The sequence below is a fragment of the Haliotis cracherodii genome, unplaced genomic scaffold (assembly GCF_022045235.1).
Source record: "Haliotis cracherodii isolate W230 unplaced genomic scaffold, xgHalCrac1.p SCAF_14, whole genome shotgun sequence".
Classification (NCBI taxonomy): domain Eukaryota; kingdom Metazoa; phylum Mollusca; class Gastropoda; order Lepetellida; family Haliotidae; genus Haliotis; species Haliotis cracherodii.
The window spans coordinates 6320424-6386990 of record NW_027266269.1 but is presented as its reverse complement, the minus strand read 5'-3'; the positions used below and the strand labels follow the sequence as shown (position 1 = coordinate 6386990).

At 40.7% G+C, this 66567-nt stretch overlaps 3 protein-coding genes across 3 annotated transcripts in view; all 3 read right to left on the bottom strand.

The window, feature by feature from the left end:
- Window positions 1-11403, bottom strand: part of LOC139460983 (uncharacterized) — a 15824-nt gene extending 4421 nt beyond the window's left edge. Inside the window, exons 1-5 of the mRNA XM_071242445.1 lie at window positions 11292-11403; window positions 6530-6607; window positions 6153-6230; window positions 1757-2477; window positions 772-890 (exon numbers count right to left, since the gene is read on the bottom strand). Of these exons, the coding sequence (XP_071098546.1) occupies window positions 772-890; window positions 1757-2477; window positions 6153-6230; window positions 6530-6607; window positions 11292-11403 (1108 nt within the window). The remainder of the gene's footprint in view (window positions 1-771; window positions 891-1756; window positions 2478-6152; window positions 6231-6529; window positions 6608-11291) is intronic.
- A 24496-nt stretch (window positions 11404-35899) lies between these two features.
- On the bottom strand, window positions 35900-48400 carry LOC139460985 (uncharacterized). The gene is made up of 7 exons (XM_071242447.1): window positions 48276-48400; window positions 45511-45734; window positions 40300-40360; window positions 39651-39823; window positions 37540-37688; window positions 36963-37024; window positions 35900-36040 (listed from the first exon to the last, which is right to left on the bottom strand). The coding sequence occupies exons 2-6, from the start codon at window positions 45722-45724 to the stop codon at window positions 36980-36982; spliced, it is 642 nt and encodes a 213-aa protein (XP_071098548.1). The 5' UTR covers window positions 45725-45734; window positions 48276-48400; the 3' UTR covers window positions 35900-36040; window positions 36963-36979.
- A 4651-nt stretch (window positions 48401-53051) lies between these two features.
- On the bottom strand, window positions 53052-59644 carry LOC139460984 (transmembrane protein 267-like). Its single transcript, XM_071242446.1, has 2 exons — window positions 59218-59644; window positions 53052-54108 (listed from the first exon to the last, which is right to left on the bottom strand). Exons 1-2 carry the CDS (start codon window positions 59530-59532, stop codon window positions 53749-53751), a joined length of 675 nt encoding a protein of 224 aa, XP_071098547.1. The 5' UTR covers window positions 59533-59644; the 3' UTR covers window positions 53052-53748.
- Window positions 59645-66567: the final 6923 nt, after the last annotated feature.

Below are 66567 nucleotides of genomic sequence, written 5' to 3'. Positions count from 1 at the left end.
GCAAATTAAATGATAATTTGTTGATCTAAATACAAAACACATAACTTTGTTTACACGCGACGGATTGTCATGAATACGACATTAACCAAAAGTATATATGTTCTTCAAATGACACAGTTGAACCTAGAAAATCATTAGTTTGGGCAAAATTAAGTTTCATTTGAAATGGAGAAGAATGGATTTTCTAACAAAATTGACCTTTAACCTCACCCAAAAATATTTGCGATGATTGCGAGAATATTATTCAAAACTATACATCATGGCCTGAGCATTCCATAGATACTTACTTGATTAAAATCGGCTAATCCAAACCAAAGTTATTAAGTAAAACTTTCCAGTAAAGATATTATCTTAATTGAAATGAAATGTTGCACCTTATTTTAAAAGGGCCTCTGCGTGGTAGTCATGCAAGGTGATGACAACCGGTCTTAAATCAAAGCTAAATCATTCCTGATTATGAAAAATCACATCCCATTCGGTCGCCAGGTCTGCACCACATTTTTGCTATTATTCGGGGTCTGACTTCTCGACCAATTCGGAACCGTTTGTCTTCTGACTCGGATGTCTATTGCCTGATGGGAGTCTAACTATATGCTTCTGTTTAACCGAGTCAGGTCCCTGATCCCCAGGTCCGTTTTGTCCTTGAGCCAATTAACGTACCAATCACCTTTTGCATATCCATATTCCTTACGGTTTTTACAAACAACATATTTCAGTATTGCCTTCTCTTTGTGAGCAGTATCTAATCATTAGAAAATGTCTGACACTTACCCGTTCGAAACAGAATCGTACGCCCAGTCCACGATGACAAGAACACATCGCCTTCTTGCAGGTTCTCAGCAGCAACATGTTTGTCATAAGTGATCGATATTGAAATATTCTGTGCCTTGCTGAAAACATAGATATCATTGATGCCTTTGATTAGCTTACCTTAGCAAAGTAAATCTCATCTCATCTCACGTATGACTAATTACAAATACCTGGAATGTATCAGTTTCATTGCAATTCATATCGTGACGGTCATAGGGAAATGTGATTGGTAGTTGCCCAAGAAGATTGTCTGTACAAACAAAATATCAAGTATTTATAATTGGCGAAATTTAATATACATAATATCTAGGGTGGATCTTTTTGAGAAGATTGTCACCAGAAATCTTATCCAATGATTAATGAAATATTAACACTTTCTTCTATACTCACCATATGAGCTAAGGTCATTCATACATTGAGAAATATAAACACTTGCTAAGAAAACTTGATTTACAGTGTCTGTGTGACACAAATTTTAAATTTTCTGTAAGATCATTGTGAATAATAAAGTTCAAAGTCATTAGACTGGAAGTGCGTGTTACTTTGTAATGATAGTAGCTAGAGGCATGGGACATTCTGTTTCAAATGTGTACTGCTTGTTGCTTGTAGGTGTTTCCCTAAGCCGAAAGACATATACTATAACTTATGGGCCTAAAACATAGGCATAGAGGTATAGTAATTCCTGTTCAAACGAATTAAACTAGGGTCATCAGAAGATGACATATTCTAATCTGTAATGACCACAGAAACATCTTTGTGAACACTATTCAAGAAGTCAAGCAATGTCAAGAGCATATTGGATGTATGTACAAGAATTAATCTATTTTAGGCAAAACATTCAGCAAATATATACGAACAAATAGGCAGGGTTGTTTTCATCCCTTAATCCCTTTACTTGAATTTGCCAAAGGATAAATATCATAAATCATATTAATTAAAACCATACCTTAGTTTTTCAAATTCCTTTTTCACTTCTGTTTTCGAATGGAGAGATGTGTGTCCAGTCAAAGCTAACCTGTAAGCTAGTTCACAGATCAGAAGTGTTGTATATCCTGATGCATATTTCGGATACACAGTTACAGTTTGTTTGGTCTCTTCCATGAGTTCGATGAATTCCTCAAATAAGTCCTTAACAAGATATACAGTTCCACCAGGATGGACATGAAAACGTTGAACGAACTTGCAGGTTGCCAGTTTCTGCAGAAAGGCTTCAACAGACGAAATCAGTTGAGCCTCCGGTAGAGGAAGAACTTTTGTCACTGATTCTTGTTTTGCAATAAGGCGCTCGACGTTTCCTCTGATTTGAAGGTCTTCAGCAGTTACAACCACAGGCAAGGCTTTGAATTCAGCGATTGTGTTGGCTATCCATTGTTCCAAGTTACTTTTCATTTCTAAATTGTAGTTGTCAAGGTGATACTTCACTTTGTTGTCTTTTCCAACAGTGATTAAGGTTACTGGCTTGTTCATTGGAAAAATGCACATGTCACATATCAATGTCGTCTTGATTTTGTGAAAGTTCTTTTGGGTATTAGGAGACAGACATTGAAAAGACGATCCGATGTAGATAAATGCTCCCAGTCGATATATTTCTTCAAGTTCTGACACAATCTTTGGGTACTCGCTTGACAACATCCTCTGCATACATTTAGGGTAGATGACAAATGCACCTGAAACATGAAAAAAGTCTTTATACCAAGTAACGATTTGTGTAATACACTTGCAGAACAGGAGCGGCATGTGGCACACTTGCCAGAATCAGGCACCTAATCGCCAGCACTCAAAGTCAGCGATCTAACCCTCTCAACCACCGAGGCTTCCGAAAAAATGAAAGTCCGACAAATGGTAGTCTAGATCAGGTACTTTGAGTACCCCTCTGACAAGTGTAAATTGGCACGGCTCCAATGGCCAAAAGCTATGAATACACAATGCCATTTGGAAAGTGGTCAAATGTAACACTTTTCTAGTAAATTACAGATTCTCGTACTTTTTGGGTTGAGTCAATACAACTACCTGTGAATTTTGCGAAATACATATGCATCTTATTACATTTCTGCATTTTCCGGCATGTCAAACAAAATATGATGTCACTAGGTCATAATCATTGTAACAAAATCAATAGAGCATAGGCTCCTCTTCGAAAGTAGGTCAGAGTGACCTACCACTGATGTAATAAGATTGGTATCACTACATTATAGTTGTGATTGCTTTTCAGTTTCAGTTTCAACAGAAATGAGAATACGTTGTGAACACGTATTCTACGAATTACCTTCACTTAACCCTTACCTTTCAAGTAGGTCTCTCACGACCTTTCATGACCCGTGAAGTCAGGTTGATGCATGCCATCGTATCCCAATTGCGTGGATCGATGCTCATGATGTAAATCACTGGATTGTCTGGTCCAGACTCGATTATATGCAGACCGCCGTCATATAGCTGGAATATTGCTGAGTGCGGCGTTAAACAATTAACCAACCAACATGGATGATGTGCCAAAAGCTTTCTCATGAAGGCGATATATATCATCAGATATCGCCCATGCACCGTGTGGGTATAAAACCAAATTTGGCAGCAGGGACAGCAGCTGTGTTGCATTCTTTTTGTAGTGATTCGGTAGAAGCTCATTGCATTGTGCTTGAACAGTGATCAATCGCGTCAGAAAGTTACTATATTTAGATGCTAGTGTGGTTTGTAAAATTGCGGCCCGGCATACCGCGGACGGTGATAGTATCTAATTAATGTTCAACAACCAGCAGTAGCTAAAGTTATGACATAAATCCTGCTGGGGTATCATGCAGGAAGCAGAGGTACTGTAAGTCCCCATGATCCCAGCGAGGTGGCCTAGCTTTGGTTACTGGTGGCCTATGGCCCGTGTTTAAAGCTGTACATGATATTGTTATGCTCAAATATGTTTCATAAATTGCTATTAAATATAACCTTGAATAAATAACTCAATTGTGAATATATAACTTGGTCTCGTCGCTATATGGCTGAAATAATGCCGATGCAACATTAAATTTTAATTCTTTCGCTTTAATGTTCTAGTGCCGATAGACTGGTGAAAGCAATGTTTTGAACTTTCTAGTGACTGGGTAGGTTGTATATAAGGCGTAATAGCGTGTTAACGTATCTCTCACGCATTTCATCATATCGGAACCAGCTTTCATGTGAGGATCGCTCATTAACCCTGATTTCCTCCCTAGTCCATCTCAGAAGATTGACTACTGTCGCCGCTGGGTGAATATATATTATTTTCACTGACTTTTGCTATCATCACTGTATTTGTGTGTTGAATACTGACCTCTGCCATCGTGTTATATATACTGAACCAGATTAAAAACTTCACAATCCTAAAATTTTAACATTTTGACCAGTTATCATTGTGGGCCCTTATTGAATATTTAAACAGTAATGGCCATGTATTGTCTTCAGATAACACCGTTTTTGTGCAGGTGAATCGATCAAAATCATGTGCACAGCACTAAAGTGGCAAAAGTGTTTTTTCACGTGCAACTGGTCACGTGGCCATTATGCCGCACGTGTTTTCAGCCATACTTGTTAGCAGTCATTAACAAAAAAGAAAAACACAAGAAAAACAAAAGTCTTTGTCATGCCACGGCTTCCAAATGCGCAACGTGAACGTGTCATCGGCATGTTGCAGACGGAAACGTCCGTAGCTGAAGTCGCAAGGACGATGTGTTGTAGTCGACGGACTGCTTATGAGTTACAGACGCGTCTACAGCAAACGTGTACCACCGCTGACGTCACATGCGTAACCGAATTTTGACGGCGACATCAACCAGAAATGAAATGTTTAGGGGTAGACTAAGTGTGCAAACTGTTCGAAACCGTCTGAGAACTGCTCACCTTCAAGCATGACGGCCATACTGCGGGCCGATTCTGAGTCAATTACACAGACGTCAACGTCAATTGTGGGCACAGCCACACTTACGATGGAATCTAGTCGTCTTCAGTGATGAATCCCGATTTAATCTTCGATTTGCTGATGGTAGGGCGAGGGTGTGGAGGCGCCGTCATGAACGTTACGCCCAGTGTTGTGTGCGGGAAGTTGACAGATTTCGAGGCGGAAGTGGGGTACTTTCTATGCACGTTCAAGGCTTCTGGTCATCCGTGGCAGCCTCAACGCTGCTGCTTACCGCGACCAGGTACTGGCACCAGAACTTCTGCCTTTTATGGCAGCACATGGACCCGGTTTGATCTTCCAACACGACAATGCCTGACCCCACACAGCAATTTTGACAAGAAATTTCCTTCAGAATGCGGGAGTCAACGTCATGGACTGGCCGTCAAGGTCTCCCGACCTCAATCCCATCGAACACGTCTGGGATGCTCTTGGCAGAAGTCTGCGCACTCTCCAGAACCAACCACAGAATTTGCAAGATCTTGGCACCATTTTGCAGCAACAATGGCGTCGTCTTCCCAGTCATGTGTTCACAAGCACCACAAGGTCCATGCGGAGGCGTTGTGTGGCAGTTGTCAACGCACATGGTGGCCATACACGATACTGAACTTGTGTGTCATCAGATTCTCATGCTTGGGACTTATGATTTAAACTGTTGATGTTACGCTCGTATTACCGAATATCGTAGGTGCTTGGAACAAATTATGGTTACCACCGTTAATTAAAATCCTTCTTTGGACATTAATGATTAAAAATTACCTTCTCTGATACATTTGTCCGTTGTATATCATATATGGGATCACTTTTAAAAATGTGAGGTTTTTTATTTGACTCAGTATATTACGATTGAAAATTGTACTACCACAAAAAAAATTACTGCCATTGTAAGTGCTATGCAGTAATTTGTATTCATTTGTATACCTAGGTAATTTAGTAATACATTTGTTGATTTATATATAATTTTGTTGGTTGTATGTTGGTTTCAGACTTAGTTTTCTGTAAGTACAGATTTCTGGATTAACATACTGTTTCAATTTGGGAATCGATACGTAACGTATTCCAGTTACTTATCACATAGGCAACAAAGATCATTTTCGATACAGCTGCCATGGTGGCCATTGGAACAGAACTATATTGAAACATTTTAGTTCTGATCATATTTTAAGTTGATATACAGGCGACACGAAATAATCCTTTTGAAATGCAAACCAGACTTATGAAATTATGAATGACGAACCAGCATTAGAGGTAAAATACATGGTTGTCTTCAATTTTGAAACCTATATGGTAAACATATTTTTCCAAAATAAGAGTTTGCGATCTTCTGTTTTGCCTTTTACGTGGAATCTGTTCCATCATTTGGTCGAGACTGGTTATTATCTGGCGTTGAGGTTTCATGCTATCATTCCTTACGTCAACATACCTGTGTCATATGTGTCCTTCTGAAATAAGCTACTGGTGAATGTGGTAGACAGATGCGCTTCAGTTGCCGTTTCAGTATCTGAAATAAGAACACAATATATATCAAACATATTTACAAACAAGTCATCACCTTTTCCGGTAGGCTTTTGTCAAAATATACGAGAAGAGTTCTGGCCAGTGAATAATTGAACTAAAACATACCAATTACAGTCACATTTATAAACATTAGTAGGGTCAATATGATAATATATGGGATAGATAATGAATTTATATAGAATAATTTAGATTTCTAATATTCCTCATAAAAGATCAAAGGTGACATGCAGAAGAAATTGGTCAAAAGTCGCATTTAACACGTTGATGAAATGCATTGCATACCTGTAGATGCCTCCTCTTGTATTGTCCCGATTCGGTTAAATGAAGTTGGTCTACGCACTTCCACATTGTTGTCGGAATCTGAAATAAGGTTAACTTGTCAAATATAGATCTACATGTAATATTTTGACCTAGAACTAACAAAAGGGTTGACTGTATTACTGTTTTCACACACAGCTGATATAATTCAAAAGCCTGATTTTTTTCATGTAGGTAAGGTTGTCCCTCTAAACAACTACATGCCATAATCACTCCACTTTGTTAAAACAACAAATTACCCACTGGTGTAGTGGAACAGTCCAGGAGTAGGACGTGGTCAAAGCATGTCATCGATCCCAATTGCGTGGATCGATGCTCATGTTGTCAATCACTTGATTGTCTTGTGCAGCCTCGATTATTTACTGATCGTCGTCCAATAGCTGAATATTGTGTGAGGTTAAACAGCAAACAAACAAACTAACAATATGAGAGATAGAATCTGTTTGGTCAGTAGGGGTGGGGTCGGGGGACACCAAAGGGTCATAACTCGTAAAAGCCACTGGTGGCGCTAAGATGGAACCCAGAAATTACAGTCTAGTTCGGATAGTCAAGTTTGGGCATAAGACTGATGTCTCAGGAAGTAATACCTATCTTGATGCATTCATGTAATTTCCAGCATCACAGAGCAGAATGAAAGAAAGTCTGTTGTGCTGCAAATATGAAACCACAACTTTCTAGGTATGAGTTTGATAAAGCAACAAAATGTTGGAAATAAGAATTTATATCTCTCTTTAAACAGAATGGTGAGATACATAATTATTCTAAGCCAGAGCTTCATTGAATAATAATAAGCTTGACTATAAATTTCTTCCCAGACATATTAACATTACAATTTACAGAAATACTTTTATTAGATAAAAAAGTAGGAAGAATGTACATTATTCCAAGATCGAGGGAGTGAACTATTTTTAACGTCTCATCTGCAATATTTAAGTAATATCGTGATGAAAAGTTATACATCAATAATATATATATTTGGACGAAGTAGAATACCTGTCGCCGATGTACAGTACAATAACTAGACTATCACAGATTCCATTTAAGACTAGTTGAATACATGTAAAAGCAGAAAGTATTAGTTAACAAAATATAAAAATGGGCCAGAGACCATCAATAAATAGCGGGAGATAACTATACTAGGAACCATGGGGACTCCTGCATGGACCCCGGAAGGATTTATGTCATCCCTTCAGTCCCTGGCGATAGTTTACCAGTTAAGCCAAATATTAAAATGACGAATATATTTCGTTTGGCATGCATAAAAATGATTCGCATGATGTGGAAGTTACATACCTTCTTAAGGTGGGACAATAATGTTACGCTACTTTAACCTCCCATGAGGGAACAGCCACTAACAATCTTAGTTATAAATTAAAACTACCAACTTATAAAATAATACACTTAGTCAACAATTTCTTAATAAGTTCTATTTCTTTTAAATGAGAATTAACATTACTAAAAAGGCCCTTGAGTATTTTTACACTCAACAGAATCAACACAGTTAAGCAGGACATGATCCTCACCTTTCAATAAATATTCATACGTATATCTATTGGGTCAATACGACATCGTCGCATAATGACTTCTTCAAATCTGGACTGACAACCCAAAAGGTATAACCGATACTTGGTTTAATTTCGTGCAGGTCTCAGACGTTTACCACTTCGGTGAAATCCACGAGCACGGGTATGGTGCTGACAAACCAAGAAACATAATCGGGGCGAACCAGGATTCGAACCCACAATCATAGGTTTCTGGCGTGCCCAACTCTGCACAGCGAATTGAGGTGCCTCAGACGACTGGGCCACCCGTGCCCCCCATTTTCGATAAGAACGTGTTTCATACACAGGGCATGGGGTGACCAGCAGATTTAAAGAACCGGGCCCATTGTACAACCCGTGAAGGTGACGGTAGGGTTAAAGTAGCGTGTTGGGCAAAGAAACCATGTACCTGGAACCGGTGCCCTCAACTACCAGAAATCCCTCTTACGACATAGGGGTGCAACCCATGGCAAACACTTTACCTCATTCGGTCGCCTTTTACAACTGGGTGCAATGTTTGGAATTTTAGAGTCATTGACAAAATTACATCCTCTTCGACATGACTTGTATTTTAAAATATTTAATATGTAAAAAGTCCCAACAGAATGATGAAATAAAAACTATATATACATTGGCATGCACGCGCTTTCTAGGTGTCAACACCCAACAACATGGTTCGAGGTGAATGTGGGCGTTATCCATTATATCTTTATGCATACAGAAGAGTTATTGGTTATTTGATAAAGTGATTGTTCGATTGTCGCATTCCAAAGAAATGTTATCATTATATGATGCTTCAGGCGCAGAAAGCTATGGCAATATCGATTTGGTCTCAAAATGTAAATCTTTATTGTTCAGCTTGGGGTTTGGCAACACCAGTGTATATGTCATCTTAGATGTGTGACCGTCAATAAATTGAGAGCAGCGCTTGCTAGGTTTAGATGTTTTTCGCATTAGCTATGTGTTGAAACTGGGAGATACGCTAATATCCCATGTTGCAGAGGACAATGTTGTGTTTGTAATGCTAGGTACTTGGAGGACGAGTATCATTGTTTGTTAGTTTGCCCCGGTTATGGGTGGATCACTTACCAAAAACAATGAAACAAAAAATTAATATATAATTATGTCTACACCTGATAGAAAATTAACTAAAGTCTAGCTATTAATATCTATCGAGCTATACCACTTCCTTTTGTCAGAACAATAAGATCTGTGTACATCACGTCCATTGTAATACAAATTTAACCATGGGCCGATGGCCTACACTTATGAAATATGCCGATTGAAGTATACCTCTGTCCGTTCATCATGAAATTGAGGTGGCATTGGGTTTACCCAATCATTGTGTACCAGAATATCTCAATCTATTTTTGGATTATCAAAACTTGATCCTTAGAAAACGTTGAGTAGCTTCAAATGTTATTTAGGAGAAAATCTGTTGATTTGAAGGAAATGCCAATACTGTCAGTCATGTATAATTTAATCAATATCAACAGAATAATGTGTGTTACATGCTATACTAATTAATATTCTGTGCTCTTTCATAATTGGTACTGTCCTCTACATGTATAACGGGCCGGTGGCCCCTTTACGTCAATAGATCGATCTATATACAAATAAATCTCCCAAGCTATTAATAATCGTTTGCTTCGTTTTCGTTTGATTGTTGTTTAACGCTCCACTCAGCTATATTCAACCTACGAGGGGTGTTCATTAAAGATTTCCCCTAAACCACTTAGGGTTATCATATTTGGTTGAAAGTTCACATGTGTAATGATACATGTATCTATGGGTTATGTCTGAATTTGCAGCACCGAACTATTAATCTTACCACTTTTACAGGTGTTATGGTCGAGTTGGGTGAGACAATGGAGCCAGAAGAATACCGAGCAGTGATTAGGTTTTTATATTTGAAAGGTCGCACACCAAAAGAAACTTTTGATGAAATGACAGCAACTTATGGGGAAGATGCCTCATCATATGATGTTGTTAAACACTGGCATCGCCAGTTCAAGTGTGGTCGGACATCTGTGGAAACAGCTGCCATTCCTGGTCGCCCCCTTTCAGCCATTGATTAGGACACTATCCATCAAGTGGAGACCGCCATTTTGGCAGACCGACATATAACTGTTCGCCATTTAGCACAAGATGTCAAGATAAGTGTAGGGTCTGTGAAAAAAATCATCCATGACAATTTGAACATGCTTAATGTGTCTAAACGATGGATTCCCGGGTTGCTCACACCTTTCAAAAAGCAGGAACGAATCAATTGCTCAAAGGATCTTTTGGACATGTGCCAAAAAAACCAGGCAAACATTTTTGACAGACTTATCACACAGGATGAAACATGGGTCCATCACTATGATCCTGAGACTAAAGTTCGATGCAATGGAAGCATGTTGAGTCACCACCCCCAAAGAAAGCACGTGTCCAACCGTCTGCAGGTAAGGTCATGCTAACGGTGTTTTGGGACCAGCACGGAGTAGTGATGAGGGAATTCTTGGCAAAGGGTACCACAATTACAGGAGCTTATTATGCTTTACTGCTGCGGAAATTGCTTAAGAGGCTTGGCATGCTGACCAAGGATGTCCGTCTCCTGCACAACTCTCATGTTGCCCAGACAGAAGCGCGGTCCTGCTATAAAATCCTTCCACATCCTCCTTACTCTCCTGACCTTGCACCATCTGACTTCCACCTCTTTCCAACTATGAAGCCATTTTTGAAGGGAAAACGGTTCACAGATGACGAAACACCGATTTCTGTAGCCAAGTCCTGGTTTGAGACGCAAAATGAGGGCTTTTACAAGCGAGGTCTCCATAAATGCATAAAACGATGGGAGAAGTGTGTAACTCTTGGTGGTTCCTGTGTGGAGACTATGTCAAGTTTCATTCCACTAGGTCCATCGGAAGTGGGTCAGGGGAAATATACCCCTCGTATATGGTGGCGGTCTGTAAATAATCGAGTCTGGACCAGACAATCCAGTAAATGATATCATGAGCATCAATCTACGTAATTGGGATCGATGACATCCATCAACCAAGTCAGCGAGCCTGACCACCCGGTCCCGTTTGTCGCCTTTGACGACAAGAATGGTGACCTTTTACGGCAATCATAGGTTGAAGACCTATTCTAATTATACACTTATATATGGTAAATATCGCTACAACAAAGCCAATCAGTCTTACCTCCAGCAGGACAGGTATAATCCAATGAAACCCTTCCAAAAGCATGGAATTCTTGGTCAGAGAAAGACGAAGGGTATGAAACTAAAGATTCATCGCTTCTGTGGCTAGACATGTTCAAATCACTGCTACTGTGTAGCACCAACAGTAAAGGCCTTTATTCTCTCCAACCATTCACAATGCTCCAATCTACGTATTTGTCCCTTCTTGTCAATAGTGTAAGTTTCAGGCCCCTTTTTATTATAGAATATAATACCCGCAGAGTACCCGACTGCAATTTCTAAAACTTTAGCTTTTTCCTGCACAGGAGAGTTGTACAGTGCGACCTCTATGATGCTAGCAGGGACTGGAGTCAGAGTGCCCTCTGGACTTTGATAGGATGCGTCACACTGTAATTTCACTTCCAAAGAAGTCTGGAACTCCTCAACACTCCAGGGGCAGGGAAAACCATTGGGATTTATTTGCCTGGATTCGTATGTCCGCCCTCCATTGCTTTCATTTATTCCCACGAAGAAAGAACCCCCACTCTCAAGTTTTGACATGGAACATAAATTTTCTCTGAATCTCAGATCTGTCCAGATGTAATCAACAAATGAGGAAATATCACGAAATGTTCGATCCTTCTTCAAAAACACACTTTTAAGTTCAATGTTTCTGTTTTCATGTAGTTGTTGTGTAAAGTTGTCAATTCCTCTTAGTGTTGGTTCTGTCTCTGCTGGGTTCACCTTTCTAGACAGGAGTGAGACAAACACATTGGTCGAAGCATTTTCAATCATACAATCCGATGGGACTTTTGTGTAGAAATGTACTGTAGTTACAAACTTTGATTTTTCTACACTGAGGAGAAGTACCGGGTGATCTTCAAAACTGGAAATAACATCATACAACCATTGACGCTTATAAACATCAGTAAACAGTTTTCCGTCAGGGATTAAATTCTTTAGGCAGGAGTCTGTGAAGTTGTCAAAGTGCCCAAGGTACCTGTCTGCTGGGTCTTGACCAAACAGATGAACAAGGATCTCTCCACCTGACGTATTTCGTAATGCGGACACCTTCTTCTCAATTTCTTTCAACTTTCTCTGTTTTTCCTTGTTATGTTTCACCTTAGAAGAAAACAGATTAACATCCAGGTGTATGTAGAAATAGATTCCCTTGCAATAAGATAAGAAGGTTGTTGCTGCCTCTTCACAATCACAGCATCCTGATCAGAAATAAGATGGAATCAACAAATGATTTGCATTTTACACTCACAAGTTTATCTTTGAAAGAAGAAACATGTATGTCTCACGTAATGTGCATTTTTTATGGTTATTTTCTTTTCAACATCTAAGCATGCAATGTCAATCTTGACACTGACTTACATTAGCAGAAACAGGGAAATTTACAAGACCACGACAGAACTGGTTCGAATTAGATTCCACAGAAATTTAGTATATTCACTGTTATGGTTATGTGTTCATGTAAACAAGGGTATAGTGGTGTATTTGATTTACAATGTGACAACTGTGATGTTACTTGAAAACTGTCACTTATACTGTTAATGTACCCTAGATATCTTTAAGATTTAATGAAGTAAAGTTATGTATGATAATACCTACTATCATTCCTTTGTGCCATACTCTGCCATATTTTCGTTGTATTCAGCCGTCATGGTATTACATCCTGAAAGGATAAGGTGTGACTGATTTAGTGTGACACAACTTAGTTGAATCCTACAGAGTTATATCCGTCATAACAGAATAGTAACAATGGGTTCAACGCCGCTTTGAACTGCATTCCAGTTATATCACGTCGTGTCAATTTGATGTGGTAGGAAAGTGATGAAACCCATGAACACGAGTATGGGTCCAGTGGTGATGGGAAGATAATTCAAACATCAATGCTCGTCCTATTGCTGTCAAACTTCACATGTATCTGCTGTTTCGCATCTTTGTACTTTATTCTGGATGAGACCATATTCATTCTTACCTCTGGTCGATTTTTCTCGAAAATATTTTACTTTTAAGATCATATCTTGTAAGGTTCTCAATATAAATGTTAACAGTTTGTGTGAAGTTTTGATGACACACATTTCATTGTTTTCTGGTTGCATGTAACTTGGCGTCGCGGCCATGTTGTATTCAAGGTAGCATTTTACTTACATAGCGTACATGTTTCAAAGCTGTTTACCGATTTCCCACTGGTTGCAACCATATCGGAGTCTACGTTTGATCATTTTGTTCTCATTACGTTTACTTATAAATCATTTCTTAAAACGGTTCTGCAAAGAAACTATTGAAAGTTGGCATTATGTATCAACATTGTAAGTTTCTTAATGTATGTCAAGATTAAAACCGTTTAGCGGCCATTATTGATTTGTATGTTTGTTATATAAAACACACATGCTGATGCGATGCCGTGTAAAGATACTGATATAATATGCCATGAGTATCCCATTCGCTGTTTTACCATCTACGCTAGAGCCACCTACAATCTAGTCGTTAACGTTATCTGCAGGGGGTATATGTTTTTGCTGGAACAAAACTCAAAGAAAGTTAAATATTTCTATACAAATGTTTGCACAAAAACACAAATGTGTCAAATATTTCAGTAAGTTTGTGAAATAAATGACATTTTCAGTCATATAATAAAATGATAAAATAATAACATTTTACAAATTGACTGATCTTACTCATTGATTGTAATATATACTCAACAACAAAAGTTCCTGTGACACCAATATTTTAGTGTATTTTTCGAACAAGTAAAGTTTGGTTATCAATATTGTAGTAAAGTTGACTTTCATGCAAGCTCCGTGCATTTCACTACCAAAGAATGGTTATAAAAGCATGTGTGTTAACGGGATTCCATATGCATTGTTAAGCATCGTGCTGACAACAACCACTCAGAAAAACAAAAAATTACGCAATTATTCAACATTACGAAATGCCAAGCCTGTCCGAAAATGAGCGTCTGCGAGCCATTGGTATGCTTGAAGCAGGAATCGAGTCAACGTGATGTTACAAGACAATTTAACGTCCACAGAAACACCATTTGGTGTTTATGGAAACAGTGGCAACAGACGAATTCAGCCAGAGACCATCCTCGGAGTGGCAGGCCACGCGTATCCAATAATCGACAAGACAACTGGATTCGAGCAACACACCTACGAAATCGATTCCAGCCTGCAACAGTGACTGCAAGGAGCATCCCTGGCCTTCCACGAATATCGTCGTACGTCGTCGCCTCAGATGTGCAGGGATTGTCGCCAGGGGTGGGATTACAGCAAGACAGATGGTCCGTTTGATAGTGGTTGGGGGAAATCTCAATAGACCTCGCTACCGCGACGAGATCGGCCCTGTTGTTCTTCCGTTTTTGCGTGGTCATGGCCCACGCATTACCTTTCAACATGACAACGCCATATTACTCGACTTGTTCAGGATTCTCTTCAACAAAACAACGTGAATGTCATCCCCCGGCCGGCTCGCTTCCCTGATCTCTCACCAATCGATCACATGTGGGATGAGATGGATCGGCGCCCTCGATGTCAACCACGTGTTCCACAGACACTCCAGGAACTTCGAAACGTGCTCCAGCAGATATGGACAGATATCCCTAAGGACTTTGTTCAACGCCTGGTCCATTCCATGAGACGAAGATGTGTTGCTTGCATCGAAACCAGATGTAGACACACACGCTATTGATTCGTAAACTGACATTTTGGCATGTTCATGTTTTTTTTCATGAAATCACTCATTTTCTGAAGTCATGATCAGTAAGGCAAATTAAACCAGTTGAACACATAGAGGAGTCTTTTATCTGTTGCAAACCTAAATTGTTTCAAATTTGGTAAAAAACATAACTTTGCATTAAATCTCATTCAATGTCACAGGAACGTTTGTTGTTCAGTATATATTCGCCTGTTAAGACGTACGCATGCTGTGTGAGTTCAATTTCTAATTGCATACTTAAAGCATTAATGCTTTAGCTTGGTTTCGCCTTAATGCCATCGTCTGTCTAACTTGACGTCTGTGTGGAATTATGTCCTGTGGTAAGGCTCGCTGGCTTGGTTTATACATGTCGTCGTATCCCAATCGATGCTTATGATGTCAATAACTGGATTGTCTGGTCCAGATTTGATTATTTACAGACCGCCGTCATATGGCTAGAGTATTGCTGAGTGCGTCGGTAAACAACCAAAAAACATACATTCTTCCTGTTGTCTTATAATGCTCGGAGGGAAGGTGGGGTAGTCTAATGGTTAAAGCCTCGATCGTCACGACAAAGACCCGGGTTCGATTCCCCACATGGGTACAATGTTTGACCCACACTTGGTGCCCCCCCCGTGATATTGCTGGAATATTGCTAAAAGCGGTGTAAAACCATACTCACTTATTTTTACTGCTCTGATATTCTGCTCACACAAGAATATATCTCACTGAACGCATGCTTTGATTGCCACGTTAACTTAATTTAGGATTAATTTACAACCACGTTAAAAAGCAAACAAACGTGTTTCTCGCTTGAAAAAACGACCATGGTCATATATTACAATCAAGTGTGTTACGGTAATAAATGTATTGAGCAGTGCATGGCTATTTTACTCGTATAGAGAGAACGCTGTTTTTTTATCTTGGTCATGTTTACTTTACCATTGATTTTCTGTCAAGCATGTATCCCATGGGTAAATACAGTTTTATCAAACATGATCTGCAGTGTAAGGACAAAGTCCAAGCAGACTTCTTAGGTTGTACACGTTATATATATAGACAGGACCGTGTGTGCTTTCGCTCGTTTGCTATAACATGAATCAAATGTGTGTTAAATTGAAGTTGTTTTTATTGTTTTATTGCCAGCATATGTACTCATCTGAGGATGACACTGTTGTGAGCGGGGGGCACGGGGGGGCCCTGTCGTCTAGGGTGCCGCGATTCGCTGTGCAGAGTTGCGTACCTTGGGCACACCAGAAACCTATGATTGTGGGTTCAAATCCCGATTCGACCCAATTATGTTTCTAGGTTTGTCAGCACCATACCCGTGCTCGTGAGGTTTCACCGAAGTGGTAAACGTCTGCGACCTGCATCACTTCGGGCTTTCCTCCCACATTAAGCTGACACGCCGTGATATAACTGGAATACTGTTAAAAGCGGCGTTAAACCCAGCCCACTGACTGTATAGAATCTGCGTGAATTGGGAAAACAAACTGTCCCCCAAAACGGGCTGTAGTGGCCCTTTCAGCAGATCCGACGTCTGACTGGAGGCTTGAGATGCAGGGTGGTTGCCGTCATCCTGGCACGGAAGGGGTCACTCGCTAAAGAACTTTGGACTGGAGGTGCCATGTAGGGAATCTAAATGAAATTGTATCCCAAAATAGTGCCCTAAAATCGTGTTGTGACCGCGGCAGCTCTATACCTTATAGGGATATAGTTTTGGGGTGAAAACACCACCGGTGATTGTGCTGAAATATCGTGATTGAAATCCAATCTGGTGCCGGTTTCCTATTGTCAGAGTGTTGTTCGAATCTTTTTCGGTGGCTGGACAACTAGTAAGGACTGGGTTTTCTCTGGCGTTGACGTTATAAATGAATAGATCATATACGTTGATCCGAGCCCATTTTGTCAGTAGTCTCATTCCAGCACTTGTTTATATAGTTGTTGAAAGTTGAAAAATGTCAGGGGGTGCTACTCCTTCTTCAGTGTATATATATTTTCGTATTCACATTCTGTGTAGCTTTTATAACTAAATAAAGTTTGTGGTAAGAATATTTCATTTCATTTCATTTGATGACCTATCCAAATCTATTTAAATCTCTTACTGTTTGATCTAAAAAGACTAAAACTTCAATTGTTGACATAGTCTACTGAGGACAGAGTCGTCTCAGGACATAGTCTACTGAGGACAAAGTCGTCTCAGGACATAGTCGTCTCAGGACACAGTCGTCTCAGGACATAGTCTACTCAGGACATAGTTTACTTAGGACATACTCGTCTCAGGACATATTCGTCTCAGGACATAGTCTACTCAGGACATAGTCTACTCAGGACAAAGTCAACTCGGGACATAGTGTACCCAGGTCATAGTCGTCTCAGGACATAGTCTACTCAGGACATAGTCTACTCAGGACATAGTCTACTCAGGACATACTCGTCTCAGGACATAGTCTACTCAGGACATAGTCGTCTCAGGACATAGTCTACACAGGCCATAGTCTACTCAGGACATAGTCTACTCAGGACATGGTCGTCTCAGGACATAGTCTATCCAGGACATAGTCGTCTCAGGACATAGTCTACTCAGGACATAGTCTACTTAGGACATAGTCGTCTCAGGACATAGTCGTCTCAGGACACAATCTACTCAGGACATAGTATACCCAGGACATAGTCTACTCAGGACATAGTCTACTTAGGACATAGTCGTCTCAGGACATAGTCGTCTCAGGACATAATCTACTCAGGACAAAGTATACCCAGGTCATAGTCTACTCAGGACATAGTCTACTTAGGACATAGTCGTCTCAGGACATAGTCGTCTCAGGACATAGTCTACTCAGGACATAGTCTACTCAGGACATAGTCTACCCAGGACATAGTCGTCTCAAGACATAGTCTACTCAGGACATAGTCGTCTCAGGACATAGTCGTCTCAGGACATAGTCTACTCAGGACATAGTCGTCTCAGGACATAGTCTACTCAGGACATAGTCGTCTCAGGACATAGTCGTCTCAGGACATAGTCGTCTCAGGACGTTGTCGTCTCAGGACGTAGTCGTCTCAGGACATAGTCTACTCAGGACGTTGTCGTCTCAGGACATAGTCGTCTCAGGGTTGCAGAATGTTTCTTTCATGCAGAAAATCTATCATAAGTTGAGAATCTGCTACAATAGGTGATGAGTTATTATAAACTAACCAATATGTTTCTTACCTTGGAGATCCGTCTCCGTGGTCTGGTGTGCAGTTAGTGACACATATTTTCAGATCGGGGTGGGGGTGGGGGGGAAGGGGTGGGGGGGGGTCTGGATTGCGTAATGTAATCTGGTTGTTAGATAAGGCGAGTTAGGTCACGTGTGCAACGGTAATATTACTGAGTCAAGGTACAGTTTTACCATTTCCGCTCCTTGAAAGTCAAATGGGATTTTATAACGGGATATTAAAGGCTGCTGGCAGGTGTGTTTGTGAGGTTTTTTTGGGGGGCGACATTGCTTCACTGTGAGATAAGAAATATATGTAGGTTGAACACATTTCGAAACCTAGCGTTCAGGGTATCTTACCTCCAGAATTGAATAAGTGAGTTTGATTTTTCGCATCATTCCAGCAATATCACGTTGAGAAAAAACAAGAAATGGGAAATTGCTCTTATGTGCGGAATCGATGGCGGGTCTCATGCGTAACAAGCGAATGCTTTAAACCACGTCTCAAGGGGCACCCCCCCCCCCCCCCCACACACACACACACACACAAATGAGATATTTATTGAGTAATTACTGCATACATGACAAAAGTGTGAGTGAGTTGAGTTTAACACCGCTTTTTACATTATTACAGTAATATCGCGGCGTGTCAGCTCAATGTGGGAGGAAAGTCCGAAGTGATGCAGGTCGTATTGAGATCAGTGGATGTATCGCATAATGTAAAGTAGTTGTTAGATAAGGCGAGTTAGGTCACGTGTGCCACGGTAATACCACCTAGCCTCGGTAAGGATTGTGACTGCGCAACTCCCTGAAAAATCAATATTGTGAATGGGTATTGAGAGAAGAGGTATCTGTATGTGTGTGAGGTGAAATTTTGAGATTAAAGTAGGCCGATCACTGCACGTTGAGATACGAAATATACGTAGGCCGCCTGTATTTTTCAACTACCTTGCGAACAGGGAATCTTACCTTAAGAACTGATATATTAATTGAATAATATTATTGCACACGTCACATTGCACATAGTGTACATAAATCGGCTTCTCATGCGCAATCATGGTGATAAGCAATGGGTTATCCTAAAACGTTCTGGCAAAAAGTGAAGAGTCCAACTTGTTGTGTTTCATCATTAAACAAGAAAACAGTGTTATCACTATTCCCAGCCATGAGGTTTTTCATATAGTAGTGAATATAAACTACAACGAAGAGTCCCGTAAAGCCTTAAGAAGAAATGATTAAATATAAAATTAGTACACATAAAAGGCTCCTTCTCTGGACAAAAATAATTTATAATTCTCGAACTCAGATTTGATAAGTATCTCTTAGATAAGCTTTAGTAGTTTCTGAGAAAGCTTGTACCAATTGCAGACAATGTGCATTTTTTTAATTAACATGGATCAAGGTCCTAAACTGTGAATGCACACAATCTGAAACACATGTAGCCAGGGATGTAACTGTAAAAACAAATAATTTACGGGACCAATTTCCGATACAGTCTTGACAAGTATCTCTTAGATAAGCAAGCAAACTTTCATGCATGTAACGTCAGTAGTTTCTGAGTAAAGTTGTCCCCACTACAGATACTATGTAGTAAGTTGAAAAGCATGGAGCCATCACTCTGAGAAAAGACGGACAGACGGACAGACGGACAAGCTCCGTTCCCATATCCTACGCCCAACTTCGTGGTGAGGGATATTAGTTATGGTTATCACCAACATTTCCCTGTATATTGACTGCCAGCCAACCTGGACTACTTTATCACTTCCCGTTAATTACTGTTATTTATAGTATGACATTTATTGCCTGAATCATCCCCTGAGCTGTGTCGGTTCATCACGCCCCTATGTATTATGTTCAGAGCAACGTCATTGTCCCTTTGTCTATCCATTGTTGTTCATTACTATATATGTGTTACGATTATACTGTTAGTCAGCTTGATATTCCGCTCATTGTGTATTTCTTGTTTATTGTATATAGTTCCGGGACAGCGATGCCGATTTTATCCCTGATTTCCCCAAGAGCTATTCCCCGTCAACCTCCACGTTGACATCTGGTGTTAGAATCCGGCTGAAGTAACTCTTAAGCTTCCTCCCGATCCAGTAACCTACCATTTTGAAGAACAATCATCAACTCAAGTCATGAAGAGAAATAAACAAGATTGTAGAAAACAACAAGAATCTCTCCGATGCCAACTTTCCTGACGAAATTTCCCCTTCAAGATTTCGTTCCTACACAGGACCAGAGAAGTATACACGCCTATCCCACAGAGATCCTGAGGACAGCCATCATCATGCAGAAACTGCCTCACGGGCACCTACAAGATATATACTGGGTACAAGATATCTCATTGGGATTCACTACCTATGTGTACCTACATGGACTCAATCCAAGAAATATGATGTGAGACAGTTGATAAGTGCAACCAGGTATGTTTGATAAAAGCCAGTATATTAATGCCACAATTTCAATTGTGCGCAATATACTCCAAATTACATCTTTAGTCAAGCTAGATAGTTATTGTGTAGGGTATCTTTGAAATGTCTCCAGGCCACGCCAGACATATAGATACAGCTAGGGCCCAGACAAACCTGAGCTGTAGGGTTATCGAGTCACACCTTAAAGCTAGACTCGTAATCTCAAAAATGTAAACAACAAATTTGTAATTTGTTACAAGGTCTTAATGTGCACAGTTTGGTACCAAATTTAATCTTTTGTCTAGGACTTTGAATTCAGATATTCTTGGGTCAAGCAACCCACACACATATGTATATTGTATGTCAAAGTCAACAAATTAATAGCAAAGCAGCATTCGGCATTTAAGAGTTTTGATGTCGGAATTAAGGATTACTATTTTTCTTGGGCATCGTACCGACAATATCTGGGCAAGCTCCGTCAAAGACACGGGAGAGCACCCATTGTACTTGAAAGCCCGAAAGTACCAACAAGTACCGTTTGAGTCGCGCGGTAAAGTTAGACTTTAAATTTCAAATTTCTTTGTGCGAAATATTTGCTGAGATGTTTAATTTGTACTTTTTATGACGTTAATCATTATCCTTATCATTATTCGGAACTGAGTCGCACCGCCAAGCCAATTCGTGCAGAGTGGTAAATACTTTGTAGTGAACTTGTACATTACAAAGATCATTTGGTGATTTTTCAAACAGGCACTGAATGAAACTGGCTAGATGATTTCTTTCATACCGTCATTGCATAGGTATATGTGTTGCACTAGGATTTCAACGATATCATGAACTCATCTAACTGATTATGTAGACATTTACACTGTTGGTTCCTTTGGTGTAAGCCCCCACGTTGACAATACAGTCAGAATTGGCGCTTATGTTTTAGGTGTATGGAAACAAATATGCAAAACACATTACTTACTAAGCCAATCAAATTTGATGAAATCGCTTAATATTTTGATATCAAAATTTGGAGAACATGCGTGATTAACTTTCATTTTACAATCATCATGTGGAATGTCACTTTGACCTACATTACGACGTAAGACTTGGAAACGCCAGTGTCGGGCTGTACGAAAATACCAAAACAAGGACCTGTCAGGTTTCATGAATCAAACTAATCAACTGACCCCCTGGCAAATTCTTTATATATATACTGAAACATGTGATGGTGTAGGTTGAGGATCAAGGTATTTATACCGGGAGTACACACAACTTTGTCAATACGGTAGGTACATGGGACATTCTCTTTTAAGGTTGTGCTATGTTGGATATCTGTCATATCATTAAAACCTAACTAAAAGTGGCTCATTGCCTTCTGTACCAAATGGAATTTGTTTCGGCGGATACACGATACTGTTATAAATTATAGCTTAGTTATAAAGGTATATGGAGGCATACCACTTTTAAAGTTGTATTGCATTCGAAGACATCACAGGTATCTCAGCTCGATTTGAACTCGATTTGGTGAACTCCAGATTTTCCAGGATACATATGTAAGTAAGAAAAGCGCAAGAGCACTCAGGAAAAGATTCGGATGGGACTGCTGCCGTTTGTGCGTGTGACGCCAACACCGTTCGCAAGCCAGTGTTTAAAGGCAGACATATTTCGCTGTTCAAAGTTGCATTTCTATCCTGTGTGTACTCATAGAATGTAACTATGTACTCATATGTTGTACTGTGCTTGTCGTAAGAGGCGACTAACGGGATCGGGTGGTCAGGCTCGCTGACTTGGTTGATGCATGTCATCGATCCCAATTGCGTGGATCGATGCTCATGATATCAATCACTGGATTGTCTGGTCCCGACCCGATTATTTACAGACCGCCGTCATATAGCTGGAATATTGCTGAGTGCGGCGTTAAACAACAAACCAACCAACCAAACAAATCATAAATTGTACTCGTAGTATGTACTCATAGATTGTAGTTATAGTATGTACTCATAGATTGTACTCGTAGTATGTACTCGTAGTATGTACTCATAGATTGTACTTGTAGTATGTACTCATAGATTGTACTCGTTGTATGTACGCATAGATTGTACTCGTATGTACTCATAGATTGTACTCGTAGTATGTACTCATATATTGTACTCGTAGTATGTACTCATAGATTGTACTCGTAGTATGTACTCATAGATTGTACTCGTTGTGTGTACTCATAGATTGTACTCGCAGTATGTACTCATAGATTGTACTCGCAGTATGTACTCATATATTGTACTCATAGTATGTACTCATTGTATGTACTCATAGATTGTACTCGTAGTATGTACTCATAGATTGTACTCGCAGTATGTACTCATAGATTGTACTCGCAGTATGTACTCATAGATTGTACTCGTAGTATGTACTCATAGATTGTACTCGTAGTATGTACTCATAGATTGTACTCATAGTATGTACTCATAGATTGTACTCGCAGTATGTACTCATAGATTGAACTCATAGTGTGTACTTATAGACTACTCGCAGTATGTACTCATAGATTGTACTCGGAGTATGCACTCAAAGATTGTACTCGCAGTATGTACTCATAGATTGTACTCGCAGTATGTACTCATAGATTGTACTCGTAGTATGTACTCATAGATTGTACTCGCAGTATGTACTCATAGATTGTACTCGCAGTATGTACTCATAGATTGTACTCATAGATTGTACTCATAGTATGTACTCATATTATGTACTCATAGATTGTACTTGTAGTATGTACTCATAGATTGTACTCGCAGTATGTACTCATAGATTGAACTCATAGATTGTACTCATAGTATGTACTCATATTATGTACTCATAGATTGTACTTGTAGTATGTACTCATAGATTGTACTCGTTGTATGTACTCATAGATTGTACTCGTTGTATGTACTCATAGATTGTACTCGTAGTATGTGCTCATAGAATGTACTCGTTGTATGTACTCATAGATTGTACTCGCAGTATGTACTCATAGATTGTACTCGTAGTATTTGCTCATAGATTGTACTCGCAGTATGTGCTCATAGATTGTACTCGTAGTATGTACTCATAGATTGTACTCGCAGTATGTACTCATAGATTGTACTCGTAGTATGTACTCAAAGAATGTACTCGTAGTATGTGCTCATAGATTGTACTCGTAGTATGTACTCATAGATTGTACTCGAAGTATGTACTCATAGATTGTACTTGTAGTATGTACTCATAGATTGTACTCGCTGTATGTACTCATAGATTGTACTCGCAGTATGTACTCATAGATTGTACTCGTAGTATGTACTCATAGATTGTACTCGTAGTATATACTCGTAGTATGTACTCATAGATTGTACTCTGTACTCGTAGTAACGTGCTCATAGAATGTACTCGTAGTAACGTGCTCATAGATTGTACGTGTATGTACTCTAGCGGAATATTCCGTGTGGGCCCGAGTGAGTCACCAATCGATGAATGTTGGGTCCCACTTGAACATCCAAAATACACCCTTACCGCACCCCCACCCCCCACCCCGCACCCCCATCATATACTTAAATAACCATTGTGTTTGATCTTAAAAGGCTTGATCATCGTGCTCACTGTTTAATAACATTTGTTTGACTACATTAAACAATAAAATGAAATCTATCCATTCCCAATTAGACAAAATGACCTCCCTGTTAGCGTATAATGTCAGGTTACCCAAGAATGTGAGGCAACCTAGTGCGTATGCAGGTCACGCCAGCTGATAACAATCCTGCTTGGAAGGTCATCACTGGGACGTAACGTTTAACTGTTTCGACCTTACTATCTGAAATACGAAATTACATTAGTAACCATGATGTTCTTGTCGGGTTTACAGTAGTGTCTGAGGTGTGGCGAAAGGATTATTATAATAAATATTATTATGCACAGATTAAAATAAAAAAAACACCAAAGAGGGTTTGGGTGATCCTGGCACAGGCTGGGCAGGCTGGTTAGGTTCATCAGCTCAGGGCCCTTGCCCCCTCAACACGCAACCCAGACAGCGAATGGGACTTCTCCCAGGAAGCGCTGCCTAGTCAAACCCACCCAGAACTTTTCGGAGAATGTGAAGACTCCCCAACACTGCAGCCTTCTGCATTACCCAGATTGTCAGAAGGACTGTATTCCTGGTAGCAAACCCGGGTACTCTCCCGATGTCAGTCAACAGATTGGGAGGTACCAAACCCAAGGCAACGAGATCAATGGGGAGTCGGACAACTAGGTGCTTGGGATGCAAGCGTGACATTTCGAAAGCGAGGTCCGCATATTTGCCATGTTTTTCCTCGATCTTGTCAATCACATTAGTGTCAAAGGGGACAGAAAATTCAATGATATAAATGATTTCATTGGATTTAAAAAAGAGAGGACAAGATCAGGTTTGTTGGCCTGGATATGTCTGGGCCTATTCCAAATAATTTTGTATTTATCATTTTCCATGACGCCATCTACATATTCTGGTTCGTACCATGGATTATTATTATTATTATTACAAGAACGGCATCCATAAATTATCCTCATGAAAAAAAGATAAAATCGTACGTAAAATCGACTAATGAGGGGATCATGTGACCTGAGTGACGGCGTAAAGCGTTGTTCAAGTTATCAGCCACTAGGTTGTCTGATCCAGATTTGTTTTTTTACAGCCTCCGTTGTGATAGGACGTTGCTGATGCTGACTATAAATAGTGAAATACTACTACCACACACGTCCATAATATTTATTCACGACATCCTTAGAGGCGGTCGGGTAGCCTAGTGGTCAAATCGTTCGCTCATCACGCCGCAGACCCGGGTTTGATTCCCGACATAGGTACAATGTGTGAAGCCCACTTTTGGTGTCACCCGCCGTGATGTTGCTGGAATATTGCTAAAAGCGGCGTAAAACTATGCTCACTCACGTCAGTAATAATTTGTAGCCAAGATATTGATATGACTTTCACATCCTTTCAATAAATCCTCGCTTAACCCACTTATTCATTCTTACGAATAGGAAATGCATGAATGATACTGGTGATAAATGTTACCATCTGTTTAACTTCCCATTTTCTGACCTCAAAATAACAAAATGAAATCAATTCACTCCAAGCTGGTCATACGGCAATTCGCTAGACCTTGTTGGTGTACAATGTCAGATAACCCGAATCTGTGAGTCAACCTAGTGCAGGTCTGATAAAATATTTTAGAAAACCTATATCAACAATGACAAGTGTTCAAAGTGATTGCCAGCGGTTGGTCCTGTGTGTATTAGGGAGGCTATATCTAGCTATAGTATACACGGCTGCCCATGGTACAAATTGACGACAAGGGGACTCTAACACAACGTGACGGGTCGCTATTTCTAACCAGTGCAGCCACAGTTGCCCTTGGTAACGTGACACCAGAGAGAAAGCTTACATCACGTCACGTTTAGGTCGCTGAGACCTGTTGTACATATTTATTGTAAGGACGGTGTTAATTAAAGTGACACAACTCTTTCCATTATAATGAAAATCAGTGATGATGTTTATTTTATGGATATCCTCTCATTTGTCACACACCTCATTTGTTCACCACCAAAACAACATACACTTTTGAATGTGTTTTACTCTGCTTTTAGCAATATCTCAGCACTATCACGTCGGGGGACACAAGCAATGGGCTTCACACATTGTACCCATGTCGGGAATCGAAACCGTGTCTTCGGCGTGACGAGCGAACTATTCGTTACACCTACTTGAGTTGTCAGTCCAGTCATTCGAAGTATTCGAAGTACAGTAAACTACGGTTATAACGAACACGCTTATATCGAACTAACCGATATAACGAACTAACTTTTTAGTCCCGACTATATGCTGTAGTTTTGCTGTATATATGCTTATAACGAATTACGGTTATAACGAACTAAAATTAGTAGTCCCTTTGAGTTCGTTATAACCGTAGTTTACTGTATTTATATGCATGCCAGACTTTTAAACGTAGTATTTTCGTCATTTTAATTAAGCTTTAACTGGTAAACTATCGCCAGTGACTGAAGGAATGATATAAATCCTGCCGGGGTCCATGCAGGAAACAAAGGCACTGAAAGTCCCCATGGTCCCAAGCAAACTATTGGTTACACCTATTTGAGTTGTCAATCAATATTTATAGGTTTTTATGCGACGATGTTGTATTGGCAATTCACGCTTAACTCGTGAATATTTATAGAAAGGCGAGGATCCTCCGTTCTGTGTCCCTTGCGATTAGAAAATCTCACCCACACCCTGCTTGAATTTGTTGAATTGATAAATTTTGAATATGTTCACATAGTTAAATTTTATGATATTGGTACTGTTCAATTTATGACTTTGATGGTTAGTGACTGTATCCTCAAAGGGAGTTGAAGCAGTGTAAAATTATTGTCCCGCTGAGAGGGTTTGTTAGACCACATCGTACAAAGTATTTTGTTCCTGCAATTGTTTTAATCGTAGTATATTTACGTACTATCGACAGCAGCTAAGGTATGGTGTAAATCCTACTGGGGACCCGGCAGAAAGCAGAAGCATCGTTAGTCCCCATCTTCCCAAGTATGGTGGCTTAACTTTGGTTGCTGGTGATCTATAGCTCGCTTTAATAGTGAGTTCTTGAATAAGAGTTAATTTCTTTTTAATGTCCTCAAACTAGTTAAAATCTGTGATAACATAGTTACTTACTGTTTATTTCTTTTTAGTATAAAGGTATTTACACATGTATTTGAAATAGTGCCAAGGTGACTAACTTATATTTCATTCAATCACTGAGATCCAAACGTCCATAACTTGTCCTCTCAGAGTCTCGCGCCCTTACCCAGCACATCAGTTTGTTTGTTTGTTTGTTTGTTTGTTTGTTTGTTTGTTTTTGTTAAACGCTGCACTCAGCAATATTCCAGCTATATGACAGCGGTCTGTAAAATAATCGATTCTGGACCAGACAATCCACGGCACTATCGCAAACGTATCGCCACACTATATTGCGATACAGGAGAAGGAACGTATGAAATGGCGTGATGGACTGAGTATTGTTTTACGCCGCATCAACAGTCTTGCAGCGATATGAAAAGGAGTGTAAATTGTGTGTGAAATGAAATAATACATTGTGACTATTGTTGTATTTGTCTTGATTTGTGTTATTTTCGACGTCTCCCCCAAAACGATGAATTTAAGAAGCTGTAAGCGTTTGATAACGTCCATAGCAGTTCCTCACAAAATTTCTATCCGAATATGAAAATAACCAGCATTGAGTTTTAATTTTGTAGCAGGTATAGGAACGGGTGATGTGCATCTTTGCAATCGAATATTGTTAGCAAGACTGACTGACTGAGTATGGTTTAAGCCGCTTTTAGAAATATTCCAGCAATGTCGCGTCGGGGGACACCAGAAATGGGCTTCATACATTGTACCCATGTCGGGAATCGAACCCGGGTCTTCGGCGTGTCGAGCGAACGCTTTAACCACTAGGCTATCCGACCGCCCCTGTTAGCAGGAAGAGAGGAAACAAGATTAACAGTATATAAACAAACATGTAAGACATACGAAATGAAAACTTTGTAGGCATTTTTTATGGAATGATTTGTCAGCAATATTCCAGCTCTGTGTGGCCCAGTCGCCTGAGGCGCCTCGATTCGCTGTGCAGAGTTGCGTCCCTTGGGCTCGCCTGAAACCTATGATCGTTGAACTAAGCCTTTTAATTAGATGAATCAACTGATGTATCAATAAGTAAAATGAGTATTTCCTAAATCTAAATCAAGAGATAATGTATTTTTGGCAAGTTAAAAATATTGCATGCAGTAAAACAACTTTTAGGTTGTAAATGCTGATAAGTAACAGCGGTCACGAGTTGCCCAGTCGTCTAAGCCGCCGCAATTCTCTGTGCAGAGTTGCGCCCCTTGAGCTCGCCAGAAACCTATGATTGTGGGTTCGAATCCCGGTTTACCCCGATTATGTTTCTAGGTTTGTCAGCACCATACCTGTGCTCGTGGGTTTCACCGAAGTGGTAAACGTCTTAGACCTGCATCACTCCGGGCTTTCTTCCCACGTGAAGCTGGCACGCGGTGATTTAACTAGAATACTGTTCAAAGCGGCATAAACTTAGCTCACTCACTCACTCACTTATAACCTCAATGTTAACGTACGTGAAAATGAACCTTAATGCGAGTAGTACGTCGGCCACTATAACACACTCACATGTTATAGAAATCACGACCGTGAACAAAGTGACTTCATTTTTCACTTTATTGAACGTCACGCCGAAGACCCGGGTTCGAATCCCGACATGGGTACAATGTGTGAAGCCCATTTCTGGTGTCCCCCGCCGTGATATTGCTGGAATATTGCTAAAAGCGGCGTAAAACCATACTCGCGCGCACTTTATTGAAACAATTTACCAATTCATTCAATTTTCAATTGAGTCTACTTTTCATGGTTAGTTAAGCATTGGTGAGTAACCATACTTATACAAGATATCACTACGGTTTCAGAATATGACTATCAAACTGAGTGAGTGAGTTGTGTGTAACGTCGCTTTTAACATTATTCCAGTTATATCACGGCGTGTCAGCTTAATGTGGGAGGAAAGCCCGGAGTGATGCAGGTCTCAGACGTTTACCACTTCGGTGAAACCCACGAGCACGGGTATGGTGCTGACAAACCTAGAAACATAATCGGGGCGAACCGGGATTCGAACCCACAATCATAGGTTTCTGGCGTGCCCTAGGGACGCAACTCTGCACAGCGAATCGCGGCGCCTTAGACGACTGGGTCACACCAGCCTCAGACTCAGAGGAAGTGAACATAGGTAGGGAACAACACCCCAGATACTGAAATCATCTACACATGTTTGGTCAAATGTCAAGAAAACGTGTAACCCCATGTCACTCGCCTGCCAATTATCCAAGTAACGCGTGAGTTCAATAATGTTCATGAGGAGAAGTTATTTAAGTGTCGCGAACGTACCATAGACATCGACCCATAGAATAAGCTCACATTGCCGATTAGTGTCAAGTGATTGTCCACTTACGAATATATTTACATAAGGTAGCAAAACGGCAAACATAAGATATAGAGGTTATCACGCGAGTGTGTTTGGGGATGGTTAATATCCTGCATTAGGAATAAACATTGTATTTAGCGAGCATTGGTGGATCTGACATTAACTAACTTAAAGAAATCGGAAACTAATCCACTTATTTATCAACAAAAATATAATGAATTAAGACACACATATAATACTTACAAATCTATATTTACAGATGGATCCACTGTCATTGGATCCAGGATTATCTCCTCCAGATTAACCGATAATAGTTCTATTTTCACAGCAGAGGCCAATGCCATTTTAACAGCTTTACAATATATCAGTAAACAGTCAAAATATAAGAAATTTATCATATTTTCCGATTCTCTTTCTTGCTTGCAGGCTATCCATAACGTATCATGTCAACATCCACTTTTAATCAAAATCATTGAATTATTTAATGAACTTGCTACTGGCCAATATGACATCGTCTTTTGTTGGTTGCCCAGTCATGTGGGCATCAAAGGCAACTCAATGGCTGATGCTGCTGCTAAAGTAGCACTCAACAAATCTGTGACACCACTTCTTATCCCATACACTGATTTTAAACCTGTAATCAGATCTTATATTTGTGATCTTATGCAAAAGAAGTGGGACTCCCAAGTCGGTATCAATAAATTACATGAAATTAAACCAAATATTGGTTACACCTACTTGGGCTGTCAGTCCAGATTTGAAGAGGTCATTATGCGACGATGTCGTATTGGCCATAGCAGGTATACACACGAATATCTTTTAAAGGGTGAGGATCCTCCATTTTGTATCCCTTGTGATGAGAGAATCACCGTCAAGCATGTCCTGCTTGACTGTGTTGATTTTGCCATCACAAGGGATAAATATTTCAGTGCAAATTCAATAATGGATCTTTTTAATAATGTTTCGTCTCATTTAATAATTAACTTTTTAAAAGAAATAGAACTTGTACATAAATTTTGATAAATGTGTTTTGTAATTAATAAATGATCTTTTAATACTGGTCGAATAAATTGGATAATTAAGATTGTCAGTGGCTGTACTTCGAAGGGGGTTGAAGTAGTGTAAAATAATTGTCCCCCGGAGATGGTACGTAAGTCCACGGCATTCACAGTGTATTTATTACTACCATGGTTTTAATTGCAGGATATATGTTCTTTTAATTCGGCTAAATTGACAATAATCGCCAACCACTGAAGGGATGGTGTAAATCCTGCTGGGGTCCATACAGGTAGCAAAAGTACTGTAAGTCCCCATGGACCCTAGCATGGTGGTCTACCTTCAGTTGCTGGCGATCTATAGCCCGTTTTTATACTGTCATGTTTTGTATAGTGCTATTGATTTTATGATTAAATACTAGTTTTACATTTATTTCTGTGATATATCTAGTCATTTTACTGTCCCTCGTTGACAGGTTTTTACATAAGCTTCAATCTATGAATTATACTTAACCATTGCTAGTCACGATATGGCTGAAATATTGCCGATGTGACTTAAAACTTAACTCACTCACTAACTCACTCCTGGAATGCGCGCATTAATATTTATTACGTCACAGGGTAAGTGATGTGTCAGTCGGACAGTGACAGTAGCCAGTATAGTTCCAACTAAAATCTGTTTCTTATACAGTGGCGAAGCAACATATACGCAAAACAACAGTTGTTTTAAATTGCCTTTCGCGGCAATCCATCGGTCTGTTCGCTAGAGTAACTGCCCTTTGTCAAAGGGAAACTACTCTAAACCTAGTCTATGAGACGTGACGGCCACAGTCAGATGTTTTTGACAGTCGCTCTGTTCTGTCATAACGTTAAGAAGTGTAGTCAGATGTACACACGGCGACAAAACGAAACAAGGTAACAATTCAAACATATTTCGGCCAAATCCAACTATTTTAATTTGGGGAGAAGGTTTCAAGCCGCAGAGGTCTACAAGCACAGATATGGCTACTGATCCCGCTTGGCTCGGCCTCGTGCCCTCGCAAAATTGTTTCGAAATTTATATCTCCGAAGTTGCCAAAACTTATAAAATGCCTTAGCTACGTCACAGTTAGACACTGATTTTCAGTATATTAGACTGTTCTTTGGATAATGATAGCAATTATCCCTGTAGTTTATCCAGATTCCCGATGGTTAATTCTGACTCGATCGCCGAATGACGAGGGCGACGCCATGTTTGTTTATAAACAGTGAAAGTAGTCCTACTTGACCTTTGATATTTGCATCTCTATCCGCATATGACCCCAACGGATATCGTTTTTATCCGTTGGCTTTATCCTGTCGAGAAACCTACCCATTATATGATAAAGTTAGTTATCTGTGACTATGGTATCAGTGTGATAACATCACCTCGATAACTTCTTCGTTTCATTCTTCTTGTGCTCAAATGAGAGTGATGCCATACTGAGATATAATTTATCATGCCTTGAGAATAACTTATACACAGACGTTCTCCATAATACTGAAGATTCCTCAAAGTAAATAGGACAGGAGTAAGTGTCTTAATTGTTGCACCTGTAGATAAATCTACGTACCCGATAAACTGACCAAGTTTGTCTGTTTGTTTGTTATTTAACGCCGCACTCAGCAATATTTCAGCTATATGACGGCGGTCTGTAAAATAATCGAGTCTGTACCAGACAATCAACCAACTTTAGTAATAAAAGTGGTATTCGCATGATCCTAAATTTTAATAGGATCAGAATTATCAGAATGTATACGTCAAATAAATTCGTAACAGACATATGCAACTTAAAACCACTTTCAATTATGGTAATTTTGTGCCTGTCATACGCATGATGATTCCCACATAAAACTAATGACATTGACACCACAGCTGTAAATTGTCGGGCAAAAGAAAGTATGCACTTGAAAATTTGATTTGACCCAATAATTACAAAAGTTATCAAAATCTTTATTGGCTGAAAACAGTCGCTGAAACACTACAAACTTAACGTCCAAAACACAATCACAGTGCCTGTTTCGAAAACAACTTCATTCGAATGACAAATAATCATTTGTTTTTCTTTTTTCATTTCAGCCACCAGTAAACATCGATGTATTATTTCTTTTGACCTACATAATTTAGCATTGTCATTCATGTGTGCTTAGTGTCTTAACTATCAGAAACTTTGTATCCCAAATTCGTTTAGTTGCAAAATGCTGTAATATTGAGTGAAGGTTTGTAGGAGTTCAATACTTGGCGACTTTACATACTGTTAAGTCATTGAATGACATTTAGATACACTCTCTCTTCTCTCTCTTATACATACGACCCGTGAAGATTCGGGGTAGAATAGATCTTCAGGAACCCATGCTTGCCGTGAAAGGCTGGTTTGGTTGGTTTGTTGTTTAACGGCTCACTCACCAATATTCCAGACGGCGGTCTGTAAATTATCGAGTCTGTACCAGACAATCCAGTGACTGATATCATTAGCATCGATCCACGCAATTGGGATCGATGACAAGCATCAACCATGTCAGCATGCTTTTACGACAAGCATAGTCACCTTTTAAGGCAAGCACGGGTTGCTGAAGACCTAATAGGCGACTATGCTTGCCGTAAAAGGCGACTAACGGGATCGGGTGATCAGGCTCGCTGACTTTGTTGTTGCATGTCATTGCATCCCAATTGCGTAGATCGATGCTCATGATGTCAATCACTGGATTGTCTGGTCCAGACTCGATTATTTACAGACCGCAGTCATATAGCTGGAATATTGCTGAGTGCGGCGTTAAACAACAAACCAACCAACCGATCAATCATAACGTTTATTAAGAACATGAAATATCCATCATTGTCCTGATGCACCACATATTCAACTACCGCATCAACCTGTACTAAAACACCTACAGCCTTTCTCCTTATATCATGTGAAACAACATTTTGTATCCTACATAGTAGCTGATAAGATAGAACAACAGTCACACATTTTGACATGGCACTTACAGTTACCCTTCCTTGAACTTTCATGTTGCCCCTTGGTGTTGTAAACAGGAGATACATTAATTCATGGGTATCCCTCTGTGTGTGTGTGTGTGTGTGTGTGTGTGTGTGTGTGTGTGTGCTAGTCCGGAATAATGTCCGGTGCTAGCACACTGAGATACCATGCCGCATGCATAACATGCATATCCAACTCAGACACAGTACACTGACTCCGAGCCGACCAGTCCTTGAGCCGAGCGCCATGTAGGATATTTTTATATGACGCGGCCTGAGATCGAACCCATGATCTTCCGCTCTCCGGGCCGAACAAAGGAGGCGGTCTGTGGTTTCATAGCTATTCTACTAGTTTTAGAGGTATATTACCTGTCCGCCGTACTCCTGGAATATTGCTAAAAGCGGTGTAAAACCACTCACTCACTATATTACTTGTTGTTTTTTCTGGCGTCAAATTTACCCTTGGTTCCAGATATTATTTTCAAAATGTGGTGTAAAGGTACCATGCATTAAAAACACAGTGTGTCTACCACAATCATACTGTGACGAAATAAAAGGCAAACTATTTGGTTTCAGCAGATACATGATTGAGTCCAGTGGTTAATACAGATGCTCATTTGAATTAAGCAGGCACCTTTTAATCATTTGCTGAAAGGGCCATTAATCATACTGACGTATGTCAGATCCGGGTTAGAATAGCAGCCCATGCTTGCCTTAAAAGGCGACTATGCTTGTCGTAAGAGTTGACTAAAGCCCCTATCTCACATTCACAAATCTGAACACGAATGAACACGATTTAACGTTTTTCCTTAAATCGTGTTAGGACGTATGAAGGTAGCGCACTCATTCGTGTTAAGTCGTGGTCGGTCGCGCGCGGTCGTGTGGAGGTCTCAGCTCGGCTTAAATCGTGTTATAAATTTTTGCAAAAAATTAGAACACGATTTAAGCCGAGCTGAACAGTCGTAAGAAGGTCGTATGACAGTCGTGTTCAATCGTGTGAAGATCGTGTTCAGTCGTATGGAGATCGTGTTCAGTCGCGTTCAGTCGTGTTGGGGAGCGTTGGAGGAAACTCATACGACCTTCATACGTTTTGACACTATTCAACACGACTCCCATACGCCTACTTTCTACTAGTTCCATGAACATCTCTGGAGTGACACGCAAGACGTTGGTAAATGTAATCACATCTTCACGATACAGTTCTTGCATATGGTGTTCATACTGCCCATACAGAGGTCTCCTCAACAACCATGGTCGAATCCAGAATCTCTTCCTGTTCCTCATTCTGCGACGCCAACGCTGCCTCCTACCCCTCACCATCAAAGCCATAGCTACCAGAAGTACTTCCTCCTCCTCCAAAGCTGCTTCTTGCGGGTCTTGTTCGTTGTTGAACATGGTGAAGACTGACACAGAAATGCTGTTGCAATGCAGCTTATATACTACATGACCCACGTGACCAAAATAAACAAAATTATGTCATATGAAGGTCTTGCTCAGTCGTATGGAGATCGTGTTTATTTTAATAGTCGTGTGGACATCGTAATGATTCGGGTTTAATCGTATGGCGGTTGTGTTGATTCGTGTTAAGTCGTATTGGCGTCGTATGACAGTCGTGTTTGGTCGTATTGGGGTCGTGTTAAATGAGGTTAAATTGTGTTGTATCGTTTGAATATCTTATGACGGTCGTATGAGTGTCGTGTTCAGTCGTATGAAGGTCGTATGAGGGTCGTATGAGTGTCGTTCTTGGGTCGTATGAGGGTCGTGTTTGGTTAAGAAATTAGCATAAACCACAAGGTCGAGCACGAATCAACACGATTTTTCTTTTCTTAAATTGTGTTCGCAATTTCTTAGGTATGGTTTGTTTGTTGTTTAACGCCGCCCTCAGCAATATTCCAGCTATATGACGGCGGTCTGTAAATGATCGAGTCTGGACAACCCGATCCCGTTAGTCGCCTTTTACGACAAGCATAGGTACCTTTACGGCAAGTATGGGTTGCTGAAGACCTATTCTACCCCGGCGTCTTCACGGGCCTCGCAATTTCTTCAATCGTGTATGTGAGATAGGGGCTTAACAGGATCGGGTGGTCAGGCTCGCTGACGTGGTTGTTGCATGTCATCGTATCCCAATATTGCGTGGATCGATGCGCATGTTGTCAATCACTGGATTGTCTGGTCCAGACTCGATTATTTACAGACCGCCATACGATTAAATCCTATTTTTGGTTCATGACACAGGTTGTTACCTGTGGATGTGACTGAACGCTTGTATATGCGAGGCGGTAAGTAGAGTTCTAAACGCTCAAGCAAAATGTCGCTATCTTTTATTCAAATTAATAGTCATTCATTTATAAAATTTGATATTGCCTTGTGATGAGGAAAAGAACATTTTACTATAGCGGCCTCGAGGATCCCGGATGTTCTTGTTAATGCGACGCCAAGTGGAATCTGTTTCGAGAGAAAATGTAGGCTGGTTATTCTCTTGCACTGACGATTTTTATTCCACTACAGTGAAATAAAACGATTATAACGGTTAAAAAGAACAAATTGAGTGGAGACAAATTGCACCGTGGACGGAAAAACACTCTGATTTCTGTTCTAGAAGGAACATATGATTGGTAGATTTGAACCAAAGGAACATTTTCCTATAGACGAAGTATGAAAAGAACAGCTTGCATAAATCGGTGCAGCAAATTTCACAGATTAGTGAAAACTGTTGAGGAACATCATGTATCTGTTGCATATGAGTGAATTTGGCTTGTAATTAATTTCCCTGAAAACTCATACCTGATGTTCGGCTATGCCTCACAATAGTGACGGTGTCACAATCTCCAAGTAACAAGCATAAACAATCTCATTAAAATCAGACCTTAGTTCTCGCTACCGCTAAACAAAGATCAAGACATCCCATTACGGGTCACGTCAGAACGACCTTTCATCCGACCAATCAGAGCGTCACTTACCAGATTATAAAAGTGACAGTCGGAATGTGATTTCTAATCATGCAACCTCGAAAACTTTAATATTGGGTATTCCGAACGATAGTCACGGGTTTAACGCCTGAATCCATACAATGTAGACCATCTATTAGCCATTACAGAATGATCGTTTGTTCAGGTTTCAAATTTGTAATCGAGAATTTGTTAAAATATATTTCGAAGCGTAGTCGCCAATTTGAAACTAGTGCCGTAAAGCACAAGAAGGCTGCCTTCTGATTGGTCATTCCATTGGTCGGTGGAAGTTCGCGCAAGGTCGGTCTGACGTGACCCGTAATTGGATGTCCTCAGATCTTAGTTTAGCGGTAGCGAGAACTAAGATCTGATTTTAATGAGATTGCAAGCATAAAGTTTAACTGTCGAGTTCCTCACACCTCACTGTTTGATTTGTTTACACTTGCTGCTGCTCGAAGGACTTCATTATGCTTAGCATATGCTGAAACAAATACAACTTGAATAAGTGAAGGCACTGGCTTACTATTAATAGAATATTAATCAAACCAAACAATGTTGTTTAACGCTGCACTCAGCAATATTCCAGCTATATGACGGCGGCCTGTAAATAATCGAGTCTGGACCAGACTATCCAGTGATTGACATCATGAGCATCGATCCGGGTTAGAAGAATAGGTCTTCAGCAACCCATGGTCGCTGACTTGGTTGGTGCATGTCATCGATCCCAATTACTTGGATTGATGCTCATGTTTTCAATCACCGGAAGGTGACTCGATAATTTACAGACCGCCGACATATAGCTGGAGGATGGCTAAGTGCGGCGTTAAAAACAAACAAAACGAAAAAACATTAGTGATCATTACGTAACTATACACGACCTGTTACCGAAATATGGATATATATATAACTTGGGAATTAGACATTCCAAAATAACTCCAAGTAATTTCGGAATGATTTATGTTTAACCATGAAGCTGATTCTGATAACCACACTCACCTCAGTGATGCTACGAGTGAGAGACTCCAAGTGGGCCTTGAATGGTGCAGACAAAAAGCTTTTGTGGTCCTTCCGCATGGAACTTGTCAAACCCTCAACTCCTTCCAGAACCAGTTTCTCGAAAGCACCGGCCGCCGTATTGTGCATACCTAGCAATGTACAGATATAGTGTCATGGAACTGTAGCTCACCTGGATACATTGTTTACTCTTACAAAATCAGCATCTTAATATAAGTTGCTGTCAGTATTGTTATTAATAGAACCCGTGAAGATCCGGGATAGAATAGTTCTTCAGCAACCCATGCATGCCGTAAAAGGTGACTATGCTTGTCGAAAGAGGCGACTCACGGGATCGGGCGGTCAGACTCGCTGACTTGGTTGATGCATGTCATCGTATCCCAATTGCGTGGATCGATGCGCATGATGTAAATTACTGGATTGTCTGGTCCAGACTGGGTAATTTACAGACCGCCGTCATATAGCTGGAATATTGCTGAGTGCGGCGTTAAACAACAAACCAACCAACCGATCAATCATAACGTTTATTAAGAACATGAAATATCCACCATTGTCCTGATCCACCACATATTCAACTACCGCATCAACCTGTACTAAAACACCTACAGCCTTTCTCCTTATATCATGTGAAACAACATTTTGTATCCTACATAGTAGCTGATAAGATAGAACAACAGTCACACATTTTCCTCAAACATCCTCATGATTTGAACAAATATGATGTGACCATAAGGACAACCATACAGGGGTGGGGGACACCAGTAATGGGTTTCACACATTGTACCCATGTCGGGAATCGAAGCCGGGTCGTCGGCGTGACGAGCGAACGCGTTAACCACTAGGCTACCCGAACGCCCCTCAGAGAAAAGACAACTGCATTTTGAAATAATGTAAAAGCATGAAGGCAAATTTTAAGAAGTGGCCACAAGAGGCTTTTTTCAAAACGAAACACATATGTTGATCCCGACACACCAACTGAATTTACAGTATTTTCGAACATTGTAACCAAGTATTTACACATCAGATTCAAACTCCTGGGACAAATTCACGTGTCACCATTGTTTCCATTGATGACACCTGTATTTGTTCAAGAAGCTCGAACAAGCATGTGAAGTTTCCAGTGGTTTCTGAGATGGTTACGCAGATTACGCTTGATGCCAGACAAGGATGCCAGGATATAAACTCACTTGACTTTTAGTTATCCAAACATTACAAGGTTAAAAACAGTCACCGAAACACTCAAAAACCTAAGGTCCAAAACACAACAATGATACTGTTATCAAACACTACGAAAGCCTATTGGGGTCAAAATTGAAATCTTGAAAAGACACGAAAAGAAATTCGTTATTACGGGAAAAAGATTCGTTATTACGAAAATAAATTAGTTATAACGGAAAAAGATTCGTTATTACGGAAATAATTTCGTTATATCGAATCCTTTTTCAGAATAACGACTCTTTTTTCCGTATTCCGTAATAACGAATCTTTTGTTCGTAATAATGAATTTCTTTTCGTAATAACGAATCTTTTTTCCCGTTATAACGAATTTCTTTTCGTATCTTTTCCATATTTCAATTTGACCCCAATAGGCTTTCGTAAAATACATCACCGTCGAATACCAATTTTTAACCACCTTCCAACATGGGTGTATACTTTCTTAAGCATATGTTCTGTGATATAGTCGGAAGTGTGCAATGGAGATTTGTATATTGTTGTTGAAACGACTGTGTCGCTTTTATTTTCAAATCGTTATCAAAAAGTAGTGATAACAGGTTTTCGCGGAAGGGTGAACCGTCTACAAATACCATTGAGAACCGCTTCCCTCCAACGTTTACCCCATTTTGAGTGCCTCAGTCTAACAAGAACGTCTCGCAACGAACTCCCAAGTCTACTATTGCATTGGGCGGTCGGGGAGCCTAGTGGTTAAAGCGTTAGCTCGTCACGCCGACGACCCGGGTTCGATTCCCGACATGGGTACAATGTGTGAAGCCCATTTCTGGTGTCCCCCGCCGTGATATTGCTGGAATATTGCCAAAAGCCGCGTAAAACGAAACTCACTCACTCATAGCTTTATGACATATCTGTATACGTACCTACAATACTCTTCAGTTTTGTGAGAGCCTCGTCCGGTGTTATGGTTCCTTTAACACCCTGTACAAGGATGCCACTGACTCTACCTTCAGCCCAGGTAATCACACGTTTCAGATCATCTCCAGCCTTATCAATAACTCCGTGTATGTCTGCCTCGAGACGTTGAAACTCGGGGCTGTAAGTTAAACAATAAATGCTATTTCGTGAAGATCCGGGGTAGAATAGATCTTCAGCCACCCATGCTTGCCGTAAAAGGTGACTAACGGGATCGGGTGGTCAGGCTCGCTGACTTCGTTGATGCATGTCGTCGATCCCAATAGCGTTGATCGATGCTCATGATGTCAATCACTGGATTGTCTGGTCCAGACTCGATTATTTACAGACAGCCGTCATATAGCTGGAATATTGCTGAGTGCGGCATTAAACAATAACAAACAAACGAAGCTAATACGGAATCACTTCGGGGTCATCGTGTATTGATCGTCACGATATGGCTGAAATGTTGCCGATGTGAAGTAAAGCATTAACTCACCCACTCACTCACTGATTCCTGTATATCTACTGAACCCTCCAAAATACTTGGGACGTTTCGCTCGTCCTTATGGGGCAACATTCAAAACTCTATAGCATGAATGATGTGTGAATACTTACCTGAGAGCTCGTTTAGAGTTGTTTCTGTTCTGGAGTGCATTTGCAGTGTTCAGAGCCAAAGCTGTAAAAGATCGAAACCGAATGATTAACTTTTGTGAAACACGCCAGTCCATATATACTGCCCTATCCAACAGCTAATTCGCTCTTCAGCAACCCATGCTTGCTGTAAAGGGTGACTATGCTTGTCGTAAGAGGCGACTAAGGGGAAGGGGTGGTCAGGCTCGCTGACTTGGTTGAAGCATGTCATCGTATCCCAATTGCGTACCATGATTGACGTAAAAGGCGACTATGCTTGTCGTAAGAGGCGACTAACGGGATTGGGTGGTCAGGCTGGCTGACTTGGTTGATGCATGTCATCGATCCCAATTGCATGGATCGATGCTCATGATATCAATCACTGGATTGTTTGGTCCAGAATCGATTATTTACAGACCGCCATCATATAGCCGGAATATTGCTGAGTGCGGCATTAATCAACAATCAATCAATCAACTGCAAGACGTATTTATTTCCGATTGTCACAAAGGATGTTGTTTATGGAGAATACTTGTACAGAAAAGCACCATCTGATAGTAAGTCGTTAATGGGAGTGAGTGAGTGAATTGAGTTTAAGGTCGCTTTGAACAACAGTCTTCCAACAGTATCACGGCGTTGATGTGGGAAGAAAGCCTGAAGTGACGCAGGTCTCAGGACGTTTACCACTTTGGTGAAACCCACGAGCTCGGATATTCTGCTGACAAGCCCAGAAACATAATCGGGGCGAATTTGGGATTCGAACCTCAATTGTTGTGCTTTAGACGGCTGGACCATCCGTGCTCCCATATGGTTCAGGAAATAATTTAGTGTTGTGGTGTTTTCTATTAATCACTGTTCAAACGTGCCGTGGAACTAATACCAGAAACATAATTTCAAGACTATTGATGATCATGGGAACATTCTGTCAATATAAGCTATCTGCATTTAAATCGTATGATTGAAATCTTAAAATGTACATCAGACAGTTTTATGCCAATTTTTTTTTGGCTTTTTAATAGGATCGTCAACTCTGGTATATTTCCTTCAGTTTGGATCCAGTCTATTATACTACCGGTACATAAGAAGGGAGATACGAAGATTCCAGACAACTACAGGCGAAGTTCATTATTAAGTGTTATAAGCAAGATATATACGGGTGTTCTTAATAACAGACTTTCCGCTTGGGCAGAACTAAAGGACAAAATAAATATGGTATTGTTTGCAATGTAATGGCCTGGGTGGAAAAATGTTATCAGATTCTGTTAAATCTTGTGTCAGACAAGCTTCCTCATATGCCGATTTCTTTGACTATCCAAATGATGAACGCCAAGGTTGTATACTTTGCCCTTTGCTATTTTCTCTATTTATAGGAGAACTATCAAAAGTTATACATGAACATGGTAAACATGGCATACAATTATTACCAGATATTTATGAAATTCTGTTACTGTTATTTGCAGATGATGTCATCCTTGTCTCAGAATCTATTGCGGGATTACAGACCCAGCTTAACATCATTAGGGTGTTTCAGATACACGGGGATTATAAGTTGACATACAAAAATCAAACGTAGGGATGAAAAGGAAAAGGGGAGGCATTCTATCTTCCAAGGAGAAATGGACATACAAAGACATCCCCCTGCCCATAGTTAACAGTCATAAGTACTTGGGTGTAATATTTTCTTCAACTTTCAAGATTTAGCAAATCGTGGAAATCGAGCTTTGATGGAAATAAATATAAATTTGATTAAAATAGGAATGGTTTATCCAAAAATATATTTTAAAATATTTGATACACGGGTATTTCCAATACATTTATATGGGTCAGAAATATGGGTTTACCAGAAGTATGATCAATTAGAAGGAGTCCCTATTTTGGCATGTAACAGGTTTTTTTAAAGGTAGGAAAACAAACGCCAAATGCCATTGTCCTCGGTGAATGTTTTCGCTACCCGCTTTATGTCAATGCGCAGGTCCGTATTATGAAGTATTGGTTAAAATTAACCAGAATGCAGAAAGACGTATCCCAAGAAAAGTATATAACGTGTTGATGTATTTCGCCAACATTGGTCATATTACTTGGGTAGCATCTGTTCGTAACTTTTTATTTTCGCATAGTTTGGGATTTGTGCGGTTAAACCAGTCTGTTGGGGACAATATAGCTTTCATTGGGGTATTTAAGATGAAGTTCATCAAAACTGGATGTCAACACTCAACAATAGTACCCGATATGTGATGTATAAAGTACACTGTTTGCACCTGAAAGATATTTGAGTATTTACAAAAGTAAAGCAGTTTGGGTTTTTTAAATTAAGATGTAATGTTTTACCTTTACGACAGAACGGGTAGATGGCAATCTATTGAATCATGTTTACGTATGAGTCCTGTTGGCAATATGTCTGAAGATGACTATAATTTCGTATTGATTTGCAAACATTATATTGAACTACGTAAAGTTAATTTGCCAGAATTGTATTGGAAATTTTCCAACTATATATAAATTCAATTGCATTTCCTGTGTATGGGCCAAAGTCCTACACACTAATCAACTAATGTTGACATTTCACCTTCCCGCGAACACTGTCAAGGGGTTAAAACTCGACCTGTAACAGCTCAGACAATTTCGTGTGTGAATACAAGTGTGTCAACAATAAACGTTCATTTGAACCTGGTGGATGGCAAGTAACGTCATGACATTACATGCACTGACCCACTGACTGAGTTGATTGTGGAGTTGATTGCAGTGAAGTGATTGGTCTGTCATGGTGATTTTTCTGTGGTGAAGTGGTCGCTCTGTAGTGGAGTCATTGACCCGTGGTTGTGTTGTCGTGTAGTGAATGTGGTTTCGTGAAATGATTTGACATGTGATTGTTTTGACATGCTGTGATTATATTGTCGACCTGTAATAATTAGGTTATGTAGTGATTGACCTATGATTGTTCGGTCTTGGATTGATGGTTCGGCCCTGGATTGATGGTTCGGTCTTTGAGCGATAGTTCTGTCGTGGAGTGATAGTTCTGTCGTGGAGTGATTGTTCTGTCGTGGAGTGGTAGTTCTGTCATGGAGTGATTGTTCGGTCTTGGATTGATGCTTCGGTCTTGGAGTGGTTGTTCTGTCATGGAGTGGTAGTTCTGTCATGGAGTGATAGTTATGTCATGGAGTGATTGTTCGGTCTTGGAGTGATAGTTCTGTCGTGGAGGGATAGTTCGGTCTTGGAGTGATTGTTCGGTCTTAGAGTGATAGTTCTGTCATGGAATGATTGTTCGGTCTTGGATTGATGGTTCCATCTTGGACTGATAGTTCGGTCTTGGAGGGATGGTTCGATCTTGAGGGATAGTTCGGTCTTGGACGGATAGTTCGGTAGTGGAGTGATAGTTATGTCATGGAGTGATTGTTCGGTCTTGGACTGATTGTTCGGTCTTGGATTGGTGGTTCCATCTTGGAGTGATTGTTCGGTCTTAGAGTGATAGTTCTGTCATGGAATGATTGTTCGGTCTTGGATTGATGGTTCCATCTTGGAGTGATAGTTCGGTTTTGGAGGGATGGTTCGACCTTGGAGGGATAGTTCGGTCTTGGAGGGATAGTTCGGTTTTGCGGGGATAGTTCGATATTGGAGAGATAGTTCGATCTTGGAGGGATAGTTCGGTCTTGGAGGGATAGTTCGGTTTTGGAATGATAGTTCGATATTGGAGTGATAGTTCGATCTTGGAGGGACAGTTCGATCTTGGAGGGATAGTTCGGTCTTGGAATTATAGTTTGGTAGTGGAGTGATAGTTCTGTCATGGAGTGATTGTTCGGTCTTGGATTGATAGTTCGATCTAGGAGTGATAGTTCGGTCTTGGAGTGATAGTTCTGTCATGGAATGATTGTTCTGTCATGGAGTGATAGTTTGGTAGTGGAGTGATAGTTCTGTCATGGAGTGATTGTTCGGTCTTGGATTGATGGTTCGATCTAGGAGTGATAGTTCGGTCTTGGAGTGATAGTTCTGTCGTGGAGTGATTGTTTGGTCTTGGATTGATGGTTCGATCTAGGAGTGATAGTTCGGTCTTGGATTGATAGTTCGATCTTGGAGTGATAGATCGGTCTTAGAGTGATAGTTCGATCATGGAGTGATAGTTCGGTCTTGGAGTGATAGTTCTGTCGTGGAGTGATTGTTGGTCTTGGAGTGGTAGTTCTGTCATTGAGTGATAGTTCCGTCATGGAGTGATTGTTCGGTCTTGGAGTGGTAGTTCTGTCATGGAGTGATAGTTCTGTCATGGAGTGATGGTTCTGTAGTGGAGTGGTAGTTCTGTAGTGGAGTGGTAGTTCTGTAGTGGAGTGGTAGTTCTGTAGTGAAGTGGTAGTTATGTCGTGGAGTGATAGTTCTGTCGTGGAGTGATTGTTGGTCTTGGAGTGGTAGTTCTGTCATGAAGTGATAGTTCTGTCATGGAGTGATTGTTCGGTCTTGGAGTGGTAGTTCTGTCATGGAGTGATACATCTGTCATGGTGTGATGGTTCTGTAGTGGAGTGGTAGTTCTGTAGTGGAGTGGTAGTTCTGTAGTGGAGTGGTAGTTGTGTAATGGAGTGATAGTTATGTCATTGAGTGATGGTTCTGTAGTGGAGTGATAGTTCTGTAGTGGAGTGGTAGTTCTGTAGTGGAGTGGTAGTTCTGTAATGGAGTGATGGTTCTGTAGTGGAGGGATAGTTCGGTCTTGGAGTGATTGTTCGGTCTTAGAGTGATAGTTCTGTCATGGAATGATTGTTCGGTCTTGGATTGATGGTTCTATCTTGGAGTGATAGTTCGGTCTTGGAGGGATGGTTCGATCTTGAGGGATAGTTCGGTCTTGGAGGGATAGTTCTGTAGTGGAGTGATAGTTCTGTAGTGGAGTGGTAGTTCTGTTATGGAGTGATTGTTCGGTCTTGGATTGATGGTTCTGTAGTGGAGTGGTAGTTCTGTAGTGGAGTGGTAGTTCTGTAGTGGAGTGGTAGTTCTGTCATGGAGTGATGGTTCTGTAGTGGAGTGATGGTTCTGTAGTGGAGTGGTAGTTCTGTCGTGGAGTGAAAGTTCTGTAGTGGAATGATAGTTTTGTAGTGGAGTGGTAGTCCTGTAGTTGAGCGATAGTTCTGTAGTGGAGTGGTAGTTCTGTCGTGGAGTGGTAGTTCTGTAGTGGAGTGGTAGTTCTGTAGTGGAGTGGGAGTTCTGTCGTGGAGCTCTCACCCTGAAGGCCTTGCGATACCAACTGCTTGCCAGCCGATACTCCCGCGTTGAGCAGGTCCACCCCTGTGGTGTCAAGTTGGTGAAGCAGGCTGTGGCCGACAGTGGTGAAGAACGACCCGAGCTTGTTACCAACGTTCTTAAAGAAATCCGTGAAGCCGTTTCCATGGATAGACGACACAAGCAGAAACAGTGTGAAGATACCTGCAGCCTTCATCGTGAAGAGGCTGTAAAATATGTTACAAAGTTAGAAACACTATCACAAAATATTTTCTAAAGTGAGTGAGTGAGTGGGTTTAACGCCGCTTTTAACAATATTCCAGTTATATCACGGCGTGTCAGCTTAATGTGGGAGGAAAGCCCGAAGTGATGCAGGTTCCAGACGTTAAACAATTCGGTGAAACCCACGAGGACGGGTATGGTGCTGACAAACCTAGAAACATAATTGGGGCGAACCGGGATTCGAACCCACAATCATAGGTTTCTGGCGTACCCAAGGGACGCGACTCTGCACAGCGAATCGCAGCGCCTTAGACGACTGGGCCACCCGTGCCCCCTATTTTCTAAAGATTTGTTTGTTTGTGTGATGTTTAACGCAGCAATATTCCATCAATACGACGGCTGTCTGTAAATAATCGAATCTGGACCAGACAATCCAGTGATCTGAAGGAGGTCTGTACATAATCAGACAATCCAGTGATTGATATCATGATCATCGATCCACGCAATTGGGATACGATGACATGCATCAACCAAGTCAGCGAGCCTGACCACCCGGTCTCGTTTGTCGCCTCGTTCGACAAGCTTAGTTGCCTTTTTAAGGCAAGCATGGGTTGCTGAAGACCTATTCTACCCCGGATCTTCACGGACCTCACCGTGACTGACCACCGATCCATTTGATAACCGTTTACGACCGGACCGAATCCACAAAGGTCGCTGTGTTAATGTAACTTAATATACTTCTTCCCTTGCCCGTGACGTTTGTGTTCGTGAAACGACATTATATCCATCTTTGACGTCTTTGAAGGAATTGCATATATATTACAAAGTTGAAACAATTTATGGATAACAACTTCTTTAATACTGTAAAGGCGACGTTTCGGTATAGATCCTTATACCGTTGCCAAGCAAGACTGAATGAGGAACATTGTACAGAAAATATACACTAGGTGGAGGATTAACAGTAGAGGATTAACAGTAACAACAATTGCATGCATGAGTGGGATAACATGAGTAGGTAATGACAACAGAAGGATAATACTCACAACACGCTGGACAAAGAACACAGAGGTTGAAACCGATGAGACATGAGTGAGTGAGTGAGTGAGTTGGGTTTAACGCCGCTTTTAACAGTATTCCAGTTATATCACGGCGTGTCAGCTTAATGTGGGAGGAAAGCCCGAACTGATGCAGGTCTCTGACGTTTACCACTTCGGTGAAACCCACGAGCACGGGTATGGTGCTGACAAACCTAGAAACATAATCCGGGCGAACCGGGATTCGAACCCACAATCATAGGTTTCTGGCGTGCCCAAGGGACGCGACTCTGCACAGCGAATCTCGGCGCCTTAGACGACTGGGCCACCCGTGCATCCCGATGAGACATGAAGCCACTTAAACAGGAAAAGTATGCATTGGTGTGGTGATTATTGCTTAATGAGTTCTGTTTTCATTACTCACTGATGTTATCCCACTCATGCATGCAATTGTTGTTACTGTTAATCCTCTACTGTTAATCCTCATCCTACAGTATCTATTCTGTACCAATGTCCCAGGATAAGGATCTCTACCGAAAGGTGGCCTTTACAGTATTAAAGAAATTGTTATCCATAAATTGTGTCTACCTTGTCATCCGTCAACTTCTAGGTGAGGTGAAATTGGGTTTAACGTCGCGTCCAAGATTATTGCACTTATATAGCGACGTGCATGCACGTATGTGTGTTTATGTGTGTGTGGCTGCTTGTACTAGTCCGGACTGATGCCGATTTATAGTGATAGCCCACTGAGATACCATGCCGAAGTTTAACATGAATACCCCACTCAGACACAGTATACTGACTCCGAGCCGACCAGTCCTTGTTTTAGCCCCTTAATGCCGAGCGCCAGACAGGGTAACAACAAGTACCATCTTTGAACGTCTTTTGGTCTGACGCGGCCGGGGATGGAACCCCGGACCTTCCGCTCTCCGGGCGGACGCTCTACCACTAGACCACGGAGGCGACCGTCAACTTCTAAAAAACAACAATTCTAAGTAATGCTTATCAAACAATTTGCACATATATTATTTCTAATGAATGTAGTGAAGCCTGTACTCACTTTCTTATGTAGTTGACTCGCATAAAGACCGAGTGTTGAATGGCTATTTAGTTACAATTTAAACATAAACAGTAAATAAAAACGTAGAAAATTGTTTGAAGTTTGGAAAACATAATTGAGTATTATGTCCTATGAACATCCAATGTCTATGTCACTATTGGTGGTGGTTTGGTTGGTTTGTTGCTTAACGCCGCACTCAGCAATATTCCAGCTATAGGACGGTGGTCTGAAAATAATCGAGTCTGGACCAGACAATCCAGTGATTAATATCATGAACATCGATCCACGCAATTAGGATCGATGTCATGCATCAACCAAGTCAGCGAGCCTGACCACCCGATCCCGTTAGTCGCTTTTTACGACAAGTATGGGTTGCTGAAGACTAATTCTACCCCGGAATCCTCTATTGGTGAGAGCAGCACTTAAACATGATCTACTAACATTATACTTACATGTTTAAAACCTGCCTTAGATTCTCTCTGAGTTGGCACGCAATTTATAGCTCTGTTGGTTGGGAAAACAACATTTGGTGAACATGCGATGCGCAGTGGAACCAACAGTGTGACTCAGATGTTAGTCGTTGAAAAAGATAACCTTTTGGCACAATTTGCGAAAACATGCTATATATACTATCCAAGACGGGCTTGTTTATTTCTCGTGCACTATAAATGTCACACAATGTGTCGGCGATTCTGACACGTTGTGTGGACTACCCGATATTTGTCTGTTTGTTGTTTAACGCCGCACTTAGCATTTTTTCCGGTTATATGACGGTATTCTGTAAGTGATTGACTCTGGACCAGACAATCCAGTGATTGAAATCATGAGCTCCGCCAACGTAATTGGGATACGATGACATGCACAAACCAAGTCAGCGAGCCTGATCACCCGATTCTTTCAGTCGCCTCTTACCAATTTCTGTGTTACAGTGTCAGATAATCCAGAACCCGTTCCACAAAACGATCTTAGCGTAATTATGTTAAATATGGAGCGCAGCGTTAAACAACAAACAAACAAAACGTATGTACTGATGAACACATATTTCTGTAATTTTGGAAATTGTAATCAATGAGGTCAACTTGGTAAATCTGAAAATAGACCCCCAAGAGTCTATAAATATGGGACTTTGCCAGGCATTGTACTGTTGAACGCGCACTGACGGTGGCCTGTGTCTAAGTCGGTACCAGGGGCGGTCGGGTAGCCTAGTGGTTAAAGCGTTCGCTTGTTACGCCGAAGACCTGGGTTCGATTCCCGACATGGGTACAATGCGTGAAGCCCATTTCTGGTGTCCCCCGCCGTGATATTGTTGGAATATTGCTAAAAGCGGCGTAAAACTATACTCACTCACTCACTCACTAAGTCGGTACCAGGCAAACAACTGACTGCGCAACTACCTACGGGAGACCAATGTTAATCCACATAGGACAGCTGTTTCCTGCTATAACATCTCTTCAGACCCAGACTACTTATGGGGTAAGACCCGTGAAGATCCCAGATAGAATAGGTCTTCAGCAACCCATGCTTGCCGTAAAAGGCGACTATGCTTGTCGTAAAAGGCGACTAACGGGACCGGGTGGTCAGGCTCGCTGACTGGTTGATGCATGTCATCGATCCCAATTGCGCGGATCGATACTAATAATTATCACTGGATTGTCTGGTCCAGACTCGATTATTTACAGACTGCCGTCATATAGCTGAAATATTGCTGAGTGCGGCATTTAACAACTAACAAACAAAACAAAACTTTGAGGAATTCACAACAATCACTATGACGAGGTATGCCTATCTTGCAATCAACCTGAATCCAGTTACTGGAAAGTCAAACCCGAGCTTGGTTAAAACAAGAATTGCAGTTAGATCTGCTATATGCTGTAGATCTCCTGTAGTCAAGAGATGCAATAGCGATGCAGAACTATATCAATTGATGAGGGACAGACAGCTACTCGAACAAATATAAACAGAGCAGCCATAGATAAAAATGAAATCATATCATGTACGAAAAGAGAAATCATATCAACACAAAAAGAGAAAGTTTATTTACAGACCGCTGTCATATAGCTGGAATATTGCTGTGTGCTGCAACCAAGCATGTGGCTGTCATTGTAGCACCAAGACTGCACTATTAAGGATTCTGGCAACATGACTGTCCTGGTGTTGCTTCATTTGAATATCAACACAGACTTCAATTTCTGTTCAGTGGTGGTATTTATTGAAGCTGATTGTTTAACTATTTCTTCACAAAAACACTGTCATACCTGCAGATTTGCAGGATATCATAGTGTCAGGGTTGTTCAACCAATAACATTAGCCTAAGGGGACTTTTTAAGGTCAGGGATACTATAGCAAGTGTACTGCATCTTCTTCATAACCCAGGCACGGGTGGCCCAGTCATCTAAGGTGCCGCGATTCGCTGTGAAGAGTTGTGTCCCTTGGGCATGCCAGAAACCTATGATTGTGGGTTCGAATCCAGATTCGCCCAAATTATGTTTCTAGGTTTGTCAGCACCATACCCGTACTCGTGGGTTTCACCGAAGTGGTAAACGTCTGAGGCCTGCATCACTTCGGGCTTTCCTACCACATTACAAGCTGACACTGGAATACTGTTAAAGGCAGCGTAAAACCCATCTCATCTCACTCATCATAACACCGATGATTGACCTTGAATCCTTGCAGAAAAGGAATTTGTAAGGAAGGGAACTACCCACAATTTTAGTTCAGGTCTCACATACAAGATACACATATTTAAATCATTACTATAAGATTGTATTGCAACACTCTAAAACACCTTACTGTGAAACTTCTTCACATAACCCAAAACATTTCAACGTCTAAAAATCAACTTCCAACAATCCAGTGAAGAGCCAGGATAGAATTGGACCTCAGCAACCCATGCTTGTAAAAGGTGAATAACGGGATCAGGTGGTCAGGCTCGCTGACTTGGTTGATGCATGTCATCGATCCCAATTGCATGGATCGATGCTCATGATATCAATCACTGCATTGTCTGGTCCAGACTGGATTATTTACAGACCACCGTCATATAGCTGGAATATTGCTGAGTGCGGCGTTAAACAACAAACCAACCAACCAACCAAGTGAAGATCCTGGTTATAATTAGTCTTAAGCTATGCATGCATGTTGAAGAGGCATGGGCTAGGCGGTCTTACAGGTTACACACAACCAAATGTTTTCCCATAGACTTCTATAGTAACGTTATATTTTTTTTTTAAATAACTAAGCATTCAACAGCTATTACCTGTACGTGTGTGCACAGTTCGGCCTTAGAGCAGCAATAAAAAAATAAAAAATGACTAGCTTAGCCAGCTCCTTTTACGAGTACAGGAAGCTAAACACACCACCCCCATTTTCGCACCAAATGTCACCTACTTGAAAATAGCTGTGGTCACATTCAGCATAAGTCATCATGTTGAAAAAGACAGTACTAAATATAGAAAAACATGGTCAGTTTTAATAACTGGATGGATGTACATTTGAAAGACATAAAAATCTTACAGAATATCCTCCAATGACAGCCTGCAGATATCTCTCGATCTGCACTGAAGGCTCCCTACGAAAACCGCACTGTCCAAACTGGTTCTGATTTGGTGTAGTAGAACCTGTAGACTTGGTTCATTCATGTCATTGTTTCCCATCTGTGTAGATAGGAGTTTGTCATATCAATCACTGGATTGTCTGGTCCACTTGATTATTAAGAGGCCGCTGTCATATGTGTGGAATATTCAGGGTGCGGGGTTTAACAACAAACAAGCCTGCCTGTATCACTAAACTGTTTAACTGCCTTTACATGTCTCCATCCTCATAATATTTCATGGGACCTGTGAATATCTGGGGTAGAACTGGTCCTCAGCAACAACCCATGCTTGCCTTAAAAGGTGACTATGCTTGTCGTAAGAGGTGACTAACAGGATCGCTGGCTTGGTTGATACGTCTTCGTATCCCAGTTGCGTGGATCAATGCTCATGATGTCAATCACTGGATTGTCTGGTCCAGACTCGATTATTCAAAGACCACCATTATATAGCTGGACTATTGCTGAGTGCGGCGTTAAACAACACAAAAACATAATATTTCAGCACAAAACAAACCGTAGATTTTATCAATAATTTATTCATTCATGTTATAATTAAACAATAGCTTGTTCCAAAACAAAAGTAATGTTTCATATGTATATAGCACATAAATATAGTTAAAAGAAGTCAAATGGACTCCAGCTGTGATATAGTAGAATATGTAGACAGTTGAAAGACATGGAAAAGAAGTCTCACTCATTCACAATAAATAACATGCATTCGACTTTGTACAACGTTTAACTGCAAGGTGAAATGGGGTTTTAACGTCGCGTCCAAGATTATTGCACTTATATAGTGACGTGCACGTGTGTGTGGCTGCTTGTACTAGTTCGGACTGATGCCGATTTATAGGTAACTGCAAGGGAGATAACAATGTAACATCAGATGACAATCCTCAATAAGTGAGTGAGTGAGTGAGTGAGTGAGTGAGTGAGTGAGTTGGGCACAACGCCGCTTTTTACAGTATTACAGTTATATCACAGCTTAATGTGGGAGGAAAGCTCGAAGTGATACAGGTCTCAGACGTTTACCACTTTGATGAAACCTACGAGCACGGGTATGGTGCTGACAAACCAAGAAACATAATTTGGGCGAACCGGAATCCGAACCCACAATCATAGGTTTCTGGCGTTTTCGCATTTTCACATCCGTGTTTATACAGAAAAGGCTGGTTTCCCAAATTGTATATCTTGAAATTAACGCGTCTCCAAATTAATACGACAGCTGACTCCTACCAAAAATGCGACTCAATATCAATGTGACACCCCCCACCCCATCCCCAGTGGAATGATACATATCCTTACCTTAATCCAATCAACCACAAATAGCATTGCTTATTAGCCTTGAGTGGAGAGCACTTCTGTTAAAACAATAAAGTGTTTTCCTAAAAACAACACACAGTTTATATGTTTAGTCTGTTGACTGGTATTAAGTAAGTTCAAAGGCAATAAAATAATTGAACCAACAACAGTTCACTGATTGGTATGCGGAGAAGGTGTCAACAAGCTTGACACGAGTGGGTCTTGACCCCAGCAGTGATAATTCACCGGATGCCCATTGTGTAGTTCCTATTCTTTGAATGACATCGTTATATACTTGTTACAACAGCTGCTCAATACCGCTGTCCAATCAGACACCTTCACTGTTGTAGTCAGACACCTTCACTGTTGTAGTCTGACACCTTCACTGTTGTAGTCAGACACCTTCACTGTTGTAGTCTGACACATTCACTGTTGTAGTCAGACACCTTCACTACTGTAGTCAGACACTTTCACTGTTGTAGTCAGACACCTTCACTGTTGTAGTCAGACACCTTCACTTTTGTAGTCAGACACCTTCACTGTTGTAGTCAGACACCTTCACTGTTGTAGTCAGACACCTTCACTGTTGTAGTCTGACACCTTCACTGTTGTAGTCTGACACCTTCACTGTTGTAGTCAGACACCTTCACTGTTGTAGTCAGACACCTTCACTGTTGTAGCCTGACACACCTAATGTAGCAGCCAGACACCCTTGATGTCGCAGATATCTTCACTGTAGCAGTAAAACACATTTACTTCTGCAGTCAGAAATCTTTACTGTTACATCCATAACCATGACAACTGGCTTATCTGTCCAAACACCATCACCATATCCATGAAACCATGACAACAATTTCCGCTGTCAAAATGTCAAATATCATCAGTTCCACATGGAACTAGTACAATCCCAAACAAATATTGCCAGTGTAAACAAACATATTGTTGAAAGAAATTTCCTAGTCCACTACAGGAACAGATATTCTTTGACACACACACCATCACAATATCACTGTAACCATGACTACAATTACAAATCAAGACTTGGCACTGAATATAGTTGGTACCACAGCCACAGATTCAATGCCGCTGTCTACTACCTTCTTCTCCGATAAAACAATGAGGTACACTTTCCTGATGAGGATAGGAATCACCATGGTAACTGCTATATACAGCCAGTAGGGCACATGACGAGAGTTGGAGAAGGGGGCCAACCACAGACCTCTCCTGGTGGCATCTCGCAGGTGGTGGGAAAAGACTGCAGTCAGGAAGATGAGAGACAATGTCTTCAAGTAGCGGACTTTGAGCACCATCCCTAAAATCCATAATGCTGCAGTCACCACAGGGATGATGGTGGTCAGATGGAGAGGTGGGCGGTCGGGAAGACTCAGTGCTGCCTGTAGACAGAGAGAGTGTATCAGGATGTATAACATGACACAGACACTGGGGTGATGGTGGTCAGATGGTGAGGTGGGTGGTCGGATAGACTCAGTGCTGCCTGTAGACAGAGAGAGTGTATCAGGATGTATAACATGACACAGACACTGGGATGATGGTGGTCAGATGGAGAGGTGGGGGGTGGGGGGTGGGGTAGACTCAGTGCTGCCTGTAGACAGAGAGAGGATATTAGGATGTATGATAACATGACACAGACACTGGGGTGATGGTGGTCAGATGGAGAGGTGGGGGGTGGGGTAGACTCAGTACTGCCTGTAGACAGAGAGAGGATATTAGGATGTATGATAACATGACACAGACACTGGGGAGATGGTGGTCAGATGGAGAGGTGGGCGGTCGGGGTAGACTCAGTACTGCCTGTAGACAGAGAGAGTATATTAGGATGTATGATAACATTACACAGACACTGGGGTGATGGTGGTCAGATGGAGAGGTGGGCGGTCGGGGTAGACTCAGTACTGCCTGTAGACAGAGAGAGTATATCAGAATGTATGATAACATTACACAGACACTGGGGTGATGGTGGTCAGATGGAGAGGTTGGCGGCGGGGTAGACTCAGTGCTGCCTGTAGACAGAGAGAGTATATTAGGATGTATAACATGACACAGACACTGGGGTGATGGTGGTCAGATGGAGAGGTGGGCGGTCGAGTAGACTCAGTGCTGCCTGTAGACAGAGAGAGTATATGAGGATGTATAACATAACACAGCCCCGGGAGTGATGGTGGTCAGATGGAGAGGTGGGCGGTCGAGTAGACTCAGTGCTGCCTGTAGACAGAGTGAGTATATTAGGATGTATTAAAATATATATATATATATAATATAAGAAGTTTCTTCGCCCTGCACTCAGCAATATTCCAGCTATATGACGGCGGTCTGTAAATAATTGAGTCTGGACCACACAATCCAGTGATTAATATCATGAGCATAGATCCATGCAATAAAGATATGATGATATGCATCAACCAAGTCAGCGAGCCTGACCACCCGATCCCGTTAGTCGCCTTTTACAACAAGCATAGTCGCTCAACAGAAAGGAAAATACTTAAGCATGTTAAGTGTCTGTACAAAATAATATATTTGATGGGTTATGAATAAATATAATAACTCATAGATAGTGCCTATAAATACAAAACACAAGTGTCTCCTGCAGTTTAATATATGAGAAAGATTTTGCAAAATCAAAAGCATTATAATTTGAGTTACTAAATATAATAAATATGTTCGTAAATATGGTAATAAGTCAGGATAATAGCAACAAGGTTTATCAAGCTCATCTTCTGGAAAGGTCACACATCTTGAGTCTCAGTCTGTGTAATTGGGATACAAATTAAAAGTACCAACTATGTCAGCAAGTCTGACACCCCATTCTGTTGGTCGCCCCAACAAGATCGAATTGCTGAAGATAAATTCTGACCTGGAATACTTCCATGATCTAGGCCTGTATTCTGTTATTGGAGATTTGACATCGCCACAAACAGGAAATGTTTACTTGTCAAAATAGTATTAGAAAATTTGTTGTCATTAGGGTGTTGAAAGACATGTGCTCACCATTATTGTGTGTCTAAATATTTACACTAATAAAATCAGATCTCTGTTTTCACTATCGCTAAACAAAGATCTATGGACATTCGGGGTCACGTCAGAATGACCTTTCATCGGACCATTCAGAGTGTAGCTTATCAGATCATGAAAGTCGGAATGTGTTTTTAATCATGCAACCTTGAACAATTTAACACGGGGTAGTCCGAATGACAGTTACAGGCTGAATGCCATCTTTTATCCTTTCCAGATTGTTCATTTTCAAATTTTTAATCGAGAATTTATCAAAATTTGTTTCTGATTGGAATGACTTGATTATGTCAACTTATTGTCAGTCATTCCATTAGTCGATCAAAGTTCGCGAAAGGCTGTGACCCGTAATGGGATGTCCTCAGATCTAGTGATAGCGAGAACTAAGATCTAATTTTGATGAGATTGATTTTTAACTTGAGTTTCCTGAAACAATTATTATGTTCATTATCATTATCCTGTAAGCTTTTTTAAATTTTAAGTACATTGTATTTATATGGGTGTAGTGCAAGAAACTGAACATGCTGAAACTGAAAAGCATAAAAAAGTGCCGGTAAAATGCATCATAAAGATTCTCAACTTCTTTTTATCTCATTATTACCCAGAATTATTTTTTCGTAAAATATTTGTAACATGTTGAAGGCACAAACAAACTTTTTGCTTACACACAATTTAACATTGAGTGAGCTGGGCTTAACTCTGCTTCGAGTGAGTGAATGAGTATGGTTTTACGCCGCTTTTAGCAATATTCATGCAATATCACAGCGGGGGACACCAGAAATGGGCTTCACACATTGGAGCTGTAGCAGGGCGTGGAGTCATCCGACAGATGACATCCTTACCATGTCAGCTTGCTGACGGGGTTAACCTCTTTGGTCATGTGGACATGGCGTCCGGCATCTGATCAGAAGGTCCGTGGTTCGAATCCCATCACGGGACTTGGAAATTTTATGGCCGCTACATACCCATGTTGGGAATCGAAACCCGGGTCTTTGGCGTGACAAGCGAACACTTAAACCACAAGGCTACCCGACCGTCCCAATGCTGATTTGAATAGTATTCCAGTTATATCACGGTGTGTCAGCCTGAAGTGATGCAGGTCTCAGATGTTAACCTCTTTGGTGAAACCAACATGCTTAAGCATGGGTATAGGGCTGAGTGACAAACTTAGGGACATAACTTGGGGGAACTGGGATTCGGACAAACAATATAAGGGACACAACTCTGTACAGCAAATTGCTGAGCCTCACACGACTGGGCCACCTGTATCCCTGGTAAACATTTGAAGGGAGCCTGGCTGAGCCCCAAGATGGTGAGTATGGTTTTACGCCGCTTTTAGCAATATTCATGCAATATCACAGCGGGGGACACCAGAAATGGGCTTCACACATTGGAGCTGTAGCAGGGCGTGGAGTCATCCGACAGATGACATCCTTACCATGTCAGCTTGCTGACGGGGTTAACCTCTTTGGTCATGTGGACATGGCGTCCGGCATCTGATCAGAAGGTCCGTGGTTCGAATCCCATCACGGGACTTGGAAATTTTATGGCCGCTACATACCCATGTTGGGAATCGAAACCCGGGTCTTTGGCGTGACAAGCGAACACTTAAACCACAAGGCTACCCGACCGTCCCAATGCTGATTTGAATAGTATTCCAGTTATATCACGGTGTGTCAGCCTGAAGTGATGCAGGTCTCAGATGTTAACCTCTTTGGTGAAACCAACATGCTTAAGCATGGGTATAGGGCTGAGTGACAAACTTAGGGACATAACTTGGGGGAACTGGGATTCGGACAAACAATATAAGGGACACAACTCTGTACAGCAAATTGCTGAGCCTCACACGACTGGGCCACCTGTATCCCTGGTAAACATTTGAAGGGAGCCTGGCTGAGCCCCAAGATGGTGAGTATGGTTTTACGTCGCTTTTAGCAATATTCCAGCAATATCACGGCAGGGGACACCAGAAATGGGCTTCACACATTGTAGCCATGTCGGGCATCGAACCCGGGTCTTCGGCGTGACAAGAGAACGCTTTAACCACTAGGCTACCCGACCGCCCTGAGCCCCAAGAGAGCACATCAAGTGTTTGAGGCTGCACAAACCAATGATTGATATTATGAGCAAAGCCCACTCTGATGGATACAATGACATGCAATCACAATACCATGTGCACCTTGAATCAGATGCTTCCTTACATGTAAAGATCCGGGGTAGAATAGGTCTTCAGCAACCCATGCTTGCCGTTAAAGGCGACTATGCTTGTCAGAAGAGGCGACTAATGGGATTGGGTTGTCAGGCTCGCTGACTTAGTTGATGCAAGTCATCGATCCCAATTGCGTGTATCCATAATCATGATATCAATCACTGGTTTGTCTGGTCCAGACTTGATTATTCATAGACCGCCTCATATAGCTGGAATATTGCCGAGTGCGGCGTTAAACAACCAACAAACATGCAAATGTGGTACATTGGAATCAATTGTGCCCATGAAAACATGCCCCTTTAAAACAGTCAAAAACAAGAACAAATTTAAGTATTTATGTTGAAATGGTGTGAACTCTAAAACTAATTAATTAGGATATAAACATACTGTATTTTCAATGTACAGATGTAGAGCTAGGTTATTTTGGTCCCCTTGCACAAAGCGATCTTAGCACTACAACTATTGTAAATCCTTAAGATCGCGATCTTAGGCTTCGGCCATAATCGCCACCCACTTGGAGATTTAACCACATTCAGGGATGTGAGCAGGTCGTCCCAAAAAAAGGGTGACATTAAATTGAATTTGGAACTGAACGTGCAGTATATGCTCAAGCAGTTTGTTTACACAGTAATACTTCACTTGAACATGTGACAGGCATTGAAAGCATATGAACACGGCAACTTGGAAAGCTAACATGAGATGGGCACCCCGAAAGAAAACTAAGCAAGCTTTGCAAGGCCATCGTTCTACACCTCAAGTGACCATTATGACGTCATATTGCTCATTGTGACGTAAAAGATATGACGTCACAGTTGTATATAGAAAAGACCGAAATTTCAAGCTCTCTGTTGTCTCCAAAATTTAAGAAAATTCTCTTTGTAGATTTCTGTCGTGTTTGCTGCATGAAATGTATTGCCATACATCCTTTGAATATTGTAGTAACCGCAACCGTGCATTTTGTATCCTGTAATTGTAGATATAATTATTTAAATATGCCTACCGACAATGACTGAAAAAACTACCATTCTATGAATATTAGCTTCCAGTGGTGTTGTGGCCGTCAAAAGAGCTGTTTAAATCATAGAGGGTTTATTGTGTTTATTAGCCTCTAATTGACCAATGGCCGTCAAAACAGCTGTTTAAATCATAGAGGGTTTATTGTGATTAATAGCCTCTTATTGACAATCAGAATCGAGTAATTTCCAAATTCATGGTAGAATGTCAATCACCAGGATAGTAACCGAGTCAGTTGGGAACCGACCCTCACCTTAATATTCAAAGACTTTGCAGCATAGAAATGATCCAGGTCAACTCCCACAGCAAGCACGGCACATAGGAGGCAGTTGAGAAGTTTGTAGCGGTCGAAGTTGACATTTTCCACCAACGCCCAGCACCACAAAGCTATCAGCCCATGTGTAGCACTGTCGATGCCTGCCCGAACCCAGAGATAATCCCCAAGTCTGTGGGCGATGAACGACAAGCCCCCGTCTCCGAGCAGACATGTTAACAAAAGCACGACCTCCAGAACCAAAGTGTTCGTTTTACTCAAACTGGCATCGAAAAACTGAGTTAACAGCGACATTTTCACACGTATCGCATTCGTACACACATTCCTTGTTTACAATGACGTGTTAAATCATCTGAGTTCTCGTCTGGGGTTTGATGCAATCTCGTTTGTGTGACACTACCATCAGTTGCGTGGGTTTGTTTACAGCGGAAGTGTATCGCCACATACACTTCCGGTTGTTGGTTAGTGTGAAATTCATCAATGAAAAGGAAACGGGATATGATCTCACATAATCAATTGAGCTCTCCTTCGGTAGGAGCCCGAAGTGATGCAGATCTCAGCAGTCGTTTACCACTTCGGTGAAACCCACGAGCACAGGAATGGTGCTGACAAACCTAGAAACATAATCATAGGTTTCTGGCGTGCCAAAGGGACGCAACTCTGCAGTGCGATTCGCGGCGCATTAGATGACTAGGCCACCCGTGCCCCCCTATATATTATGGAAAATTATTTACAGTCGCCTCAGGCTGCGCTGTAGCGATCTTACAGCAGATTAGTATTTTAGATATATTTTGGTTATAAAAACTTGTTCCTGCGGATATCATACCGAAGATGCTTTAAATTTCTTTTCTTTTTATGTGTGTACAAATTACTATGTTCTTCGAAATGAAAGGATTTTGTACCAACATGTGTTTTTTTTTCAAAAAGTGCTACGCGGAAATTCGTATTTGAGTAAGGAAGAGCAAATCCAAACATTAGATTCTATGTAAAACTTCATATTAAAAACTGGCAGATTTTCAATTAAATGAATTGTTTAATGTAAACTGCAAATATATTTATTATATATACACATCGAGCTTGGCATGTACAATTCATTTGTTACATTTAACCTTCATTGATGTATGTATTGTATCATGTATTTTGTGTAATGGAGCGGTATTGACATAAGCGCTGCCCTTGTTTACCAGTCCATTTTCACATTTTTGTGAAAATAAATATGTTTAATCCATTTTGGGTTGAAACATGAATTGACAACAGTCGTGGATAATGCAATCTTTACATCACAACTACGTCGTAAGAGGCGACTAACGGTATCGGGTGGTCAGGCTCGCTGACTTGGTTGAAACATGTCATCACATCCCAATTGCGTTGATCGATGCTCATGATATTAATCACTGGGTTGTGTGGTCCAGACTCGATTATTTACAGACCGCCGTCATATAGCTGGAATATTGCTGAGTGCGGCGTAAAACAACCAACCAACTTGAAAGACGCAGGTTATGAATTATGAATTTCTGTAGTCGGCGACAAACCATTTGCCTCCAAAGGCCCTTGATAATTGTGTTAAATAGGAGTAATTGTACACAACTTGACTATTAAGCGAAAATAAACCACTGGCACATCCTGTGTTGCTTTTCTGTTTGAACACCAGAGGCAGATGCAAGATAATATACTCATCAATAATTCACACTTATCTGTCTGCAACAAATAAATGTAATATATGTTTTCGATATCCTTCAAGTATTTTTACAGACAATACGTTTCCAAATAGTCAAGTATATTTAGTCAGTGACTATCTTCGTCTGCTATAAAAATGTCATTTACACATATAATAAAATAAATATATTCCCTCTTTAATTTTATCAGTTTGTTTATGCCGACTTATATCAGTCTTGTGTATCACAGGAAAAGCACAGGCTATGAATTATGACCTTCTTTCGTCGGGGAAAAAACATTCCCTTCCAAAGGTGTTATGTATGAGTACAATTAAGCGAAAATAAACTACTGGCGTATATCGAGTAGCTGTTTTCTTTAACGCCAGAGACAGATGCAAGATAATATACCCATCAATAATTCATACTTATCCCTCTGTATATCTGTTTCGTATAGGGCTGATAAGCTATGTGTCATCCTATAAGTTGATATGCTGTTTTTTTAAAGCGAATATATAGAGGATAATTCATGTGTCGAGTGAAATATCATGTTTCTCTTATGGAGTGACGGAGGAAAAGAAGATATCTCTCAAGTCACGAGATGATTTGGTTGGTTGATTTGTTGCTTAACGCCGCACTCAGCAATATTCCAGCTGTATGACGGCGGTCTGTAAATAATCGAGTCTGGACCAGACAATCCAGTGATTAATACCATGAGTATCGATCCACGTAATTCGGAACGATGACATGTATCAACCAAGTCAGCGAGACTGACCACCCGATCCCGTTAGTCGCCTTTTACGACAAGCATAGACGCCTTTTACGGCAAGTATGGGTTGCTGAAGACCTATTCTACCCCGGAATCGTCACGGGTCGTCACGAGATGAGAGAAACATGATATCTCACGAGACAAAAGGGATATCCTATTTATTATATACTTGTTGGTAGAGTTGTTTACCGGAAAATTTAATTATTTCATTACAAACGTAAAACCTTGAAACGTAAATTGCCCCTACAGAAAACACAGGGACGGTTCACCACCCCTTGTATCTGCGACTTAAAAAGTAGTTTCGTGTTTGCAAAATCTTAAAAAATAAAACAAAAGTATAAAAACATATTTAAGGTCACGAAAACTCTTTATCATACATTTCGATATGATCATATACAAAATCAACTTTAACAAAAAATATTCCGCTGTTGGAAGCGAATTACACGCTGGTCAAGTAACAAAAATGTCACTCTGCGAAACAAACGTGCGCGTCTGTGTATCTGTATGTATTTGTTTGTGTATATGTATGATCGCGGGAAGATTAGTTTTGAGCAGTACTGTAGGTTTCGTGCGTCATTAATATTGAACAACGTGACAGTCGGTGAGTCTGTCACTGCCTCCACGGAAACACACGAGGTGCACTATGTTCTCAGTGGCTGTGCCTGTGTTGATACTACTGGGGGCCTCACCACAAGAAGCAACAGTACTTGGAAGAAGGTTTAAGAAAATTGACAACAATTTTGATTATAAAGTCACGGTTTTACACGAAGTTAGTGCTGTATCTCTCTTGAAATGCAATGTAGAATGCAGTGTTCTTCCCGGATGTGTCGCCCTGGAGTACAAGCGTACCACCTCCCACTGTACCATGTACCGCCACCTCAGTGTGACAGACGAGAGTCCAGTGTCAGTGGGCCGAGTCTCAGATGATGCACGTAGATATGCAATTCCGAGAAGTAAGTATAATCTCCTTATACTGCACTTACATAAAAAGTTACATAATTTCGAATGGCTATTTCCAACCACGTGGTAGTCGTGTGGTTAAAACGTTCGCTCGAAGACGCCGAAGACCCCGGTTCGATATATGTGCATTGTGTCAAGCCCATTTCTGGTGTCATCCGCCCTGATATTGCTGAAATATTCCTAAAAGCGACGTGGGATCCACGAATTACAGAATCAAAGGTGAGGGTTGTGTTGGAGAGTCTGTGGGATCCACGAATTACAGAATCAAAGGTGAGGGTTGTGTTGGAGAGTCTGTGGGATCCAGGAATTACAGAATCAAAGGTGAGGGTTGTGTTGGAGAGTCTGTGGGATCCAGGAATTACAGAATCAAAGGTGAGGGTTGTGTTGGAGAGTCCGTGGGATCCACGAATTACAGAATCAAAGGCGAGGGTTGTGTTGCAGTGTCTGTGGGATCCACGAATTACAGAATCAAAGGTGAGGGTTGTGTTGGAGTGTCTGTGGGATCCACGAATTACAGAATCAAAGGTGAGGGTTGTGTTGGAGAGTCCCTGGGTGAGTGAGTGATGAGTGAGTTAATATTTAACATCACATTGGCAATGTTTCATCCATATCGTGACGAGAAGTTAGACATTAATAATACATTTATTTAAACTTTATTAAAACCTGTCATTGAAGGACAGTACGATAACTAGCATATCACAGATTGGATTTAAAACTAGTTGAGGCACATTTAAAAGAAGAAATAATCAATTGACAACACAGTATAAAAATGGGCTAGAGATCATCCCTTCGGTCACTGGCGATAGTATACCAGTAAAGCCTTGTGTTAAAATGACGAAAATACTACGTTTTACAATTCTGGCATGCGTAAAAATACTTCAAATGATGTGTGACTTACTTACCCTCTTAGGGGGACAATAATTTTACGCTACTTCAACCCCCCTCGAGGGTACAGCCATTAACAATCTCATTTATAAATAAGCACTACCAATTTATAAAATAATACACTAAATACATCAAAATTTCTGAATAAGTTCAATTGCTTTTAAAAAACATAATATTAGATAAGACCTAACATCATTAAAAAGGTCCTTAATTGTTTTGACACTGAAATATTTATCCCTTGTGATGGAAATATCAATACAGTCAAGCATGGACATGCTTGACCATGATTCTTTCATCACAAGGGATGCAGAACGGAGGATCTTCACCTTTTAATATGCACTCGTGTGTATCTTGAATGGCCAATACGACATCGTCGCATAATGACCTCTTCAACTGTGGACTGACACCCCAAGTAGGTGTAACCAATATTTGGTTTAATTTCATGTAATTTGTGCATACCTACTTGGGTGTCCCACTTCGTTTGCATCAGACCTCGGATGTAACATCTGATGAGAAGTTTGATATCGGTGTATGGGATACGAAGTGGTGTCACAGATTGCTGAATGCTGCTTTTGCAGCAGCATCAGCCATTGTGTTACCAGTGATTCCAACATGGCTGGGTAACCAACAGAAAACGATGTCGCATTGGCCAGTAGCAAGATCATTTAACAATTCAACAATTTCTTTTATAAGTGGATGCGTGGATGACATGTTTTTAATAGCCTGGAGGCAAAAAAGGAAAATTAAAAAAATTATGAACTGTTTATATTTAGATTCTCCTGTTGATATATTTAAGTGCTTTTAAAATAGCATTTGCTTCTGCTGTAAAAATAGAACAGTTATCTGGTAATCAGGATGAGATAGTCCTGGATCCAGTGATAGTGGCGCTGTCAACAGCCTCACCATCTTTGGATCCATCTGTAGATAAAGATTTGTAAGTATCATATGTGCTTCGTAATTCACTATATTGTTTTTGATAAATTAGTTGGTTTGTGTCAGATTTCTTTAGTTTAGTTAATGTTAGGTCCACCTCTGGCTTCACAAACTGCCATGGTGGAGAAGTGTGGGGGCAATGTTTTCAAGATCTAATTTCGCAGCAGAAATGTGAGATTGTATTCTTTTTGCAAGTGGTGGAATGAGAGATGTTTGTTTTTTGTATAGATTTTCATAAAGTGGATTTAAAACACAGTAATAAGCTGGATTGGATTTCGAAGAACATATTTTAGACAATTTAATGTGACGTTGATGAACGGACGGTGTTACGAAATATATTCGACCCCAGAATAGAATCTCCTCCCGGCGAATTTATACCGGTACAGTTCCGCCCCTCTCGAAATAAACTCTCCCCCTCCCTACGAAATAAAATCTCCCCCCAAAATATTTCCTCCCCCGGTCGTTTTATAAATACTTGCCATGCAGTTCAATAGTTGAGGGTATTGCCTAAAAGTGGCTTAAACATATTTTTATTTCAAAAGAAATCTGGATCGGTAAACAAGCAAAACTTTCTTATGTAAATACCTCTCCAGGTAATAACTTCACAACAGCTGGTTATATATCAGATTATATGTAAGATGGTGCTAAACATAATATGTAATGCACACATGAAACATATGAGTGAGTGAGTTAAAATTTAACGTCACATTGGCACTATTCCAGCCATATAGCGACGAGACCAAGCTAATATATACACAATTTAGTTATTTATGCAATGTCATATTTAAAAGCAATTGATGACAATTGATGGACAGAGCCTTTAATAATGTCAGTTGTTAATAGAATCACACCAAATTTAAAAACAAGCATTTAATTATTCACATACATATTTAGAATTTATTATACAGACCAATTTCTTTCAAGTAATGTTTGATGAGATGCCCGCTGACACGGGAAAAGAGATCTTTTAGATTTACACTTTGATAATGTGAATCCCTTGCGATTGCAAAGTCCACACAATCAAGCAATATATGCTTGACGGTGAACCTTTCATTACAAGGGATACACTTAGGAAGTTCGTCTTCATCTGTCTTAAGCAGATATTCGTGTGTAAACCGACTGTGGCCAATACGACACCGTCGTAAAACTACCTCGTCATGTCTTGACTGACAACCTAAGTAGGTATGGCCGATTGTTGGTTTCAGTTATATGAAGCCAATACAAGTGGTGTCTGTGAAATAAGATATAGCAGTTTTCCATTACTAAACGCATAAAATTAAGCTACTCGAATCTTTTGCTTTTGGCAATGAAATCGTGAACTGATTTAAGAATAGTCATGTTTGTAGAACTGCTAACTAAACTAGTAATATCGTTTATAGATCATACCTATGTGTGTAGAAATACATAGTGTTTCTGATATTATCGTATTTTTGACAGGTATAGGTATAGTGAATTGCGTCTTTAAAGTGAAACCCACAAGTGCAGTCTGATATGTCTGATACATGTCGCCTAAAGTTATCAGCATTTAGGTCACAGCAGCCGAGCCTAAGGCGACAGTGGACAATTTGACATGATCTATGACCGTATTTTAAGTCAAAATTATTAATAATTGAACAGAACGATTAATTAAGGATTTGAATTCTTTTAATGAGCAAGAATTAGTAACTTCATTGGGTAGAGTGTTCCACAGGTTAATCGTATCTAGAAGAAATGATTTAGCATACATGTAGGTCTGGGTTCTATATTTGATTGTTTGTATGTAGATCTAAAGGTTATAATTGCTATTATCAGAGACTTGACTTGGAATGAGATCGTTTAGATATACAGGTGAAAATAGTGTTTTTCATTTTGTAAAATGTAATCAATTTGAAGCGGTGTCGTCGTTCTTTAAGGACTGAAAGTTTGTTTCGTTATACATTTTAACATGACTGGTACCCCGAACCGCCCCACAGATAGTTCTCAATGCTTCTAAATGTAAATTCTCGAGTAACAATAACTGTTCGTTTGTACAGTTGTCCCAAATATGACAGCAGTAGTCAAAGGTTGGTAGTATAAAAGATGTGTACACAGTTTCAAGCGTATTTCTTGTAAGTTTGTATTTAAAGCTCCTTTGGCAGTTGATCATTGGAC

Bases quoted from the DNA above. Each gene is read 5' to 3' on its own strand.
- LOC139460985 (XM_071242447.1), bottom strand. From the start codon at position 45,724: ATGAAGGCTGCAGGTATCTTCACACTGTTTCTGCTTGTGTCGTCTATC. The intron at 40,361-45,510 runs GTGAGAGCTCCA...GATCTTTTACAG, and splicing joins GGTATCGCAAGGCCTTCAGG to CTTTGGCTCTGAACACTGCA. The intron at 39,824-40,299 runs GTAAGTATTCAC...TTTAACTTACAG, and splicing joins AACTCTAAACGAGCTCTCAG to CCCCGAGTTTCAACGTCTCG.
- LOC139460984 (XM_071242446.1), bottom strand. From the start codon at position 59,532: ATGTCGCTGTTAACTCAGTTTTTCGATGCCAGTTTGAGTAAAACGAAC. The intron at 54,109-59,217 runs GTGAGGGTCGGT...CTCTGTCTACAG, and splicing joins CAAAGTCTTTGAATATTAAG to GCAGCACTGAGTCTTCCCGA.